The 68,274-nt window shown below is 45.9% G+C and overlaps 2 protein-coding genes across 3 annotated transcripts; one reads left to right on the top strand and one right to left on the bottom strand.

Annotated features, from left to right (window-relative positions):
- Nucleotides 1–29,408: 29,408 nt before the first annotated feature.
- On the top strand, nt 29,409–40,935 carry LOC136374953 (neuropeptides B/W receptor type 2-like). 2 transcript variants are annotated; one of them, XR_010746017.1, is made up of 3 exons: nt 29,409–29,468; nt 29,981–32,082; nt 40,922–40,935. XR_010746017.1 is itself a non-coding variant. In XM_066340320.1 (2 exons), the coding sequence occupies exon 2, from the start codon at nt 30,621–30,623 to the stop codon at nt 31,617–31,619; it is 999 nt and encodes a 332-aa protein (XP_066196417.1). In that variant the 5' UTR covers nt 29,409–29,468; nt 29,981–30,620; the 3' UTR covers nt 31,620–32,387. The 2 variants fall into 2 exon arrangements, 1 of the variants encoding a protein (XP_066196417.1); XM_066340320.1 differs by lacking the exon at nt 40,922–40,935 and having other exon boundaries at nt 29,981–32,387.
- A 3,721-nt stretch (nt 40,936–44,656) lies between these two features.
- On the bottom strand, nt 44,657–45,901 carry LOC136374952 (nociceptin receptor-like). The gene is made up of 2 exons (XM_066340319.1): nt 45,529–45,901; nt 44,657–45,180 (listed from the first exon to the last, which is right to left on the bottom strand). Exons 1-2 carry the CDS (start codon nt 45,872–45,874, stop codon nt 44,657–44,659), a joined length of 870 nt encoding a protein of 289 aa, XP_066196416.1. The 5' UTR covers nt 45,875–45,901.
- Between the last annotated feature and the right edge of the window lie 22,373 nt (nt 45,902–68,274).

Below are 68,274 nucleotides of genomic sequence, written 5' to 3'. Positions count from 1 at the left end.
CACGGATGTATTTTTTGACTCAGAGAAATCTGTTTATTTTCTGCTCTTAAATAAAGAGTGAGCAGCTCTGTGAGCAGCACCGTGGCAGAAGGAACACAAACAGACTGTTACTCAAACACCATCTCTGAAGGCCTTGTGCTCTGCTTTTCAGATGAGATTAAGAGCTCAGTTACACTAGAGAAAGAGCCTTTCATTAAATCACACACAGAACATAATAAGGACAAATTACAAAGCTCTTCAGAAGCAAATCTGTGTCAGACCACTGCGTAAGGAGGCTCTTTAGGGGGAACTTCAGTGGTTTCTCCTGCCCTTCTGAAGAAACATGTCCTACACACCTCATCTAACCACATTTTTGAGGAAAGCTCACAACCAGAATCCTATGGGGCATCCAATTCTTTGAATGCCTCTCTTCCAGTGACACAGATGAGCAGTATAAGCAACCATCCCCTCATGTTTGTAACGAGTGAGGTGAAGATTTGGGTTAGTGCTGCTGTGCACAGTTCAGAAGTGCAATGGCTTGCTCTGCTACCACAGGAAAAGCCCAAAAGCTCAGTGTTGGCTCAGTCCCACACTGGTAACAGGAGATAACCTGTGGAGTTTGAAGAATTTTAAGGCCCAGCAGCTAAGAGATGAACCAACTACCTAAAGCCAGATGCTGGACATAACTGTTTCATTCCAGCATTCCTACCATGCTCTCCTGTCTGCAAAAGCCTTCACCAGGAAAGCTGCAGATAAGGAGGTGAGGAAAGAACAGATTCAAGCCCCTCACACCGAGGAGAGAGCCCAGAGACCCTTGAGTCAGAGATCCTTCCCTGAGCAGCCAGGCTGCCCAAACTTTCCAAGTCAAAGATCCAGTGTGCAAATCCCAGGCACATGAACCACAGGCAGAAATACCCACTGGCCTCTGGATTTGCAGGGGACTGTACAAGTCTGAACCTGGAGCTGAGGGATTGGATGCTTTTCCCTCCCCAGAAATCCAAGGCACTGCATGGCAGAGCTCAGAGTGGACAGCAAAGGGTTACAGGGCCGCCCAGAATCCTGCACCGGGAAAGGTGAAGTCCAGGTTCAGTCACAGAGTTGTCACCACTTGATTTTGTTCCTTCTGCTTTTCTGGAATATATTATGGTTAATTAAAAGCAGTTAGCTAATTGGATTGTAAGCAGGTGCTGGTGAAAAAAACCAAACCACTGTTCCCCTTTGAAATGCCAGACAGGAGGTTCATTGAAATTCCCTTTGAAAAGACATCCCAAAACCTCGTCATCTGTTCATGAAAACAGTCAAGGAAAAGTCAAGGGAAAAAGAGCAAACAATGTTTTTTCGGGAGGTTTCACAACCCAGTCAACTGCAATCCCCATCAAGCACTAGGATTGAGGATTGTCATTTCCTCACCAGGAAACCTTTCAAAGACTCAAAAACTTCCATTGAAAAGCAGTGCCAGAATGCACAAAGTTGAACAATGATCCGTGAAGGCCTCACATATCCATCAAGGCTGGGATGAGATGAGTAGGAGAGGATGACTGGGGCTCTTCAAAAGCCAGACCTCCGAGCTGAGACAGGATTTAATCCTGATATCCCTCCAGTTATCCCGAAAAGGAACAAGACATGTGAGGGAGCTCAGAAAGCCAGAGTGCTCAAAACAGCAGCATGTACGCAGAGGGAAGAGGAGGAAATACAGCTGGATACTTCCTAATGCTTTTCTTTGGTCTGACCTGATGGTCTGGTGCAGTGAGTCACAGAAAACTTGCTCAAAACATGGGTGGCAGAGCTGAAAGTGTTCACTGACAAGCAAGAGAAAAAATTAAGAGCACATAGGAGCGAGTGTAGTCACAAGGACCTGGAGAAGAAAGAACCACAAAAGGCCAGGCATCATGCAATATTGTGCATAACGAGAGTAAAATACATGTTGCTATTCATCATGTATCCAAAGAATTATAGAATAGTTTGGGTTGGAAGGGACCTTTAAAGGTCATCTGGAATGACACACTATTGAAAGCAACAGAAAAACAATATCTTAACTGCCGGAGAAAACTGTACCAGAGCCAAAACAGCAACATCTTGTCCTTGAACTAAAGATTTATCAATAACTAATGCTATCTGCCACTGAGGGACACGCTAAGCCAGAATCCCTCCACTCCCATTTTGCCATGCTGTGCTATCAAACCTCTCCATGCTCCCCAGCTCCTGCAGAAAATGGACTTTATGATGTGACCCCAGCAAGGCAGCAGCCCACGTGAAGCACCACCTCAGAGAAGTGCATCACCACTTCTACAGAATAAGGCGTTTTCTACCTGAACATCAAGCAACACTAAATTTCTCTGGGAAGCACTGGGTGCAGAATAATCAGGGACAGAAAAAGGATGTGTCTGTGGAGCACAGGGCTGGTTCAAATTCTCATTACGTTGTTAACAGCTGGTTTCATTAGTCTGCCTACAGACAATCGTAATTACTTAGTGGCTACTGCAGGGGGAAAAGCCCTTTCAAGCTTATTAACATTCTCAGAGCTGCAAACCTGTCGGTGAAATTATTTTTAAAGTGGATTGTAAAGTTTGTCTCTTCTCAAAGAAGATTCCAGACTGATAGACTGGAGTGTGAAATTTACACCCCAATAAAAGGGAGTTTGAATGCACTTTAATAGTACTTGAAGTGTTCTGCTCTGAGCAACTGTCCCCAAAGTCCAGGTGGACCTTTCTTCACTGGAACTCTGGAAAATTTGTGGAAGCTATAACTTTGGCATTAATTTTACAGGAGCATTTACAGCCTAAGTGTCAAGACCAAAGCCGTAAAATGCTGCTCAAGCCCTGAGCTTTCTCAAACCAGAGGTAAACTTGTATCTAAAGTTCTGTCTGGAGCCCAGGACTACTAAATTTCCTCTAGTAGAATTCCATTCTAAAGCTGAGCCTGCAATGAAGGTAGACTTTTATCGTATCTTAGTTAAATATTCCCCCTAAACCAGCATAAATTATAATTTCCTCACTATAATTTATGGTTTATCCACTCCTAATTACACTTTCTTTTTTCTTCTTGTCCTAAGCACCATCCTTACTCCTGCAACAGGCTGATGGCTTCCATTAAATTTATTATTCTACAGACATATGTAGGATTAAAGTTTTCCTAAACACGAGCTTTATCCAGCTCCTGCCAGAGCTAATGGAGAAGATACTTCAGTTTATTCAAAGCAGCTGTTATCTCAGAAAGAGGATCATGCTTAAAATTAGAATAAAAGTTCTGCCAGAATCCATATTCCTTTGTTTCCCCCAACCATTCACTAAAAGCCCTCAGTCACTTAAGAGCTTTTAAAATAATTTCTAGTATTCACTACATGGCCAATTATTAAAAGAGCCCTCAACCTGCAGTGCAGTTAATGACCATCTCTGACATATTTCTTATGTGTATTTTCTTCCCACATTTTCTTCAACAACAGCTAACCAGGTGCCTTCCCCTTTTTATCTCCTGTTTATTGCATTTGCTCTCATCCTCCATGGCACAGCATATGATGGTTCCAAAAAAACAGTCTGCACCAGCCACTATTTCACAACTCACCCATAAAATCCCAGTCTTTTACACCTCCACCTCTTCATCTTGCCATCCACGGAGGGGAGTCAAGGTCAGCCAAGATGCAAATGAGGTGTCTGAAGCTGAGGGGTGATGAGGTGCTGATTGCTTGATGAGTACAGGAGGAGGAAAGGTCTTGGCTGTGCCTGGGTTTTTAAATCATCCTCAGTTGTGCAGGAAAATGAAGGACAGAGCAGGGATGCTCCTCTGACCAGCTTCCCCACGGCATCGCTCCTGTCACAAAGTCAAAGACAGGCAGGTCACACATATTCTCTCACTCTGACTTATGCTGGGACGACAATGTCAAAACACAGAAAAAAACACCTCACCTTATCAGGGATTTTCATTGTGTGAGCTCAGGATTCCCTATGCTCTTGCAAAGGGGGGATGTTCAACAGGCAAAGCATATGAGAAGGCGCCTTAATTTGTCCAAAATCCCATTAAAAATATTTTTCCTATGGAAACCTTCACCAAGGCTGGTCACACTTCCAGCCCTTTTTACACCCATTTCCTGATGTGCATCTCACAATCAGGTGTTCCCACTGCTCCAGAGACCCAACACAAACCTTAGAGCCCCACACAAACACAGCCCAAGGAGCTGCACCCTTCCCTCCAGACCTGGGTACCTGCAACAGCCACCTCTCTGCTGATTTGAGCCTGCTTCTCCCCGAAACAAGGTGCTCAATTTACCCTTGGAAAGATGGACAACAGCATTCTTGTCTTCTCCAAAAGAGCCATCATTTCACAACTGTAATCTCCACACTGGGACTTTATTCCCTTAAACTGTCCAAGTACTGGGCAGCACCAAGGGAGGCACTGGAGTGAGTTAAGTTTAACCCAAAAGAGCTCTCAGCTCCCTGTGAAAGCCCAGACAAGAACTAGAGAAAGAATTAATGCTCCCATTACTGGCATCTAACAGCCACAGGGCAACTGGAAATTTGGTTTTAGAGAATGAAGGAGATCCAGAAAAAGCACTAAGTAATAAAAGGTGAGAAAAACCCATCACTCCAACAGGTAAATGGAGGCAAACCACTTAAAAAACAGAGATAGATGGAGGACAAAAAAACCTCCACAATTAATATTGTCCATGACACCCAGAGCCAAAACAAGCCCAGGGGTTCATGCTCCAAACAACAGCAGAAATGAAGTGAGATCTCTGAAGGGAAAAAAAGAGGCAGCCTGAAGAAAGGAAAAAATGCCTCCCCATCTTTCATTCCCTGCCCACAAGGTGTTTTGGTTTTTTTAATCAAGAATCCCTTGTATCATGTGGTAGAAATCCAGAAAAATAAAGATCACAAAAGGCATGGTTTATTTGGAACATTCCTGCATAGCAGACAAGATATATCCTTGTGCAAATTATTCCATGCAGCACTCGCATCTTTAATTGCTTCTTTTCCTCTTCCTGGCGAAGCAGAGTTGCTTTTTTTACTCCAAGCGATATTTTCTCCCTCCTCCCTGGCAAAGAACAAGCTCCCATCATCTTGGCAAGTGCTCACTGGTTTACTTAATGCTCATCACACCCCTGCTAAGCAGAGTGGAACAGGTTAATGTACCGCTTGTTACAACAATTAACTTGCCCAGCTGCCGGGTTCAAGAGCCCCAGAGTGCCTCAGGTTATACAGGATCACAGAAGAAAAAGCTCCATTGAATTAAGCTGCTGCCACACTGGCCCTCTTTGCCTGTCAAACACATTCAGTTGCTCTTGCATTGCCCTGTGAAAATTCCCCATAAAATACAAGTGAAAATCCCTCAGCACCTGTGAGAAAGCACAGCTACCTTCTGCTCTGGGCATTTCAAATAATGTGGGGTATTTGTGACCTCCCCTTTCAAAGGCAGCATCTCAGGAAGGCCAAAACTTTCTTGTCATGGACTCACAGGATGTGTTGGGTAGGAAGGGACCTTAAAGCTCCTCTTGTTCCAATTCTTGCCACACTAAGGACACCTTCCCCTGGACCAGGTTGCTCCGAGCAACATCCAGTAGGGTCTTGAACACTTCCAAGGGTGAGACAATCACAGCTGCTCTGGAACTGTTTTGTTCTTCCCAGAACTAATATCATACCAAACTCAGCAACCTCAGAGATAGATTTCTGTTAAACATCTACATATTTCTAGGAAAGAAAAATGGCAAACGTTGTTTACATCTGACTTTGCAAAATCAACATGAGCTCTTCAGAAAGGTCTGCCACCCACATTTCTCATTATTCCCTATTTAGCGCAACACTCATACTGTTGTTATTTGGAGCACTATTTTAATATATCTGCCTGAGGCTGCTTAAAATAGTACAGCAAGATACCAGAAAACTGAGCTCTTTGGAAAACCAAAATCCAGCGTTTGTGTTGTTGGAAGTCTTAAATCCCTCCTCAATGGTGGGATGAAATAGGTGCTACTAACCCAATTACTAAAGTATCATGCATCAAGATGACACTATTTTAAGACTTTTTTTGAAAAAGGCCGATTTAAGCAAACCTCTGCTCCTTTCCATTTTCTCTATTCCACGCTTTATGACAGAAGACATAAGAAAAACATTGCTTTGGGAACAATGCTTTCAGGACTCTAAAAATTATAGAAGAACTGCTCTGCCACACTCTCAGCTGTTACAGCTCCAAACAACACTGCCTGTCTTTGCTCACCGAGTCACAGCTGTGGTGAGATTTCAACCATGCCACAGGACAGGCATTTTCTGGTTTTCTCCTGGAAATAACTACAGCACTTCTGGGTAGCAAGGCAAACTCGAGTCCCTTTAAATGGCCCTTAGAACTGGACGTGTGAAATGAGGTACACAAAGCCAAAGGCCAGCTGAACCTGTGAGCTCTGAATGGGTCTTCACATTCTTCCCAGGAAGGTGAATGGGAATCACTGGTTTGCCAGGGAAACTGCATCAGCTGGGATTTTGGGGTAGAAAATGTGCCTTCTGCTCCTCTCAGAGCCAAAATTCCTACACACTTCTTCTAAGTCCTTCCGAGATAAGGACCATGTTCAACTGAGTGACAGGGAAGCAAAATGGCAATCCAGGAATGAATTTTCCTGTACTCAATCTCCTCCATCCATGTGGATGGTTACTCACTGGCACACAGGAGTAAGGAAGGAACCCAAATGCATCATTGAGTATAAAGTCAGAAGTGTTGAGGATGAAAAACTCTCACAGAGATATCGAAACCACCCCTAAAAACCCAGTTCAGGGAGAGCCTGAGCTATTTTGTGGTTCTAGGCATGGAGATGCTCAGGAGCTTCCACGGATGCTCAGCTGGCAGTAGGATTGTGCCTGAATGTCACTCTGGAAATGCCAGGGGCTCAACTGAGAGCTGTGGGAATGATTTACTTTGCACTGAGAGGGGCCACAGTCCCACAAGGGTCTCTCATCAGGAGCAAACAGCAGCCTGGAGGGTGGGGAATGCTGGATCTGTACCACTGTGTGCTCATCCTTCACCTTAATGCAGAGCTGCCCCCAAAGTTGCCATCTATCACTTTTTAGATTGCTCCTGTTGGGTATATTTTGGAGCAGCTGTTAGATGTGGCTCTTTATGGTGATCCTGTGGGAAGCAGCCATTCCCCTGCTGTGATATCCCCACAACTAATCCTAACTCCTCATTCCCTTTGCTTTGATGGGGAGGTTTTTATCTATTTGTTTCATTGGGTTGGTTGGTTGGTTTGTTCGGGTTTTTATGGTTTTGGTTTGAGTTTCTTGTTTACTTTGTTATAAAATGACTGGTGAAGTTGCCACAGCCAAAATCCAGAAAATGTAAACCAGGCTCAGCTTTCCAGGAATTACTTTTGACTGTGTTTAGCTGCAGCCCCCAGGCTCAGGATCACCACTATATTTGCAGGTTTTGCTCTGCATCATCAACCTGCCCAGAGTCTGCTCGCTGTTTCACAAATGGACAAGACAATGGATATTGTGCCAAGCTTCCTTTCAAACAGCAAAACCTGGGTCAGCATGACAGAAAAGCAGGGAAAAAACCTGAAAATATTCACCAGCTAGAACAGAGCCAGTGTCCCACCATCTTCCCCTCCACCATTATTAATTTTGGACATTTGGAGACAAACCTGGCTCTAAAGCTCCCATCTCTCAGTCCCTGATGCTGTTTGCTACCCTGCAGCCTTGACTGCCCCTGATGTGACTGACTGCTGGCCATGTGGGGCTGGGGATGCTCAGCCTGGAAAGAGAAGGCCATGGGGAGGCCTCGCTGCAGGGCTTGAAGGGTCCTATAGGAAAGATGGGGACAGAGGGTTCAACAGGGCCTGTGGTGAGAGGGGAAGGGGGATGGCTTTAACTGCAGGACGGCAATGTAAGCTGAATCTAAGGAAGCTGTTTATTTAATCTGAGGCTGCTGAGGCGCAGGCCCAGGCTGTGCATGGAGGCTGTGGATGTCCCATCCTTGGGAATATCCAAGGAACTGCAACCAACACGGTCTGGGGGAAGATTGCTCAGGTTGGAACACAAGGATCTTTAGGCTCCCTTCCAAGCCCAACTGTTCAGGGCTTCCATCATTCCATGGTCTCCAGTGTTCAGCTTGACCTCACACTCCTGGCAGTTGTGATGTCACAGTCCAGGTTCCAAGTGGATCTTCCAGCATCCAGCAACGAGCACAACACAAGCACTGGCCGTTGTGTCAGCCCACCCTTCGCCCTCGCTCCAAGAGCGCTCCTGTCTCCCTGCCTTTCACCTGCTCCCTGAGACCCCTGTCGGCCCTGACAGCTCCCGATTGCCTGGATTTTGCCTGGATCAAACCCTGCACGATGCTCGAATTTTTCCTGAGGATGGTACGGTGCCATTCCATGGAGATGGATACCCCTGGACTTCCTGGGTGGGCTGGAGCTCGGTGGGGATGGTGTGGGACGGGGACCGCACTCTGAGATTTTGCTACCTCTGCAGGCTGCCTCAGTCCTGAGACCTCCCGCCTGGCTGGATTTTGCCTGGACCCATCTCTCCATGAAGTTCCTGTTTGTCCTGAGGATGGTATGGTGCCATTCCAGGGAGGTGGACACCCCTGGACTTCCTGGGTGGGCTGGAGCTCGCTGGGGATGGTGTGGGACAGGGACCCCACTCTGAGGTTTTGCTACCTCTGCAGCCTGCCACAGCAGACAGAAAGGAAGACGTGGAGGTGGAGATACACATTGATACACAGGAGGACAAAGAGAAGAAGGAAAAGGAGCCTGGAGAGGAAGAGATGGAGGTGGATGTGGAGGAGGACAAGGAGGAAGCCATGGAGGTAGATATACCAATTAACACAGAGGAGGCCATGGAAGTGGACGGAGAAGAGAACGGAGACGAAGAAATGGAGGTGGATGTGGAGGACACAGATGAAGCCATGGAGGTAGATACACCAACTGATACAGAGGAGGCCATGGAAGTGGATGGAGAAGACAATGGAGAGGAAGAGATGGAGGTAGATGTGGAGGATACAGAGGAAGAGATGGAGGTGGATATACAGATTGATACCGAGGAGGAGATGGAAGTGGATGGAGAAGAGAAAGGAGAGGAAGAGATGGAAGTGGATGTGAATGATATGAAGGAAGCCGTGGAGGCTGAGATACAGATTGACACACCAGAGATAAAGAAAGTGGACGGAGAAGAGACTGGAGAGGAAGAATCAGAGGTGGATGTGGTGGAGGACATGGAGGAAGCCTCAGATGCGGAAATAAAGAGGACATTGACAACTCAGATACTGATGAAAGTGATGAGGAGGACATCATTGTGTTGGTATGAAGACCCGTGCCAGCAGCAGGACTGGTATGTGCTCCCCACAGGCAGAGTGGGCCCCCTGACCCCAGGCTGGGGCTGCTCAAGGACACGGTACCCCCTGGGCCCTGGGTCCTGGTGACCATCCCCAGCCTGCCCTGTCCTTGCTTGTGGCCACACAAGCTCCGTCCCAGCAGGGACACAACCCCCAACCCCAGGCAGGCTCAGTTCTGGCAGCAGAGCCCCGCTGTGCCAGCGTGTGCCAGCCTGGGAGCACATGGAACACCCTTGTGCCTGACTGCAGTGACCATGGCATTTGCTTTTCTTCCAGGTCTGAAGAAAAATCCCAGACAGAGATGCCACCGTTTTCTACATAGGTTTTAGAGTTGTTTGTTGTTATCTTTGGCATATAGGTTTTAGGACTTCTTTTGTCTTCTGTAAATACGTTTCATAAATTTCTAGTAGATACGTTCTTAGGTAAATAAGTTCAAACAGTTGTTCCTGTTACAAATATTCTTACAATTTGAAATGTTCTGCAGTTCATTTTTGTTGCTGTTCTTCTGAAAATAAAAATCTTTTTTCCACATCCCTGTTGTCTTTGCATTTGCTTTGGGCACAGGCAGCATTTACAAAGTTGTGGTTTTCACTTGCTCCAGGTTCCCAGGGCTGGAGGTCCCTGGGGGAGCTGGCAAAGCCACCCCAGCAGTGGGGACACCTGTGCACAGAGGGGTCCCACTGACAAAGGTCACTCTCTCCTTGCCATTTCTCCGGACACACTTGGTGTCTGTAGGGGCAAATCCCCACGGGCCCTGTCCCATGGGATCCCACGAGGGAGCAGCGCTGAGCCTGCCTGGGCCTGCAGAGCCTCATCCATGGCTCTTCCCTGGCTAGCCCCAGGGATAGCGAGGGTGCACTGGGCTGTGGGCAACCCCTGCTCCTGGGCACCCTGAGGGGCTGGAGACAGCCTGGAGGGAGCTGCAGCACTGGGGCCTCCGGCCTACACGGACCAAGGTCTCCTTTGGAAACCCCTCTGGCACCAGACTCTGCTACAAGCACAACAAGAATTGATCCTCCCCGATAAAGGCGTGACGTTAATTGGCACAAATTCGTCCCTTGGACTTTCTAGCACAGCAAATGTCAGCGCTGTAATGCCTGTTCTGCACGCCCTGCCTGGGCACCAAAACATCTGAACCCTCCAGAACAACTTTAATTAGCACCAACCTGCAGAGAGCTATGGGGGGAGAACCCACAGCCACACACAGAGAAATACCTAATGAAGTGAATAAAATTAGGAGACTCCTGGTTGCATGTTGCTGTTCACAGTGTTAGAAGCTTGGGTACTGTATGTCAAGTGCACCTGTACCCATAGTAACTTGTATGCCATTTGTACCCCAGTTTCTGACCCTTATGCTGTATGCCCCTTACCTTCCCTCAAATATTGTACCCCAGACCCCAGTTTCTTCCTCCTTATATGCCCCTTACCTCGAATTGAGCCTCTGCTAGTTCTTTAGCTTGCCTCCTGTCTGCTCCACCTCCTGCTGCCTGCCGGTGTCTGCCCTGCCCTCAAACTGCGGCCGCCATTATGGAGATCCCCGAGACTCCCAGAAAGCTTTGCAGGGAGCCAGCACAAAATGGGCGCCGCAAGCCCTTGGCCTGGACAAGCCGACATAGAATTGAGACCCACGGGAGACAGCAGTAATTCGGCAGCACCCTGGGACATCTACGGACAGTTTCCTGCATTGTGCCATACCTTAGAGTACTTGGAAGGAGGGACAGCCCTAGACCAAAGAAGCTCAGTTTAGTCCCTGAGAACCCCCGTGAGGGAGAACTCGCGGCTCTGCAGCAACGAGGGCAGCGGCAGGACTGATCTGGATCTCCCCCAGTTTCCCTCATGCTCAGGTTCCCAAGATAATTAAAAGCAGCATTAGGAGCAGGGATAGATGAGGGGAATTGTGCCAAGGCTCAAAAATATTTCTCTTCTCAGGCCTGACCAGTCCAGCCAAGGAGAGAGGAAAAGCCTGCATCAGAGAGGGGTGCAATCAAAGCAGTTATCAAATTTAGGTATAATGAGAGAAGCTGAAGAGGTGTTCAGTGTTTGGAACAAGATTAGCCACTCCAGGCACAGGAGAGTTGCAACATTTTCCCCACTGTAACATCTCTGTGCTGCAAATTACATCTACATATCCTCATCTCTGGGACCTGTTCAGCCATCAACATGCTGCTGACTTTTTAAAGGAAAGTGTAAGCTGGTCAGTGAGGTGTTTTGCACATAAGAATCACAGAGGACAACTTGGAAGCACCAGCTCTAGCAAAGAGAGGCAGAGCTTGGCCCTGAGGTGCAGCACAGCCACAAAACACATGCCTGAAATGGTAAGAAATTAAAGAATTTCCCACTTGTATTTCTCCCACAGGAGATACAGAAGGTGCTCTATGGAATCGCTGCCTCCTTCATGCTGCATCAGCATGTAGGAGAGCACAAGGATGAAGATTATAGCACCTTCTGCTGCTACTTCCATCTCCTGACTCAAATCTCACCACGATCTGTCACTATTGGGCCTTCCCAGAGCCAGATTCACTTCCCAGATTCACTCAGTCCTTTCAGGATTTCAGTGCTGGGGAGCATGAAGGGAGATAAAGGCAGTTGCAGAGACCAGAGATGCAATTGCTGCCTGAGGTGCATTTCGCTGCCCAGGTTAGTGCCTCTAAAACCATAAAAATCAGCCCCTTTGACAGCACCAAGCCAACAGCAGAACATCAAGGCCTGCAAATGGTTGAAAATGCCATTTTTTAATATTTCTCTCCTGGTCTGCCACTTCATGGTGCCACTGCAGGGGTTTACCCCATCACTCAGCAGCTGCAGCAACTCTTGGCAGCTAGCTTCAGATGGATTTTTAGTGCCAAGCAAACAAGAAGCAATTTTACTTTGTCTCCAATTAATGAAATTTCACCTAAATCAGATGAACGTTGTGTTCTGAGATTGGCCAGGCACTAATGACTGCCAGGTTCCCACGCCTGGATGTTAAACTGCCCTAATATTGGAAAGTTGAATTTATTTGGTTTAATGTACAAGATTATTTTGTCTCAAAAGAATTGGGATCCATATAATTGCATTTCCAAGCACTAAACTCAGACCAGCCATAAAGAGCACAAGAGACAGGAAAAGAAATAAAAACAGAGATTTCTAAGGAGATGGAAATTGAATGCTGAGGTTTTCCCATTATACAAAGTTTCATAAATTATCACCTGCCAGCTCCTTGCCTTCATTTGTGTGGCCAACATTGAATTCACGAACAGATAAGAATATGTTTGTCCTATTGAAAACTGGGTCTAGAAGTAGAAAAAGGCTCAGATACCTGAATAAAAGGACAACATAATGGAAATAGCTACCTTGTAATAGCAAGATATGATGGACAGCAGGAATGGCTGAAGACAGCAGAGATAAGTCCATGAACTGTTCATGCTACTAAGATTGTTGACAAAATCCTCAACAACCCAAAAGCAATGGTTTGTCTGGCAGAGCTGATAGGAACCCTGTGCATTTAATTCAGTCATTGGCAGCAAATGGAGATCATCTTGAAGCTCCTTTGGTCCACTACAAAAACTTTTTTTCGCCCCGAAAACGTAATTACCTCTACTCTTTGGGAAGAAATTACTGCTTCAAGTGGGCAAGGCAAAGCGTTTCTTCCCATACCCACTCGTAATCAGTCACTGTTAAAAACGGGCCAGGAGACCTGCTCCTTTGAAAAGCCTTTATTAGTCAGCTCTTTAAAGGGGGAACTCGAGGGGTCGCCTGCGCCGCCGCTGCTCCTGTCGCCGCCCTCGCTCCTGTCGCCGCTGAGGATTAGGTGTCAGTCGGACCTTCTGCTCTCGCCGCAGCAGAGTCGGGAGGCTCCGATCTCGCGGGAATTCCCGGCAACCCAACTGGGCTCGTGTGGTCTAGGGGTGTCACTTCTTCCCAGTCCCTTTGTGGTCGTGGCGAGGCGGCAGAAGCAGAATTCAGTCTTTAGGTAGCTGAGGGTCTTCTCGGTGTTGTAGTGCCTCCCTTTTTACCTGGATTTGGTGCTGGGTCGCGGCTTTTGGGTCTGCTTGCCGGCAGCTGTACTTCGGTTTTGGAGCGGTGCACCATGGAAGTCCTTGGATTTTCCTATTAGGCGGGGCCGGCAGCTCGAGGAGCCGGCAGGGAACGGCGACAGCCTAGCCCGACGGAAGGGGGGGCCCCGGGGTTTTAGAGGGGGTATACAACTTGGAATGAGATTTTTGAGGGTACAAACTTTGGTACAAACAGCTTAACAGACCGGTTTACAACTGGCATAATATTTGAAACAGTACAACTTTTTAACAAATGGCAGACTGTGTAAGAAAATGGGAATCTCTTACATTTTATTCATTTCAGTTCCCCCTCTATTTCTTTGATCGGGCCTTTGCCCGCATCAATTGGCAGTTTTTTTTGATTCATGGGAGTATATCTTTTTTAATTTCTGGTATTGGTTATATATTCTTTTGGCTTTATTCAGTTCTTCAGTTTGGGGTTCTAGTCTTATTTCAGTAGGTTTGGGGCTTGCTTGAATGGTTGCAGTTCGAATTAAACAGGGGAATATGCAGGGAAGGAGTAGGAAGCTGGCAAGGATGCTTATTACAATAAATAAGTCAATAGGTAAGTTTTTATTAAGGGGCTCATCAATTTCATTCAGTGGCTTTTCTTTTATTAAATTTGCAACTCCCTTTGGATTGTCTAATTTTTTTTGGTAAAACAATTCTCTTATAGGGCACTTTCTAGTTAGGTGCTGCATAAACGTTGCAGCAATTTTTACCATCCAATATTGTTTTTCATTTTTTTGGCAAGTAGATACTTGGGTTATATTAAAACACGTGGGACTCACATGAGTGTGAACTCTTATAAGGGACTGCAGATTCTCTTCATCATAGATGAGATGGTAGCCCCTAGAGCATGTTCCTTTGGCATGTTTGCTTATTAATGGGACTATAATTAGTCCTCCCAAGAGTCTAGTATGAATCATTATCTCGATCTCACCTGGTCTTGCCTCTTGGGTTAGGGAAGTGGGATAGTCATTCTTAGGGCATGCTCCTTCGGTGGGTTTGCTCATCAATAGGACTATAATTAGTCCTTCCAAGAGTCCAGTATGAACCATTATCTCGATCTCACCTGGTCTTGCCTCTTGGGTTGGGGAAGTTATTTAGCTGGCCTTATGGAGTTTCTTTCAGTGTGCTCCCACTTGTTCAGTTTTTGATTAGGCTTTCTGTGGTGTGCCCTATAAGAGATCTGTAATGATATTATTATCACAACCTTTTTAACACTTTATAATAACTTAGAACAACAACTTACAGAGAACATTTTATGATCTAATTGGGCTTTGGTCGTTTCTTGAAGGTTATTTTAAGTGTGTTTGGATTTCTAATGGTAGTCCATTCAGAGGGAGTCTCTGCTGGGGTAACAGAGTCACTGGGAAGTGGCGATGGTCCTTTTACTCGGGATATGTGTGTCCAACTCTTTTCTTGGGTTCTCACTGCAGTGTGGGTTGTGAGCAGGACCTGGAATGGACCTTCGAATTTGGGAGTTAGTGGAATGGTATTCCAAGATTTAATTAGGACCTAGTCCCCTGGCTTTATTTGGTGTACATCCGCATCTAAGGGGGAGGTTTGAGGAAGATACCCTCTTCTCTTAAGATCGGCCAATGTCTTTCCAATTGTTTTAATATATTCTTGAGTGGCTGCCTCCCCTTCTAAATAATTTGCAGTGCTGTAAGGAGTTAGTAAGAAAGGGAGTCTAAACATCATCTTATATGGTGAAGCCCCTATGTCTGACCTTGGCCGAACTCGGATTCTCAAGAGTGCTAGGGGCAGACATTTTAGTCAATTCATTTCAGTTTCTGTTATCAATTTAGTCAATACATTTTTGAGGGTTTTATTCATCCTCTCAACTCTCCCCGAGCTTTGGGGATGCCAGGGTGTATGCAACTGCCATTTAATTCCCAAGGTTTTAACAACATCATGCAGGACTTGTGCTACAAAGTGGGGGCCTCTGTCTGAATCGATGTTATTTACCAGTCCATATCGGGGGATGATGTGTTCTAATAGTATTTTTATTACTATTTGTGCTGTTTCCCTTTTTGTAGGGAAGGCTTCTATTCAATGTGTTAAGTGATCAACTATAACCAAAAGGTGCTTATATCCCTGTACTGGAGGCATTTCTGTGAAGTCTATTTGTATACTTTGAAAGGGTCTTAATGCTATTTGTCTTCCTCCTGGTGTGGGCTTTTTCATTACTTTTTGATTTACTTTTTGACAAATTAGACATCCTTCAGTCATTGCTTTGGCTAGGTTATAGATTCCAACACATAGGTGTTCCCTCAGGAAATGATCACACAACCCTTGGGTGCCCCAGTGGGTTAAGCTATGGATTTCTGCCAGTATTTTTCGAGCTATTGCTTTATTTAGGAATGTTCTTTCATCTGGGGTCAGCCATTCCCCCTGCTTCCCTTGGTGTAAACCTAACTTTTTTATTTTTTTTAATTCATTTTCATCATATATTGGTTCACTAACTTTGTTAGCTGGTACATCATTTAAAGTAAGAATTTTTATTGGTTCTCCCAGCCTTTGAGCTGCTAGTTTGGCTGCTTGATCAGCTACTTGGTTGCCCTTTCCTTCAAATGTGTCCTTTTTTTGATGTCCCTTGACATGTACAATTGCTATTTCTTGGGGCTTCATAAGAGATTCTAATACCAATTTAATTAATTCTTTATGTATCAGATTTTTCCCCTTTGAATTTAGGTAGCCTCTTTCTTCCCAGATTTTTCCAAATGTGTGTACTATTCCAAATGCATATCTCGAGTCTGTGTAGATTGTACCTTGGTCTTGTTTTAATAAATCTAATCCCCTCTTGAGGGCATAGACTTCACAACACTGGGCAGACCAATGGGGGGGCAGTTTTTCTTTTTCTATAACTTTTAAATTGTCCCTTTCTGTACCTTCGACTATTGCATAGCCTGATATTCTCTTTCCCTCTATCACCCTAGATGATCCATCAATAAATAGCACCCTCCCACATGGTAGAGGTGTATCTTCAAGATCTTCCCTTACTTTTGTTTGTAAATCTATGATTTCCAGGCAATTGTGCTCTAAGTTTGGTGTGGGTTCCCCTGAGAGGAACTGGGCAGGATTTAGACTTTTTGATGTGATTAGCTCCAAATCACTGGTGCCGGTTAAAATCACTTCATATTTTAAAATTCTAGAGTCAGTCAGCCATTGTTGAGCCCTTTGGCTCAACACTGTCCTGAGATCATGGGGTGTGTGTGCAATGATTTTTCCCTGCAGTGTCAGTTTTTGTGCTTCCTCTACAAGAACAGCTGTGGCTGCTACAGCCTGGAGGCAAGCCGGCCACCCTCTTGCAACTGGATCCAAATTAGAATATTGCTGGAAATTCCGTCTGAGCCTGCTCAGCCAGGCTGCTGGGGTTTCATCTTTCTCTTGGGCCTTGTCAAAAGCTAATTTGGTGTTGCTACTCCGAGGAACTGATTCTTTAATACCTTTTATCATTAGGTTTCTATAATCCTCCATATTTCTCCTCCCTTCTTCTCTGTTTGGGTCCCACCCTGGGTCAGCTATTGGCAACTTCTGGTCACCGGGGGGGCCCATTCGGTTTTCTCTTTCCCAGATGCGCATTCCTGCTGCCCTAACCAACCGAAACTCGTCCGGATTGAAGAGTATATTTAAGATGGAGTTTAGTTCTCCCCATGTATAAATATTTGGGCCTAAAAACTGGTCAATCTGGTTGGCAATTCCCACTGGGTTTTCAACCAGATTCCCCAGTTCTTTCTTAAAATTTCTGACTTCTGACGCTGTTAAAGGTGCATTGACAAACCCTATTCCTCCAATAGCCCCACCCAATGGGACCTCCTTTAGGGGAAAGAGTTTGGTTTTTGACCTGGTGTTACTGTAAGGTCCTTCTGGGGTTTTTATTGCCTGGCAGGACGCATTGTTAGTTGCCAGACCTAGCTCCCAGCTGTGAGGGGGTGCAGGGATTGTGGATGGTGAAGGAGAGGAGGTTAGACCAGTGTTAGGAAACGGCAGAGGGTAAGAGGGGTTATAAGCTGGAGGGGGGCAAGTTGGGGAAAGAACAGGGATTACAGTTTGAGAAGGTGGGATATGATTTTCAAATGAGGTTGGAGGATTAGTAGGGATAGTTTGTAGCCCTTCGGGATAAACTGGAGGAGGAGGCAAATGTTCTAAGGGGTCCCAATTATGGCTAGCTTCTTCTTGGTTCTCCTGCTTTTCATTCTTTTGTTTCCCTTGCTGTAACTTACATATTTTTGCTGTTTCATTTTTGACTACTTGTTTCTGCCAACAGATAGCATAGAGTATTTGTTCAGTACTTGAATCTCCTCGAGATTTCAAGTATTGAGTTAATTGTGAACACATCCAGGGGTCTCTAGTTCCACACCATGGCCATCTTTCAGGTAAATCTAGCTTAGGCCAAGCCTCTATGCAATAATGGATCATCTTGATCCTGTCCAAGCTTTTAGTGGCTTCATCAGACTCCCATAGCTCTAACATTTGTCCTAGTGGACTGTCTGGTGGAATTTGTTTTATTTTTTTCTCTCTCTCTTCAACTGGCTCCACTCTACTTATGTATGCCCCCATTTTCAGTGGGTCTCAAATAAAAACTACGCTGTTCTTATTCTGACAGAAACTTTACTTCAGGGCAACCCAAAGCAAAATTACTTGTCTTTGTTTTAATTAAACTTCTTTAAGGTGCCCCTATACCTACACAAGTTTAAAGGTGTGCAGCCCAAATTTTAACTCTCATTCACTCTTTGAGCACTCGTAAGTAGCCCCAGGGACCCCCTCAGGGTTTGGGCACTACCCCTGCCAGTGCTCGGAATGCCCCACAGGTAGCCTGGTGACCCGCCCTTAGGGCCTCAGCCACTACCCCTTGGCCAGCACTCCTTTACTCCCCTGCACCCGGACAGCGTACCTCTTCTCTGGGCACCTCCGACCAGTTCTACCTCTCGAACCCGGAAAGCGTACCCAAGATACCCCCGACCAATGCAGACTTTTATCTCAGCACCCCGACAGCTACCCCAGCCAGTCTCCAAAGCACCCCGAAAGCAGCCTATCTTTGCTACCCCAGCCGGTGCTCAGACGCTCTGGGCCGTAGCCTCAGCCAGTACTCTTTATCCCAGCACCCCGACAGCTACCCCAGCCAGTCTCCAAAGCACCCCGAAAGCAGCCTATCTTTGCTACCCCAGCCAGTACTTAGACGCTCTGGGCCGTAGCCTCAGCCAGTACTCTTTATCCCAGCACCCCGACAGCTACCTCAGCCAGTCTCCAAAGCACCCCAAAAGCAGCCTATCTTTGCTACCCCAGCCGGTGCTCAGACGCTCTGGGCCGTAGCCTCAGCCAGTACTCTTTATCCCAGCACCCCGACAGCTACCCCAGCCAGTGCCAACTCACAAGCCCCGAAAGTAGCCTGGGCAACCCGCCCTTAGGGTTCCAGCCGCTACCCCAGCCAGCGCTAGTCTCCTGTGACACCCCGGGCTATAGCCTCAGCCAGTGTGGTGCGTGCCTCACTTACTTCTTTGACGTGCCACTTACTCTCTAAATTCCTCCGCACGTCCAGAGGGGGGGCGCCTATGCCCCTGGAGACGCTTCAGTCACTCTCAGTTCACTCGCTTCCTGCTTTTCCCGGCCGGCCCCCTCGCGGGGGTACTCAGCAGTCCAAACTCGCTTGGGGGGTCCGAGCTGCCGGCCCCCACTCATTCACTCCACATCCGCTCGTCTCCACTCCCGCCACCGGTTATTCTTACCGATGCTCCCTCAGTGGCGTCCCGCGAGGCTGGCGAGCGACGTCCTCTGGTCCGGGATGTCCAGCTGTCCAGGAGGTCCGAGGTCGGGCTGCGCCTTCCCGTCCTGGTCCTCTTCTGGGCGTGGCTTAGATCCCGGCGAGCCCCCAAATTGTTAAAAACGGGCCAGGAGACCTGCTCCTTTGAAAAGCCTTTATTAGTCAGCTCTTTAAAGGGGGAACTCGAGGGGTCGCCTGCGCCGCCGCTGCTCCTGTCGCCGCCCTCGCTCCTGTCGCCGCTGAGGATTAGGTGTCAGTCGGACCTTCTGCTCTCGCCGCAGCAGAGTCGGGAGGCTCCGATCTCGCGGGAATTCCCGGCAACCCAACTGGGCTCGTGTGGTCTAGGGGTGTCACTTCTTCCCAGTCCCTTTGTGGTCGTGGCGAGGCGGCAGAAGCAGAATTCAGTCTTTAGGTAGCTGAGGGTCTTCTCGGTGTTGTAGTGCCTCCCTTTTTACCTGGATTTGGTGCTGGGTCGCGGCTTTTGGGTCTGCTTGCCGGCAGCTGTACTTCGGTTTTGGAGCGGTGCACCATGGAAGTCCTTGGATTTTCCTATTAGGCGGGGCCGGCAGCTCGAGGAGCCGGCAGGGAACGGCGACAGCCTAGCCCGACGGAAGGGGGGGCCCCGGGGTTTTAGAGGGGGTATACAACTTGGAATGAGATTTTTGAGGGTACAAACTTTGGTACAAACAGCTTAACAGACCGGTTTACAACTGGCATAATATTTGAAACAGTACAACTTTTTAACAAATGGCAGACTGTGTAAGAAAATGGGAATCTCTTACATTTTATTCATTTCAGTCACCAAGAGAAATATTTTCTCAAAAGAACTCTTCAAAATTTTGGAGTTACTTTCAACATAAATAACTTGGCTATCTTGCTCAAAATGATAAGGGAATTGAATTTGGCTCCCTCAGCTTAAAAAGAAGTGTTTCTTCCCAGCTCTTCACAAAGAGGAACAAAACACTTTTTTGCCGCAAACTGAAGAAGTTTCTTTCCCCCCCGAGCTGCACAACAGGAGAAAATTTTGATGCAAAGAGGCAACAAAACCCAGCCAATTTCCAGTTCTTTTACTTAAAGGGAAAAGCTCTGAGGATCATAGCTGAGGCAGACACAGAGTGGGAGGAGCAGGGATCTCCTGGGGGTTTTTGGGATGGGGGACAGATTAAAGAAATGTTCAAGCTAAACCCGTGAGAGCTCAAGACTCCATCCCTCAGAGGAGAAACTCGATTTTATCCAAATGCCATTCAAATCCAGAAGACATTGAGGCATTTCCCCAATCTCTGCTGAGCTGTCAGCCAGAACCCAAATCATGCTGCAGGATCAGGGCAGCAGGTCCCTGATATGGAAGAGGGATGCTCCCTTGGGAAGCTGCCTACATCACCCATGGGAGTCACAGGATCTATTTCTGAAGTCCCCAACACCCAAAAAACTCCACATTAAAAGCCTTTAATTGGGGTTTCACTGTTCCATCTGTCTGTTGTCACTAGGCAGCTGCTCCACTTCAACACCCTTCTAATGGGTACAAATTTTCTCCTAATTTCCAGTCTAAACAGAAAGTTATTTCCATTCATTCTTCTGCAAGTACTGGGAGCTTGTACCTGATTTTCTCTTCCTCTCCTGGTGTTCATTTGTCCACATAAAGTGCCAAAGCCAAGAGCATTTCCTTGTTTAAATTATGTCATTTGTCCTCATTATTTCCCTCCCATATAGTTTTATGCATTTGGTGCTGGCTCAACACTCAGAAATCTGACAGCACAAAGTCCAGTTTTCACACCAACTTCCCCAAGCTTTGGACCAAGCCTGCAAAGAAGGAAATACAGCAAAGAAATTTCAAACAGAGGCCCTAATAAAGGTAATAAAAAGCCACATGCCTATGTTTGCTGCAGGGAAGAATAGAGCTGCTTATTAAATCATTACAAACAATTAAAGCAGCAGAGGGGAGGAAGACAGCGCTATCATTTCCAGCTCCCCAGTCCTCCTCTGCCCTCGGCATGAATTTCATAAAGCACAAATCTCCCAGCAGAAATCCCTCAGAAATTGATTTCCTACTTGTGGAATACAGCAGGCAGACACACTGGCTTTCCTGGACAGAAAAAGGAGAACTTGCCGTGGTGTTTTTCCCAGCCATGCAGCTGTGATGGCAAATCCTCCCTCCCTGCCCTGCCAGGAGATTCCTGAAGTGACATGTTCCTGTGGGGTGACAACTCTCTGGAGACGCACAGAGAGCTTTGTGTCAGTGCAAGGGACCCCCACAAGAGCAGATCCCTAATTCAGGCTCCATCTTTGTTCACAAGCAGTTTCTAGCAGAAAATTTGCAGTGATTGCATTTCCCCAGAACAGGTAATTTCAAGTGCATTTTTCTCTTGAGCTTTTCTGCCTTCCACAAAAGCAGCGTGCCCAGGATTGCTTTGGAGACGATCAAATAGCTCCATCACAAAGAGGAGCACCAGGAAACATAGCAACACCTAACAGCCAAGACCATCCAACCCACTCATCAGCCCACTGCCGCATCTCCTGGAGTCACTTGAATGCTCAGGAGAGTCTGAAAAGCCAACAGTTTTCTAAGAAACAGCTGTGCAATCGAAAGGTAAATGATGGGGGCAATCAGCCCCACACAAGCACCTCTGGCAGGGGAAGGAGCAGCAGGGATCCAGCCCTTACTGACAGTGGTGCAGCTCAGGTGACGCTCGCTCACTATTTGGGTTGCTTTTGTTGCTTTTACATTAACAACGCATCTCCCACACCACACAATTCTTCTCTCTCCCTGCAGCCACATGAAAAAAATTTCACTGGTCTCTTGTAGCAATGTATCTGCGTAACAGGCCATTCTGATGCACCAGCCAAACCGTTTGAAAGTAATCTTATCAAACCACCTGCAGTTTGGTTATTAGAACCCTCAGGAATTCATCAAGATTACTGAGAAAAACAGGGCTAAAAATAAGAAGAGCCTGAGAAACAAGAATATCAAGACAAGAATAAGATAAAGGAGGCTATGAAGGCTCTGAACTGTAGCCAATCAAATTCCCTAAGGGATGCATGCCTGCCTCCTGGACAAGGTGAGCCAACCAATGAGATGATGTGTGAACACGTGAACAAACAGCTTAGAGTCTAAAACTGTAGCTTAATGTAAAGAATAAATTTGGCTTCTGCTCAGTCATGTTGTTTGGCCGTAGAGATGCCCCTTCCCCTGCAGTCTCTCACTTCTTTCTTGCCTCTCTCAGCCTGAAATAATTTTTCCCTTATACAACTGCCAAAACAGGGTTTGTTTTCATGCTGGAAATAAGTCCATAAACTCTTTGACTGATTTCAGCATGGACAACATCACTACAAACCATTACTCAGGTGCCCCAGGGCAGCAAGGAAGGGAAATCCAACAACAGAGGTGGGAACACCAGCCATGGGTAACAGCATCATATTCTGCCTCTCTCATGGATGCTTTTCTTCCCAGTCCAGAAAATTCCCTGCCCTTTTTAGGGCTGTAGAAGGCTGCTGGTCTGCCCCACAAAATGAGCAGCAACCCAAGCAGGAATGCTGCAGAACACCTCTGTTCCTATTATATTATCCTGCTGAACCCACAAACCACAGAAGAATGGGCACCAACTCCTGATTGCAGAGGAGGGAATTCGTCACATCCTCCCTGCAAATTAGGATCTATCAGAGATGGAGAATTGATTGCCAAGTAACCTGCAGAGACACAAAACTACTCTGCAGTTTTCTAGGACTCACTGAGCAGTACAAAAAGATTATTGATGCAGTTGGGGAGTGCTTCTGTACAGGATGTGCTCCTGCAGCTCCTGACATCCCAGGCAGGGAAGAAATTTACTTAACATTTGCACGAAGAAAGCAATTCTTCTTATTACAAAACAAAACAAAACAAAAACAAACAAACAAACAAACAAACAAAAAGCCAAAACAAAACAAAAAAAGGGGGGGGAAATAGAAAATCAACTTCATGGCAAGAACCAGTAAGAGCCTGCAGAATTGGGTGAAAACAGGTCATTTACACAGAATAATAATTTTCCTCAGCCTTCAAGTGGAGTTGTGAAGCAGGTGGAGATGGAGATGTCTCAGAGCCTGAGTGTGCTCCTTACTGATAAAATGACAAAAATATTACCAAGTATTAAAAGGTAAAAACTTCAGTGATAACTCAGCCCTCCAACACAAAACACCTTCTCCCATGCAGTCAGCACTTGTCTGAAATCATTCCCCTTGGCAGGAGGCCTTGCAGGGCCTGGTGAGTTCTGCACTTCAGAAATTATTCCCTGTGGAAAACACAGAGGTATATCTTTTATTTCTTTGCTTTTTCTGCTGCTCCTCCACAAGCATCCAAAACTTCTTTTGGTGTGGTTACCTATAAATTTGCATCAATATGATTTCTGATGGGGACCTTATTTACTCAGCATGCTGTGAAAGCCCCAGTCAAAGACCTCACGACTTCAATCCCCAGGGAATAAAATTTGGGAACTTTGTTTTGGGGCTCAAATTAGATTTTAAAGAGAGAAGAGCCAGGTGTCCCTGACTGTCACTGCTCTTTTGGCTGTTTCTGGGGCCCACACTGAATCCAGTCCCTCCCTCACTTGCGCAAACATCCCCACTATGGCCATGACCATGGGGTGCAGATGAGCAGAAAGAACCAACCATAAACCTCCTCTTGCAGTAATCCTTCCCTTTTATCTTTTGCATTTTAAATTATTTTTATGAGTTTTATAGCACACTGTTTCCTACTCAATTCACTTTAGTTATCCAGCTTACATATTTCTCCATCACACTGATGCAACCAACAAGGCTCATACTCTTATAACTGAAATTTCGTGGGCACATTCATGGCCACAATAATTACAATGTCCCATTTAAGTAGGTCAGGCAGGTATTAATTGTAAAACAGAGCTGTAATAAATGATTGCGGTCCAAAGCCAGAATCAAGTTTCACTAGGCTCAAACCAGGCCTTCTGCTTTTCCCTTTTTTCCTTACAATAGTTGATGGTATTGTAAACCTTGTACTCCATAATGTTTGTTGGCCGAAAGAGCATTCAGAAAGTTGCCAGCTCTGTATAATTACACTGGAAAACATTGAACCAGAAGGCAGATTTCATCTGTTTTGTTGGTTTGGGGTTTTTTACAATGACGTTGTACAAAATATTAGACCGTTTCTCTAAAACATGATATTAAGGTGAAGATGAGTCATTTCACTGTCATAACACAAGAGGGAGGGGAAACAAGAGTGAACAAAGCAGCAAATTCATTCAGCAGCAATTTGCACTCCATAACCCTCTGCTGACGAGGCTTTTAGGCCAGAGGATCTCTGCTACTTAAGCAGACAAGGCAACACATTAAGCTGTTGCTTAGAGATATTGGAATATATTGCACAGAGCCTGCTGCTCCCTGGTGAGCATCCCTGAAGGGCGCCCAGCTGTTTTTCCCGAGGACACATTTTAGCCCTGTTGCAGTCCTATTGCTTGTAAAGACTCAAAAGCTTTTCCAAGTAGGTCAAGCAATGACAGAAGGGGTGACTTTTCACAAGTGACAGTTCGGATGGCATTTAAAAAGTCAAAGTGACAACTCGTCTCATTGGACGTGGCAGATACCAAGGGCTCTTAGCAGCCATGTAACAACCAGCTTAATAGCTACTAAATAATGTATATTCCAGCCAGGAATGCTGATGGATCACAGCACTGCAGGACATCCTCATCTGCCAGCAGCACAGGAAGGACAAGGATCCAGGGAAGAGCTGATTCCTACCTGCTGACTCACTCTAACTTCGGGCAAAAAAGATCCTTTTATTTTGGTTTTGCTCTCATCCACTCAAAACTAGCATTCCTCTTTATGTCTTAATCTTCAGCTGTACTGAAGAAACTCCTTGCGCACACTCTGTGCACATCTGATAAAGGCCACCAGCAGGAAACAGAACCCTGTTAACATCTTCGTGGCAAAGAGAACTCCAAAAGGAAGCAATTAGCTGTACCCCGGAGTTCTGCAGCACCAGGTCCCATCACATCCAATGCTTTTTCCTCACAGGTCCCACAGGCAAATGACACAAAAGCTGTCACTTATGTGGGCTGATGGAAGAACTCTGAGATAGGGAAGCACAAAAGCTCCAAGTCCAGAGGACTAATCAATCCATAGATTGATGCAGCAGATTAGCTTCTCCTGCTTCCAGAGTTAAGGAGGATGAGGCAGCAGCATCTCTGGCACTGTCAGAGACATGGGACAGTTTTTGCCCACTCCTCGTGGCAGCACTGACAAAAGTGAAGCCTCAGGCCACTGCCCCGAGCCCCTCACACCCCACAGAGACCATGAGAAGCACTGAAAAAGCAGACAGTCCACTTCCAGAAAACTCTCTCTTCCAGAGGGTCCTGCTTTGAACAGACTGAGCTGGCTCAGGGCAGCAAACCAACCAAAGTACACACTCACTTCCAGCCCTGGAGAAGATCAGGAAAAAATGATGGAAAATAAAAGCATCCTGGAATGGAAGCAGATTTTAATTTCTCTCTGGAGCAAGGCTGCCAGACCAGCTGGGAGTGGGAGAGGAAATGAGGGTGTTTAAATCAGGGTTCTGTCTGCACTCTAAATTCTCACAGATAAGTATTAATTGCAGCAGGACTGGCAGCGTGTCCTTGCTCCCACTGTCACGAGTACTCTACCAGAGCTCTCTTAATTAACACATCTGACTGCACAGCTCCTGCTGGGAGCCAGGCAGCCTCTTACAATGCCACTTTCGCTCCATGGCTGGTGGCACCTCTGGGTGCCCCAGACGTCACCACGGGGCTGGGGAAGGTGTGGAAGAAGAGCCAGGGTCTCCAAGAAGTGCTGGGAATGAGGGCTGACCTATTGCAGGAGCCTCCCAACCTCTTTCCTGCCTTGCAGGGAACAAACAGCTTCAGTCAACCACCCAGCAGCTCCCGGTGCTACAGCTTTTATTCCCCGTCACAGCTGGTCTGAGGAAATTGCTAACATGGCCTTTGTGTCTATGGCTCCCCTGCAGAGACAGACGGGGCAGTTATTGATATGTACTTTCCCTGACAAAAACAGGCCATTTATAGACTCATTACTCCAATTTTCCTTAAATCGCTTCCTGTACCCCTTTGCCTTCACTGCAGCTTTTGGGTGAGCAGGATGTGTCACCAGCCCCTGGATCCATGACAATTATCACCATTCAAAAGCACTTTCTTTGCCCACAGTTCACCAGTTTACCGATGGAGACATTTCCCCTAGATTCATTCCTCAGAAAAAATCCCCACCTGCAGCTCTTGCCTGGTACCCTGAGGTGTCCCACAAGGTGAGCACCATCACCTGTCTAAGCCAGCCTGGCTCAATAAGGCTGGGAAGGTTTTGGGGGAAGCAGGAGGATGTTCCAGCTTGTGGGTGAATGTTATCCTACAAGTAGCCTGACCAGCACATTTACCTTGCCAGAAGCCATTACAGCCCATTTGACAATAATCAGCTTTGGATGTTTCTCAGGACAGCAGGTCCTGTTGTGATAGGACAAGGGAGGGATGGCTTTAAACAGAAGGAGGGTGGATTTGAATTAGATATAAGAAGGGAGTTTTTTACAATAAGGATGCTGAAGTACTACCACAGTTACCCAGAGAGCTGGTAGATGCCTCATCCCTGGGAGCATTTGAGGTCAGGTTGGATGGTTGAGCTCTGAGCAATCTGATCTGGTGGACAGTGTCCCTGCTCATTGCAGGGGGGTTGGACTAGATGACCTTTAAAGGTCCATTACAACCCAAACTACTCCTTGATTCTGTTATTAACCTGCAATGCTTTTGAAAGCCTGAACACTTCATACAAATAAATCACCTTAATAACCAGCAAGACAGCCAGCCGAGAACATTTTGTTTTGGTAAACAGGCTATTGATTGTATATCTGTGTCCTTGAGATGAACTTGACTCCTTGACAGCAGCAGGAGCCCAACGAAACAGGTTCTCCATAACTCTAAAATGGTGGATGGCCTTTCTGTGTAACCAGCAGCACGTCAGCTTTATGAAGGCAATAAAGCACCACTGATTTAGCATTGCCAGGGATTTCCCCCTCTCTAAAATGCTGCCTTTTCTTTGTTTGCACAGCTGATCCAAGCTGCACAGTGTGAGCATGGGCTTCAAGAGGCAAAGTCCATCTCCATGGCATGGATTTGCCAGGAATAAAACCTTTGTCCTTGTTGCACTGTGCTGATGATGGAGCTGTTGGAACAAAATTAGGTCCAAGCAGCTCTGAGGGAAAACACAGCTCGTGTCCTTTGTAGCAGCATCTTCAAACCAGTGCTTGATTTTCAGGGCTTCATGCCACTCTAACATTTAAAGTCAAGGGATACCCAGCCAGAGAAGACAAGAAGAATAAAACATTCTCAGCCTGCTCTTCGAGCACCCCCCCGTCACACCAATATACATGGATCTGCCTCCTCTGTGCACAGCCTCTGGCCCTGGTTGGGCCCAGAGACACAGAGGAAATATTTTCTCTGTTGGTAGAACAGTTCATGCTGCAAAGCAATTTCCTACATGAATTTAGATCTGTTGGCAATTGTTCTCCCCAAAGCAAACAAATTTTATTGGAGAACCAGGCAAGGAGCTCTGAAAGCAGGTGCCAGTAATTTGTTTGGGGCATATAAGCAAAAGCCCCTCTACCCACATCAGGCAATGAGATTTAATTAGTCTCCATCTCATCTCTGATGGGTTATTTTAATCAAGCACATCCTACCCAAGGCACGGAGAGCATGCTCACTATGGATAATGAGGAGTAAGGCACATGGCAGAGGGTAAAGCACAAGGGGTCAGCAGCAGCAGCACAGCCCCTCAGCTCCCCTCACCAGCCCCTCACCACAGCCCCTAAAACACACAGCACCCAGGCACAGACCCCTGGCCATGGCAGCATGGTGCCAATTCCAAGATAATAGAGTTTGGGAAGAGAAAGAACAGCTTTTAAGCTATCCCAGAGACCAGAGATCTACTTTATGCTGAAAAACAGAAAGCCTCAAAGGATTATGGATGAAAACCACTTTCAAACCCTTTTGTCCCAGGGAATAGTTACAGATCAGCAAATATAACATCACATTCTCCTGAATTTTTCTGCCTTCCTGTATTTTCTTCTCCGAAAAAAACAGCAGCAATTCCTGGAAATTGCTTTCCCCCTGCAGACCTATCGATGCCTTGCTTCATTTACAGTTCCTTATAAACCACACAAGCTTTCCCAAAACAGGCAAGAGGAAAGCTCCAGGGGTGTTTCATCTGAAGTATCATCCCTATCATTCCTAAGCAATATAACTGGACAATATAATTCCTGTTTAATTTTCCATAAGCCCAATGTCTGGTTAGATTATGGCCAAGACACAGAAAATATCTTGAAGAGTTATACATTGGGCATAAAAAAAAAATCCCATCTGCTGAAAAGTCAGTTATAGCCACGGCCTTAAGAAGTGCATTGAAATGTTTTACTCCCACCCAGCTACTGGTGCACAATAATCTTGCCAGAAGAATATAAAAGCATCCAAAGAAGAGGAGCAAAGTCGAACACAGTTCTTGGCTACAAGGTTCAGATCTATGAGCTGCCCCTCCTGGTTAAATGCACACAGGCAGGCGTGGAAGTGATGGATGCCTGTGTTTTACCTTGCCTTGCCTTGAAACAAAGGTCAGGCAACATTTGAAAGACTAAAGGAGAATCAAAAGACTCTTGATTTCCTTTTTCCTTCCTTTTTTTTTTTTTTTTTTTTTTTTTTTTTTTTTTTTTTTTTTTTAGGGACATGCTGGTAAAGTGATCTTACATTCTTGCTCTATAACCTGGGGTGCATTTCTGACAAGCTTCACAGGACTCCTGCACCTCCTGATGCAGAGCTGAAGGATTTCATTGAATTTCCAAAGCTGGATCAGAGACCCAGCTGGAGGAACCCGGCCAAACTCCCCCAGAGCAGCCGAAAACAGCACAGATCTGGCAAGGTATGTCTGTTTATTTGTTTATTTTGAATAATAATAAACGGTAATGTTGCTCACCCTCCTCCTACTCCCTTTGTTAAAACCAGCCACTGTTCCCTATTGAAGCAGTTTAACCCTCTGCTTCCCACCGTTTCATGCATCCCTCATTCAGCCAGTCCTGGGTCCTGCTTGTGTCCCTCGACATCTCTCTCATTCCTGAAGGGAACACCCACAGTATTTATTATTTTAATAATCCTGCGGAGAGAAAACCTTTGTTTCCCCCGCCTTCCCTGGTCTGAGCAAGTGCTAATTGCTCAGACATGCAACGCGCACACACAGAAGCATCATGTTGATCTGATTGCAAACCCTGGTACGTCAGCAACCCAGAGACCCTCCTCCAATTCGGATTAGAGGGAAGAAGCTCACCAGTACGAGCAGCAGGTGCTGGAGGAGGCAGCGGAGACGCTTCCCAGGTAAGGGACCATTCATCCCTCCATCCCCAAGGTCGGCAGTCCCACTCACTTTATTGCTGTGCAACCGCAAAAGGCAAGAGAAGTGAGGCGCTTCTCTTCGCAGAGCCTGGGACCGGTTGCCAAACCTTTGATCTTCACGGTGGGGGTAGGGGTCGGTTGTTCATCCCTTGTGGAGGAATTTTTGGAAGTATGGGTCAGGCAATAGTGATGGATGTGGTAGCTGCTACAGATGGGATGACTCTTGCTCTGTCTCTAAAGTAGATTCGCTTTCAGGGTACTTCTCTCCCTCTTCCCTGATTTATCGTGAACTTCTGAGATTTACAGGTTTGTCTGCCCAATCTGTGCTAAATTTGGGGTGCTGCCAGTTGTTTGTACTGGGGATAGTTTTCATAGTGAGTAAGTTCATAGCCCACCCTTGCTTAAAAGTCTACTTTGATTGCAGGATAATCCTCTTTAACCGTTAATTTCAGAAATACTCCCTGAACTATTTTCCCCCCTCCTTCTTTTACTAGGAGACCCTGGGAACGGGGAGTAGCAGTGTCAGAAACCTCTTCATTGTTTGTGAAATGCCTGTCCGCGAAGAGCCTGAACTCCGACACAAAGGCAGGCGCTAATTAACCACTGGAACGCTTCTGCTCCGGCACAGAAAGCGAGCGCTGTGCCAGTGAAACAGCAGCCATCCCTCAGGTCCTCCAAGGGCTGAGAACAGCCAGCCAGGCACAAAATTCCCCCTTCTGCCTCCTCGTTCCTGCCAGCCCCAGAAGAACTATCACTGCAGACAGCTGAACGGGAGCCACTCAACTCCCCCAGCAAAGAAAAGCCAAAGCTCACTGGAATGCTCTCGAAAGAAAAGTTCTTTGACTTATTTAGAAAGTCATAATTCTCTTGTGTGCTTGGTTCATGGAGCCTTATGTCTTCAAAACATTTTTTTCTCCCATCAACACTTCAAAATCTATCTTCTCCAGCAGGGGGGAGAGGTAAGTTAGGTGGTCCATGAAACCTCACAACTCATCTTTGAAAATAAGCTGCATCTAAATGAGGTAACAGCTGCTTCTCACAGGAGGGGGAAAAAAACAACCAAACAAAAAACCTCTCACTTCTGGACTAGTGAGGCTTTTAGTGGCATCTGAGGGGGGTCTGTGATCAATAGGCATGGGAAACATCTCCTTTTGGGGTGATCTGAACAGCTCCTGCAGCAACACAGGCAACAGCTGCCACCTGGAAAACAGCATGAGGTTCAACTTCACCCTCCAAGAGCAGGCAGCTGATTTCTACGTTGTCCTGCCCGTGATCTACTCTGTGATCTGTGCTGTGGGGCTCACAGGCAACACGGCTGTCATCTATGTCATCCTCAAGGCCCCCAAGATGAAAACTGTGACCAACATGTTCATCCTGAACCTCGCTATCGCCGATGACTTATTCACGCTTGTCTTGCCCATCAATATTGTGGAGCACCTCCTCCGCTACTGGCCCTTTGGAGAAATCCTCTGCAAGGTCATCTTGTCCATAGATCACTACAATATCTTCTCCAGCATTTATTTCCTGACAGTGATGAGCATAGACAGGTACCTGGTGGTACTGGCTACAGTCAGGTCCAAGAGGATGCCCCACCGCACGTACCGAGCAGCCAGGATCGTCAGCCTGTGCATCTGGATCCTGGTCACCATCATAGTTCTCCCTTTCATCATTTTGGCCAATGTCTACACTGACGACCTGGAGATCAAGAGTTGTGGTCTCAATTTCCCCAAGCCTGAGAGGTTTTGGTTCAAAGCCAGCAGGATTTACACCCTCATCCTTGGCTTTGCCATTCCGGTATCCACCATCTGCATCCTCTACACCATGATGCTCTACAAGCTGAGGAACATGCACTTGAACTCCAATGCCAGAGCCCTGGACAAAGCCAAGAGGAAAGTCACCATTATGGTCTTCATAGTTCTGGCTGTGTTCCTCTTCTGTTGGACTCCCTTCCACTTGGCCACCATCGTGGCTTTGACCACTGACTTACCCCAGACTTCCATGGTCATTGGGATATCCTACTTCATCACCAGCCTAAGCTATGCCAACTCATGCTTGAATCCTTTCTTGTACGCTTTCCCGGATGACAGTTTTCGGAAAAGCTTCCGGAAGTTGCTGGAATGCAGAACTTCTTGAACAGGGGTTTGGGGCTGGCAGGTCCCTGCCCTTCCAGGGCTTTTCAGGGGCAATTTTGCAGACTGAAGGGGCAGCCAATGAATGCACAATGTCCTTCCTTTCATTTACATGTAATGTGTGGTCTGTTTGTAATCCTCATCAGCAACAGGGTTTGTCCTGCTCACTTGCAACTCTTGTATTTCACCTCTTTGCTCCTACCAACTTCTCAGAGTTGCATTTTTATGTCTTGATTTTTAATTTCACCCTCTGAATTATTAAGGACAGAACGTTTCCTTTTCAGGAGTATGCCTCTGCCACAGAGTGGTCCTTTATTGCCATCTGCTGTACAGCACAGACAGGCTGGAGACCAATTTACAGATTAGTGCAAAGTTCAGTTCTTTATCACTGTGTTATTAGGGATGATTGTTTAATGAAGCAGAGCTAATGAGCACTTTCAGTGAAACATCAATAAAACAGAGGATGAGTATTTGGAACAGAAAAGAAACTATTTTCATGTTCATTTGTGTTCCTGTGTGTTTATGGTTGCTTTTCATATTGAAGGATGTCCCTCTTTCACCCCACCACAAATTTCCTCTTTTCTGACTTGTTAAATTTAGACCAAAAGGAAGATTTGAGTCTAAAAAATACTGCTAAACAGCACACCATACAAATACTATGACAACTGTGAGAATTTGTGTTAGAAATTATTTTGAATTAGTTGTTCCTGTTAAGTGTCAAATACATATATATTTAAGAGTAAGTAATGAAATAAACCTCATGGGGGAGAAAAAGAGACTGAACCTTCCTTCACAAGAGAAAATTTATGCTACTTGTGCCGTGTCTTTGCTATATATATTGCATCTTGCCTATTATAAAATAAAATGCAGTAGGTTTCTAACAAAATTAAGGTGTTTTCTAAGCCATAAGAAAAACTCTATTGAGCACTGCAGATACAAACTTCCCTCTTTCACAGGTAACAGTCAAAATACTTGAACAGAACCAGGACTTGACTAGGAGAGTCTGAAGATCAGAAATTCCCTACTGAAAGCTTGGAAACCTCATTCTCACACTCTTTAGCCATGCAAAGTTTGTATGTTACTGGTTTTAGGAAGGCTGTTTTATCTATAATATTTCTTGCAAGATTTTGCCCAATCACAGGTACCAAGCTCCATTCTTACCTGTCCAAATTCCCCCAGGAAAGTGCAGGACAGGTAACACAAGAGGAGATTGCAGGTCTCAGCTTAAAAGTGATCTCAGAGCAATGGGTGAGTGTCGGTGGAGGCCTCAGGTGAGACAGCTCAGGGCACTGAATTGCCCTGAGCACCCCAACACCAAAATTGACATCCCTCAATGCCATTTCATTTATAGAAAACTAAAAACAGATGTGTGGATACAAGATCACTCTGTTGCCTTTTCCATATTAAAGGTGCTAACTGTGGGAGGGCAATGAAGGAGAACACAATCTTCCAGGTAAAACTTCTCGAGGAATTTTGCTTTAGCGTGGTTGCCACCTGCTGGCAATGGGCTTTCCAGGTGGAAAAACCTATCTGGGTGAGAAAACTGACTCAGATTATGTCACCTCTCACACAAGCTGCCTAATCAGCTGAAACATCCCTGTTCACTGGCATGAGGCTCTAGGAAAGGCAATATATTTTATTACATGGAAAAACTACTGTATTTTTTTGGATGGAAAGGATCTTTTCAGCATGAGTTACCCACTTTCTGATACAACAAGGATATTGCTGGAGCTTTTTCTGTTAAATCACAAGACATGACAGTGGCAAAATTACATCAGAATCAGAATTGCATGGCTCAGGCAGGGTCAAATTTCCCAGCACAGTGTCCACTTGGGTTTGAAGGTCTCCAAGGATGGATATGCCGCAGCTACTGTGGATAAACTGTTCCTGTACTTCAGCGCTCAACAGTGAATTTCCTTCCTGTGATTTAATGGAATTTTCCACATTTCGGTTTGTGCCTCCTGTCCTGGACATCACTGAGGAGAATCTGGTTCCTTCTTCTCGGAACCCTCCACGGGCACTTACAGACATCGCTTGTATCCCCTGGGAATTCCCTCTCCGAGCATGAGCAGCCCCATCTCACCGTCTCCTTATGGCAGCATCCTGCTGCATCCACGATGTTCTCCACGTGTCAAACACGTCACACGAGCCTTGGCCCCTCGTGTGGGTGCCCGGTTCCGAGGGGAGAGGAGGGTTTGCAGTGGCCGAGGTCTCCTGCGGGGCTCAGGAGAGGCTGCAGCCCCCGCGGAGCCCCGAGAGGCCGCTGCGGTTCAGCCCGGCGGCGCTGAGCGGCACTCTTCGCTTTCAGCTCGGCATCATCGCTGCACCTCCCGCAGCCCTGCTCAGCCTCACACACAGCCTGGCGCCCTGCTCCTGCCGGGAGCCGGCAAATTCGGCATCCCTGTGCCCGGGCAGACCCTCGGAGCACAGCATCCGAAGCCCAGCTGTTTCTGCTCCTTGTAGGAGAGCAGAAAACACCTCCAAGGAGACGCTTGGCCGCTCTCAGCCCAAGATCCTCGCAGGGAAACCCAGCACGCCAGCTCGTTCCTTCGAATTTCCTCCCACTGCTGGGGCTGGCTTGTCACACCAGCCCACATCAACTGCATCTTGAAGATTGGAAGCGGGGAAATAAACCTCATTAACGACTCAGGGAATAAATCCTCTCCTAAGGCGAGCATCTCCTCTGGGGTCTGCAGGGTCGCGGGAGGCTGAATTAGGAGCCCTCAGGGTTCCCTCCTCCTCCTAACCCCTTCCCAGGCAGCCATGCACTGAGCAGGGAAGTCAGCTCAGCCTCAAAGCCGGGGAAATTGCCTTCTGGGACAGTGTGGGGTGTGTTAATGGGTGCAAAGGCGCGGCACACGGCTCCCAGCAGGAGCTGAAGCCTTTCCCCTTGCTCCTGCCCACTGCAGCGGCAGGTTCCTGCTCCGGGGAGGAGCCGCCTTCCTCCTTCTGTCACACCCGTGAGGACACAGCCCTGGAGGACTCTGCTCCATCATCCCTGAGAGCCATTTCCTCCCCCAGAACAGGAATCAGGGCTCATATTCCCACTGCAGGCTTTCAACGCAGGCATCTGAGCTAAGGCGGGGGCTCGGAAGCAGTTGCTGCTTTTTAAGTCTTCGTGCTGCAGCAGTATTGGCTATTTGGATCAATTGTCCTCATCCGAGCTGTGCTGCAGCTTGTTCTCCCGGGAAGCTCTAATCCCCTGGCTCTCAGACAGTGTCACACTGCCTCCCTAAGGCTGGTCACGATTTTTGGGTGAGAAAAGAGATAATAGCCCGCTGAGAGCTGAAGGCCTGGCTCTCAGAAGCATCTTTATGTGAGAAAAAGATGAAAATAAAAATTAAACGTGGATAAGCAAAAACTTGGGCTATAGAAGATGAGAAGCAGAAGAATCTCCAGAAGATGCTGTTCAAATCAATCCAAAAAAGAGAATTTGTCCTTTCTCTTTACAGCCTGACACCTGTAGCACTCACCTTGTTTCCTCGGGATTGCTAGGAGGCCCTGTTAGGATAGGGTTAATAATTTCGGTTACCAGAGAGGCTGGGAATAGAGTCTCTGCTTCACTGCAACCAGGTGTTGCTTTCATTGTTTTAACCAAATCAAGTATAACTCTGCTTGGGTAATCGGGATGGGGGGAGAAGGAGAAGATTGGGACGGCTTGTATTTGGAAACTAGGTCGGGTGAAACTGTACCTAATCATCATAAGATAGATGATCGAATTGTAATGATTTTTGGTAGCTGAACATGATTATTATTTCAAAGCAGAATCGTAAAGAAGGTATTTACAAAATTCATGCTTGGATGTATACAATAGAACAATGTAGGCTTAATGATTAACATAGAGTTATGTAATGAAATGGTATAATACGGGGCCCTCCTTGGACCCTCGTTGGAGTTGGATTTGGGTTTGTACCCCGGCTCCCAGAGCTCTTCAATAAAGCACCTCATAATCATTCCGGTGGTTATGTGTTTTCCTCGCTAACAGCCCTGGGTGCTGATGAGCCACTGATGCTCCCACCAGAAATCCAAGGAAATGGTCACCCTCTGGCTTTACTTCCAATTCTGGGAGAAACAAGCCCAGTTTGGTGCCTTCAGAGGGTCTCAGCACATCAAGGTTTGACATTCCCACCTGAATGAAGGAATTCCCACCTGAAGGGAAATGGATTTCCCAGGCCGGATTCCCTCTCACAGTGAGTCTGGAGGTCACCTGAGGATCCTCTGTGGGCTTTGGACATGGCCCTGGAGCTCTCTGTCCATGTCCAGAGCACAGTGTGTGGGTCTTGCCCCATCCACGCCACCACTGCAGCTGAGGTTGTGCCTAGAGGTAGTTTTGGGGTGATAAACTCTTGTTCTATGGCAGCTCTGAGGCCTCCAAAGGAACTCCAGGCTTGTCATCATCAAGTGACAGGGTGAGAGGAAACAGCCTCAAGTTGTGCCAGGGGAGGTTTAATTAGATATTAGGAAATATTTTTTTCACCAAAGAGGTGGTCAGGCCTTGGAAAAGGCTTCCTGGGGAAGTGGTGGAGCCACCATCCCTGGAAGTGTTCAAAAAACCTGTTGCATGTGGCATTTCATGGTTTAGTGGTGAACGTGGTGGTGTGGAGAACGTGATGGTGTGGCCAAGTTGATAGATGGACTCCCTAAGCTTCTCTAAACTTAATGATTCCATGATTCTATGATATCAGGCATCCTCTCAAAAAAAAAAAAAAATCTTTCCAAAAAAACACCTATTGAAAAGCCATAAGCCACATTTCCTTCCCTCCTCCTCTTTTTGGCTAGAAGCGAGGAAAAGGAGTTAATTTAAAGGCAAAGGCCAAGAATAGTGACAGTAAATATTGCCATGAGTCCTTGTTGGCATTTGTGTTTGGTAAGTGAAGATGCAGAGGGAAGGATCAAAGCTGCCTGAATGGCTTTTAATTACAAGCCTCGATTGTTCTATTTTCTCTCAGAAAAATACTGCAATTATCTAACAAAGCTCTTCAAGTGGAATTAGACACTAGCCCCAAGCTTCAAGGGCTGTTCAGAGGCTATTTTCTCTTTTAAAAAAAGAAGTAAATTTGATGTGTAGATAAAAACCAGGCGCTCTACTCACTGCCTACAGCCAAGCCTGGTGCTTCCTGGGTAAACAGAGGATGGGAAGCTTTCCCCAAGAGGAATGAACAGCCTGGGGTGCACCAAAGGCTGTTTTTGCTCTGCTAAAGCCCCCTACCACAATGTTCCCTGGCTGGATGGGGTAGGGGCTCTGGGTGCTGCCACCAGCATCCCATGTGGGAAGGGGGAGTTCCCTGTGGGGGTAAAATAAGCTATAGTTTGGCAGTCAAGATCTTTGTCCCCATTTTCAGTTTTCCTGAGATGTGTTTTCTTTCTCTGTCTTTCACCAGGACTTCTGCACATCTCCATCACCTCTCCTTGCTCCAATGCCTCTGTACAGCTCATGCCAGAAGTTAAGATGCCTTGGGAGTTTCTAAGGTTCAAACCATCCCTTGTACAAGACTCAATAAACCAGCTGAATGAGAAAATCAGAGAAATAAGGATTCCGTTTCATAAACTTAACCCTCAAATGAGATCAGAGACTGGTAATTAACAAAGTCAGATTTCAATGCAATGAAAAATCTCCCTCTGAGACCCAGCCTGCTGCTGCTCAGCATTGATGGAAATCTTACGGATGGAATTAAATTTCCCTTATCTGTGTGATGGATTCAGCAGGATCTTTCATGCTGTGGCCACACTCAGCTGAGCTCCTCTATCCACACTGACCAGGAGCTGGGATGTGAAGCTGATGGCCACCATTTCATGATGGATGGGGCTGGTCAGAGCCAACAGCTCACAGAATCACAGAATCACAGAATCACAGAATGGTTTGGGTTGGAAGGGACCTTAAAGATCATCCAGTTTCTACCCCCTGCCACGGGGGTACCCCATGCCTACCTCCCACTAACCAAGATACTCAGAGCCCCATCCAGCCTGGTCTTGAACTCTCCTCCACAGTCCTGGTGGACAGCCTCAGGCAGAAGGGCTCTCTGGCATCTCTGACACTCAGCAGAAAATGAAGCAGTTTTCCAGCCAAGCACACCCAGGTTTAACCCCTGTGCAGATGCCAAAGCAAACCACAGGGAGAGCCCTGCTTGGCTTTCCACTGCCACCTCCCAGTCACCTCTGGAATGCAGGGACAAGGGTAAACACCAGCACCAGGGGCTGGGCTCATTTTCTGCCCTTTTACACAGGGTCCCTGGAGGCAGGTGATTATCTCCAGAAATTTTAATGTCATTAAGGTTGAATAGATGACATTTAAGGTCCCTTCCAGCACAATCCATCCTGTGATTCTATGATTTCCTCTGTGGTTAAGAAAAGCAAGAGCAGTGCAAGGCTGAGATGAAGGAAAGTCCAAAATATGTGAGCAAGTGACCTGAGCATGTGGAGAAGTTGCTATTAATGCCTAACACTGAGCAAACACTAAATAACCAAATCGCAATACGGGGTTTGTTTCACACAGAGGAAATCAACCTGAAAAGCCATTAATCTTAATTTCATGTTGACTACAGAGCTTCTGTTTTTATTCCTCATCACTGAATGAAATCAGCATGGCATGAGCTTTTCTTGGAGCATTCACTGCACATGCCAGGCTGGAAACACACAGAGAAACTGATGTTTATTGAATGGACAGAGCCAGCTCAGGCTCTGCCTGGGCTCCTCTCTGTGGCCAGGAAAATGGTGATCTAATGCAGCCAAAACCAGTCCACAGGAAGATGCTGAGTCTTTCAATGGTTTCCCTGGAAAAATCAAGTTTCCTTCTTGGTTTCTTGAAGGATCATTCTTCATTGCACTACACTGAAAACATGCTGTTTGGCAGTGCTGGTGCTGTTGCTGCTCCAGGCTCCAGCCCTTCCTGCCTGGCTTCAGGCCCAGAGGGGAGGGGAGCAGGGATGATCTCCCTGACCACTGCTGGCAGCAGGAGACTCCATCAGCACTGGAGCTACATCCTCTCTCAGAAATAACACAGGACTGGAGGAAAAACCCCTTTTGCTGCAAGAGTGGGCTGGCTGAGGAAGATATTATTTCCTCTTATAGGCCCTTCCAGCAGTTCAGCCACAGGAAGACCAAATGCCCGAGAATCCTGCTTGTGGCAAGGGATTGGAACTAGATGATCTCTGGGGTCCCTTCCAACCCAAACCATTCTAGGACTGTGAAATTCTGTGAATCCAAACATGGGAGATGTTGTACTGTGGGGTGAAGGTGATCCCAGCTGTGGTTGGATATTCTCGTGCACTTTCTAACCCAGGGACAGTTTGGGGAGTATTGGGGTTGCTGCAGCACAGACCTGGAGATGGGAGAAGGGGCTGTGCCCCAGCACTGTGGAGAGCTGGCATCACTCCTTCCCTGCAGCCAGGCAGGATCTCTGCACTGAGGGAGAGAGAGCAAAGTCAGTTTACATGGTTCAGCAGCATCATCGTTCCCAAGATACGAAACCATGTTGCTCTATTTATTGATTATTTCATTCTGTCATGCAATCTATCCAGGCTTCAGAGTGCTGAAAGCAGGAACAAAGGGAGTTCGTGAGCCATGGGGCTCTTTGATTTAACAGCACCCTGTCTAAAAGCAATCCCTTTGCTTGGAAAAATCCTAAAACTCCCTCTTTCAAAAGGAGCTATGACCTTGATACTTCTGCTATCACATTTTGAGCAAAGGGTTCATGAATCCCCAGTTGAAATGGGCAATAGGGCAGGAGCATGCAGCCACTGTGGGCCACTCAAAATAGACATGCAGCAGCTCAGACATGACAAGAAGGGGTCAAAAAAAACCCTGTGCCAACCATCCATCAGCATCACACAGCACAGGATATACTTTCTTACAGTCCATCTCTGCTCCTCACGCAGCACCAGGACTTCTGGCTTATGGGCTACTCTTCCCACCTTCCATCTCACAGAACCACAGAATCATAGCTTGGTTTGGGTGGGAAAGAATCTTAAAGGATGTTTCATTCCGTCTCCCTGCCATGGGCAGACACCTTCCACTAGACCAGGTTTTTTCAACCTGGCCTTGAACATTTCCAGGGCTGGGGCAGCCACATCTTCTCTGGGCAACCTGTGCCAGGGCCTCACCACCCTCACAGGGAAGAATTTCTTCCCACTGTCAAATGTAACCTTGCCTCTGGCAGGTTGAAGCCATTCCCCCTTATCCTGTCACTCCAGACCCTTTTCCAAAGCCCCTCTCCAGCCCTCTGGAGCCTCTTTAGGCACTGGAAGGGGCTCTGAGGTGTCCCCAGAGCCTTCTCCAGGCTGAACACCCTCACCTCTCTCAGCCTGTTTCTGTAGCTGAGATGCTCCAGCCCTCAGAGGATATTTGAGGCCTCCTCTGGACTTGCTCCAACAGGTTCTCTTTGTCCCCTTCTCTCCCTTCTTCAGCCTCCCCAAGGAGGACTCACAAGCAGTCCTCACTGCAGAGATGGGACAACTTTCCCTCTTATATCTGTTGCTGTTGGATTCTACCCTCCATCCCTCCCATCTCAGCTCCATGGTTCTCCTCAGCAAAGGAGAAGGCTGGTGAGTAAGATCCAGTCCTTCAGACAGCCCTGGGGAGGGGTTGGGAGGTGAAGATCAGGGGTGAAGATCAATAACCAACTAATTCTGCAGAGTCACCGTGATGCAGCTCTGATGCCACAGGGATTCACGCAGCAAATCCAGCATGAAGCCACGAATGCACAATCAGGGCTGTGTCCGAAGGAGATTCTCCTGTTGAAGGAAGGAGAAATTTACTTTTGCATAAATAGCCACAAAAATAGCTGAGGGGAAGCACAGCAAAATGAGTGGGAAAGCAAGCTGGAGCTTTTCTGGCAGAGCCTGCTTTGCTGCCAGTCTGAGTCTCTCTTCTGAGAGGATATCAAAGGCTGCAACCACACCAGCTGCTGCTGGAGATCCTTTTCATTTAAAAAAAAACCCCTCCAACTACAGAGAGTAACCACCTTCCCTATAAAGCATTGCAGGGCGAGGGGCATCCTTCTCTGGACATACATGGTTGTACCCAGCAGTGATATTCCAAAGTATCCAGAGAGAGATTGCAGCCCAGTGACAGCTCTTTAAATAGTTAACAAACCTCCCTGGAGGGGAAAAGATAAAAACAACAACACAACTATTTACAGTCTAGCTGTTCATGAAAATCTTGGGTAAACAGACATGGCAACTGTTCAGCATCAGGCTGTCCCTTCATCAGGGCAAGCCTGGAGCTTTGGAGCAGGGGCTCCACAAGGCCCAACACAATTCTGAGGGTTTCTCTCACCTGCTGGAGTTGTCTCCAGCCCTGGGGCCAGAGGTGTTTGGAGCAGGAGAAAGGCTTTGTGGCTCCTATGGGCAGTGGGCTTAGGGAGAGGGATTTCAGCTGAATACTCACCCAGAATAAACACTCCCCCATCTCACCTGCAGCTCAGTAAAGGGTAACCCAGCATGTCTCCAGCTCAGCTCTTCCCACAGCATAAAACCATAAATCACAGAATATCTAGAGCTGGAAGGGACCCACAAGGATCAGAGAGGAACTCCTGGCCTTGCAGAGAACAACACCAAGAACCCCACTATGTGCCTGAGGGTGTTGTCCATCCAAACCTCAGTGAAAGTGTAAATTCTGCTCCTTATTTTTGCTGTTAGAAGGTGCAGTTGATGGAAGGGGGAGTGTTGTTGGCTGAGGGAGAGGAAGGAAGATCTGGTTCTTGCAAAGCCAGAGATCTGCCCAGATTTACCAAGAGCCAAGGAGCTGCTTGGGGGAGGGCTCAATCTCCAGCTCATCCATTCCTCAGCCTTTTCCAGTACTTAATTTCAGCCAACAGCAGCAGAGAGAATACTTGATACATTAATAAATCCCATAATACTGAATAAAGCACTTTGGTTTATCGTTTTGCTGTAAGAACTCACCCCCGGATACTTATAATTAACTGAACTAGAAGAAAAATAAAGATTTTTTTTTTTTCTCACCAATTTACTTTTTCTTTTTTAAGAAGAAAATCACCACCGCTAATAAAAAAACCCTCTCCTGATATTTACCTGCTTGGGTAGGAATATTGATCTCTGTGAAGAGAGAAAGCGCTTTCCTTATTGCACATCTCACTGGCTGAGCCATCTTTCCTACAGAATATAGTCTTGGCTTTATTTTCAGAGCAGTTCTGCAATTTGTTGTTCTCCCAGGTCATGCCTAACCCCATAACCCTTGGGAAATGTGGGGAGAGCCGGTGAGAAGAGGTTTTTTTTCATCCTTCAGCAGACTTCACCTAACAGCAGGCAGCTGCCTGCACTGCTGCCCTGCCCACACATCACAGCTGCCCTTTGCAAGACCCAGGGACTCAATTTTCCAGCATTTTCGCATCTTCTGTTCCTGTGTTAACCATAGACCAAGCTGTCTGTGTAACAAAAATTCGCACTGATCTCACTGAAAGCGGATGGGCAGAGACATTCCAAATCCGCCCAGTGAACTCTTCCAGATCATCATCCAAAGCACAGGGGGTTTTATTTTCCTTTATTAAAGCACACAAGTAGCCACCTAAATGTCATTTATACGGTGACAGTTGTAAAAATCACACCAACACAACCACTTCCAAAGAGAATTACAGAGCCAGCACTAAAGCCATCCAGCTGACCATGAGCCTGTAACTCCAAAGGCACAGTACAATAAAGTTTTGCTTTCAGGTGTTTGCTGCTCTTCTTACAACAAACTTCACTGAGCATTAAACAGAATGCCTAAACACATTCACTGCAAGGGCCATGGAAATGCCCAAAAGCTTGGTAAACACACATTTATTGAGTACTTGATTATGTAAGATCGTTGCAGCATAGTCATTATAACAAAATCCGTATTTTAAAAATGCCAAACACGGGTATATTTTTTTTTCCAGAGGACATAAATCTACTTAAAGACCCAGCCAAGAACAACAAAGGGAGTGTGGCTGTTCCTTAGCCAGCCTCTAATGAATGTTCTCCTGCTCTGTAAGGGTAAGCCTGGCAGTCAGTTCCCGGCTTCAGCCCCAAACATTCCCAGACCCCATCCCACAGCTGAGGACTGAGCAGATCAAAGGTCACTCACTGCCCAGTGCTGGTGCTGCACCCACAAATATCCCACCTAACCCAGCTTTCCAAAGGCATGGATGCAGCTTGCCAGCAGCACAGTTCTCAAGGAGCTGTTCTTCACATGCCTGGGGTTTACTTGGGATTTTCTGGTGAGGGCTTGGGGATTAATATCCAGTAAAAAGTGCTTAAAGTGTTCAGATTTCCTCCTCCCTCCAGACTGGCATGGGGAAGTGCTTTGCTAACTGCAAAGTTTGCTCTGGTATACATCCAGATTCCCAGTCAAATGTGAATCCAGCACCAAAATCCCCCCAGCTTGAGAAGTTTACAAGGGATCTGGGTCCTACACGTGGGGCACTGGAATTGCGTCTATATTTTAAGCCCAACCATGAGGGAAACACTACATAGAAATATAACATTCAATTCCTTTGTACAGCATATATAAAGAACATGACAGCATTAAAATATTGGCAAATCAATACATTAAAAATACAGAATCTCATAGATCAGAGCACAAGAAATATATTCACATTGGAATCTGTACAGTCCGGATGACACTGCTGGTTCTCATGTTGGAATTGACCTCCCATCTCCAGGTGGAGGTTGGTGCTTTGCTCCCCCATCAGCACCACCGGCCACCACTGCCCAGATTTCCCTGGGCTGTTGTGCTACAGGAACAACCCCAGCCTGCTGCTCTCCCCAGCACAGAGGGCACTCAAGTGGCGAAACACTTTGGGGAAGCTTTTGTTATCAAGTGAAATGATAGGACATTTTATTTTCCATAAAGCTCTAGCCTATTCTGGGAGAGGAAAATCAATCCATGGTTGGCAGGAGGAGTGGTACCTGGGCAGCATTTCCCACATGCTTTCAGCATCATGGGTGTCCTTTGAGTTAAAAACATAAAACAAACCACAGAACCCCAGGTTTTGTATGGTTTGTGCCTTATGCCATGTGGAGCAGGAGGGATTGTTGTAGGCTGCCTCCTCCCAGGAATGTCCATGTCTTCTGGAAGAGCTGCCATTCTGACTTGTCCAAAATGGCTTTCCCTATACATAAATACATGTGTCTATAGGCCACTTCATTCCTTCCTCCTCTCATTGAGGAAGATGCCCAAGGCATGCTTGGTAAGGTGAAATCCTACCATGTATCTGCACCTATTCCACTACAGACATGTATATACAGACACATTCTGTCCATTATTACACTGGAAATACAGAGATAAAAAGAAAAGTAGTAGCAGCATGTAAATGAGAAATTGTGTTCATTTCCTCAAGTTTTTTTTCTTCCTCCTCTTCAGAGCTACATCATCAGTTCTGACAGTCCCTTCTCCCCCCCTGCTCCCTCTGGGAGGGGGGTTTTACTGCAGATCCCATCTGCAGGAGCTGGCGCTGTCCTCCCAAAGCAGTTCGAATTTCTCTTCCCGTCAGCTCCCTCCTCTCCCTCCCTGCATCCTTCCCTGCACGATGACTCATCCTGGAGATGATCTTGGGTTTTGTCTGATGGCTCCTGCCCACTTTGGCTGCAGCAAAGTCTGATTTCAGAGCGATGGCACAGGAGGAAAACCCGTACACGAGCGCCTGGTGAGCCAGGCGAGCTGTTAACATCTCCACCCAGGGAGGAAAAAAACAATGCAAGAGTTCACATTCTGTCTGTCTCCCAGCAGCAGAAGTGTAAGCCCCAGGAGCGATGCCTATTTTAAACCCTTAATTCCCAAACTCTCAGTAATGTTGCAAACTCCCAGGGTTTTGCAGGAATCAATGGGCTGATTTCAAACACGTTCCTTAGTGCAGGATGCACAGGATTTGAAAATACATCAAATGGGCTGACTTTCTCTGCATGCTCTCCCAGTATCCAGTTTTCCCAACCCCCAAAATTATTTTCTTGGTTTCTCACCTCTCAGTTTTGAGGTCCTGCTAAAGGGCCGTTATCTGAGTTAGTTCTGACGTGGGGGTGGTCGGACTCTGCTGGGTGACAGCCACCATGGGGTTTCCATGCCTTGTCAGGCCGGATTGTTAGTCCCCTCCGAGTTCTTGCAGGCATAGGCCACATCCTTGGCGATGCTGCACATCCTGTTGGACATCTGGAGCTCGGTCCTGAAGGCGGTGGGGAAGCAGAACTTCTTGAAGCACGCCTTGAAGTTCTCATCCAGGAAGGCGTAGAGCACGGGGTTCAGGCTGCTGTTGGCGTAGCCCAGGGCGGTGCAGAAGCAGGAGATGGCCAGCTCCAGCTTGCTTTCTGCCTTGGCACCCAGGCACTGCACCAGCACGAAAATCTGGATGGGAGTCCAGCAAACGATGAAGACTGCCACCACCACCAGGACCATGCGGGTGATGCGCCGCAGGTTCCTGTCCTTCTCCTTGGAGCCTGAGAGGACATGGACATTCTTGAGCCTCCTGATCATGAGGCTGTAGCAAATGGTGATGATCAACACGGTGATCATGAAGGAGAAGAGAAAGACGCAGATGCCAAACACTGGATCCCAGTAGTCCACGGGAGAAGGGAGCTTAATTAGACAATCAATTTCTGCAAGAGTAAAAGAATTAAATGAGAAGGAAGATGGGCAAATGCAGATCAAGCAGAAAAGCATCTGCACATTCAGATCAGTTTAGGTTAGTTGGGCTAACCGTTGGACTTGATGATCTTAGAGGGCTTTCCCAACCCAACATAACAATTCTATGTTCAATGCTCAATTCCTCACACAACAACTACGTTTAACACTAGAAAAGCAGTAGCAGTGATAACACAGAGAGGCAGGGGCAGAGGTAAGATGATTTTACAGCAGATACCTCACCCCACTGATGAAACTGGCACCCCTGGGCTCTCCTGTCCAGCAGCCCCTCCCTCCCTCCCGCTGGGTGCAGTTTTACTGACCGTTGTTCTCGTTCTCAGCAGATCCCATCACCATGGCCGGGATGCCAAAGACAGAAGCCAGTGCCCAGATGCAAACATTGACCACCTTGGCCTTGTGGAGTGTGCGTATGTCCAGGGCTTTGATGGGGTGGCAGATGGCGATGTAGCGGTCCACGCTCATCATCGTCAGTGTGAAGGTGCTGGTGAACATGTTGTAGTAGTCAATGGAGATGGCAATCTTGCACAGGACATTGCCAAAGGGCCAGAAGCCCAAGAATGTGTCTGTTCCCTGGAAGGGCAAGGTCATCAGGCACAGGGTGTCAGCCAGAGCAAGGTTAAAGATGTAAATGTTGGTGGCTGTCTTCATCTTGGTGAATCTGAAATGCAGGAATGAACAATGGTTACAGCTCCCACATGACCATGACGAGCCAGACACTGAAATTTACTGAAACAGATTCTGCTGCTTTCAAAAGGAGATGCTGTATTTTCTTATGTAATGAGATTGGCCATCCTCACCTTTCAACCTCCCACAAGTTTGCCAACACACAGTTCAGCCCATCTCCTGCAACACCACAAATGGTCCCTCCATATTTAGTTCCGTGAGCAGGAGAATCATTCCCTGACACTGCCAGTGAGCACCACAAAAGCTTGAGGTTGTCAGCTGAGATGGTGTTTCTTGAAAAATTACTTCAATAAAGCCAACTTAGGATTTCACTACCTATGGCTTCATTGTTATAAGTATTGGTGAGAGCTTTAGCCAGTAAGCTAATTTGAAAAGTGCAGGGGTAAGTTGATCAGCCATTTGATATGGGCTCATAGCCAGAGAGCATGGCTAATGTGAGCTGTCAAATCAGAGCAGGCAAAATGGCCAGCCCTGGCCAGCCAAAATCTCATGGGGAACTAGCTTTGAATCAGAAATCAAAATATCACAATGGATCTTTCTAGAGAAAAGAGTAAAGTCACAAGTCAAATTCTACTTTAAAGATTTTTTGGCCATTTCAGTATTACTTTTACCACATGAACTGACTGCCCTGGAGGAGGAGTCACCTTGCTCTAATGGCAATCCTCTCCTTTTCACACTTGGGAAATGATGCAGAGCCACCTGTGATCACCTATCCAGGGGGACGTGCAATGTCTGCAGGAGTGGAAGCTCAACAGTGGCTCTGTCACTGAATCTAACATTTCAGCTCCAGGATATTCCTCTCATAGGCAGAATAAGAGCTCAAATAGGTATAATTTTAAAACTACAGCTCATCCATCATTGACTCTACTAATGGCCTGAGCAGGAACATGGCCAAAAATGGCAGACAATGATGTTATTAACAGAGTGCAAGTTCAGTTGAGGGTAACACTTCTACCCGTAAACTGCTGCACTATTTTCAGCCTGATACGTGTTAAAATATTATAGAGTCTAATTCGACCTAAAAAGCTCTTTTTGCCAATTTGATTCAGAACAGCAAACCCACAACTGCCCTTCTCAGTGCTGTGCCCTCCCCTGAGAGTCTGAGCTTCTTCAGCTCTTGATAAATTATTTGAATGCTTGGCAGAACATTATCACTGGCATATTCTGAACTCTGCTGGGACACATGGTGACCTGGCCAGGTTTGCAAGAGAAGCAGACAGGGGAACCACGATCCAGACTATAAAAGTCTATTTTTTAACCTGCCTTGGAGCTCTAAGCTGGGCTTGTATCAGAAGTCTGAAGGCAGCTTCAAAAAGCAAAACTGAATAATCCTCTTTTTGACCCTGAAAGCCAAGGGAAGCTTTTTGAGGTGAGCACTGATGGAAATATTGGAAATACTCTGAGGTTCCCACACAAGCCTGAGTGAGGCTTTTCCTGGCCCAGAAATCAATCACAGATTCTTAGAAAGCCAGCCCAGACAAACTTACATAACCAAAAGCAGTAGAAGGAAAATACTGGTGCCTTTCCTTTCATGATGGGATGAATGAGCAAAAGCACTTTGCAAATCCAACATAACCAGGCAGCTGCCAGGGCTTTAAGCTTTGGGATGTCCTAAGGAGAATTACAGCAGCCTCCACTGTCCTGAACTCCAGAGGAGCATCTCAAGGTGACCAAGTTTTCCTTTCTTCAATTCTTGCACTTGGCATAAACGTGGTAAAGCACAGGGGGATGAGGTGGGTCTGTGAGTGGATTCACTTTCCCCTCCAGGTCAGCTGAGGGGGATTAAAATGAAGAAGTGAAATCACTGTTTTATCAGCTCTCACATAAATAAGCATTGTCAGGTCAGGCCTTGGGAAATCATTCAGTCACCGAGCATTGTGCTGGCAAAGGTCTCCTGGGAGCTGCAGTTCCCCCTGAACACCACAAACCTGGCTGGGCTGCCTCAGGCTTCCCAAAGGTCAAGTTTGTTGCAGTCCATCCTTCCAGGAGGGCTGGAGCTGGAGGCAGTTCATCAACATGCCTCTAACCCTGACTGCTTTTACTGACATTATAGCTCAAGGGAATAAGGATTTTGAGCAAGGGTGAGCAACTTCAATGCAAAACAGTAAAAATTAAAGGTTGTTCCTGTTTTGTTTTTTGGCATTGACCAGTGGGAGGAACAAGTAACAATTCACCCACCTTCAATCCCCATCCTACATCCATGAGGAACAAAGCTGCCCCCCTGTACACTCCTGTGCCCCCAGCACTGAGAAGTTTGGGGCATCTCAGCCAGCCCTGAACTCTGAGTGTGCAGAGCAAATCTTCAGCTCCTTGCCACTCCCTCCAGCCCCACGGGCCCCACCCCTGCCAGACACCTCTCAGCACGAATTCAGGGTCCCAGTACGATTGCTCTGCCTGGCTCTGCAAAATCTCCCAGTGCACAGATCCCTCTCCTCTGCCTCCTTCCTCACCACCTCCTTGAGGTGATGGCAGAGCCACCTTCCCCTGCTCCAGCACAGCACACACTGAGGTGGCTGTCCCACCACCTCCTTCAACCCATCTTCCAGTAGAATTTGAAGCTGATTTTGTGCCCTTGATAGGGGATGAATTTAATGTAAACCTAATTAATTACTTATTCACCACTTTCTCCATACACTGAGAGCCAATAGCCATTGTCCCAACCAACCAGTGTTCCCAAACATTTCCTGAATGTTCAGTACACACAAAAGTCAATCAATCACTTCTCTGTGGATTAACCTCTATTTCTTTTCCTCCAGAACTGAGCGTGTACTTTCTCTTAATCTGAAAAAAAAAAAAAAAAAAAAAAAAAAAAAAGAGAGAGAGAGAAATTAAACGAAATTAAACTCTCAGGCTTTAGGAGGCACCTCAGTCTCCTCCCCCACAACACAAATCTGCTGCAGATGAGCCTGTGGATTCCGTGGAGGACATTAGCTCCCTGCTGGGCCACTTTCTTGCACTCTGCCACGGAGGTAATTTCCTAATGGAGCATGTCCCACAGGGTGGTGCTCAGCTCTCCATCCAGCTCCCCCTTTGTCACAACAGTAATTGCTTTGCTCTGCTCTCCTGTTCTCTCAGATGCTGAGAGGAAAAACACCTGGATATCAGCTCAGCATTTGTCTTCCCCCTCCTTTTCGGTACGTGGCCCCTCTGGTAAGGGGAGAACATTAAGGGTAGTCATTAAGGGTAGGTCGGTAGACACACCCTCGGGGCTTTGAGGACCTGTTCCTCACAAGAACAGATTCTGCTCCTGGCTGAGCCTCAGGGTGAGCGGCAGACCTGTTGGTTTTGCATCTTTCCCTTTTCCACCCAGTCACAGCAAGGCTGCAGGGCAAGGGCTGGGGCTAAGGACCAACTGGCTGCAGCAAACCCACAACCCAAATTGGAGCTGCAGACACCAGGGGCAGAGAGACCAGAGCAAAGCCTGCAGCCCTGCAAAACCCTGAGCATTGTTTCCAGGAGCTCGCTGCCTCTTGGAGCATCTTGATTTTGATGTGTGTAGCTCCAGCTAATTAGGATGCAGACAGTGTTGTTAACCTTGAGCAGCTCCCTCCATCCTCACCTCACACCCCAGCAGCAGTGACAGCCTTTGCCCCCATCCCTGGACAAGCTTCAGGAAGCAAAACAGCAGAAAAGGCTCAAAGAGGATTTTTACTGAGCTGTTCCCACCCTGTGATGGTAGAAATCAGCCCCAGTTCTCTCCCATCTCTGCTCCCAGCCCTCAGGTTCTGTGAAGCTGATACTGGAACGTTCTGTCATGATTTGTGTCCCCTCTGCCAGCCACCCACACTGTGCTCTCTGCATCCCTACTGCTCTGATCACCAGCCCAGAGCCCCCTCAGCCTGCAACTTCTGACCAGTGCAAGATGATTTATCCTTAATGGTTCAACAGGCCCTGAAAAACCTGCACAGGATTTGAGAAGGACAAATTTAAATTAGTCTGGACTCTGAGGCCAGACACTACAGCAAGAGCAGCCACCAGCACAGCATCTAAAAGCCTATAAATTACCCAGCAAGACAGGGACTGACTAGCAGGGGCTAGTAATGGAATCTGCAGCCAGCCAGGACGAGCTCACACTTTGGGACAGATGATCTTCTTGTCCTTGAGTCTCACCTCTGTGTCTGGGGGACAGCTATGAAAAGCCAGCCCTGCCCTGCCCTCCAGGTGCTCTCTGGGGACTGCTGTGGATGGTGCTGGCCTGCCAAGGGAGGAGGCTCTGTGGCTGCTGCTGCTGCAGAGGCTTCAGCAGCTCCCCCATGGACTCTCAAGGATGCTCCCACACCCCTGAGCACGTGCTTGGCCACCAGGAATGGTGCTCTGGTCTAAGGAGGGCATTCATCAGCATCCACCATCACATTTTTCCTCCTAAAGTTTCACCTGGAGGCAGCAAATGAAAATGTAGGCGCCTGGCAGCCCTAAACTGCCTAAAACATTGCTTTAAATGCTCTGAAAGGTGTTCTGCCATTGAGAGAGCTGAGCGTCCCCAGCAAGCTCATCGGGGTTAAGGACACTATCGCCTCAGCTCTCACTCGTGACTAAGTCGCGTAGCCAGCGCTGGCAGTGCCAGGTGTCCGTTGTGCGGCTGTATTCCCGGAGCCGGCTCCTGCCAAGGCACAGGAGTGCGCGCCTCAGCACAGACGGCACCGCTGCCCTCAGCGCCCACTTCCCCGCCCGCCTAAGGCCAGCGCCCGGAACCCGCGGCCACCCAGCTCCCACAGCTCACCTGCTGCAGAATGCGGTTCATGGAGACCACGAAGCGGTCGTTGCTGGGCTTCAGCCCCCTCTGCAACGCCTCGTTCCGCTCCATGGTGAGCGCCACTCGTGCCGCCGATCGCCCGCTGCTCGCCCCAGCGCGAGCGGCTCCTCCCGCCCCCATTCAAACCACGGGCCGCTTCTCCGATTGCGATTGGCTCTTGCTCATATCAGTTCTGGCACTGTAGCCAACCCAAGCGTGCGATGGGCGGGTCTTGTGTTGATTGGCTGCTGGCTCTGCTGAGTGCCCGACTACCCCGCCTCCAGGTCCTGCCGTTGGGCGCCAAGCCAGGCGCGGCGCGGGGTCGCTGTTCCACCTGGCAACGGCGGCTGGCCGCGGACCCTCATTGGCTGCGGGGCCGGCGGAAGTGGCCGGCCGCGGGCTCCCATTGGCCGCGGCGCTGCCGGGGCACAGGGCGCAGGATGCGCCGCCCGGGGGCAGGAGGCGGCCTGGGGCTCTCTCGGGCCTGGGCAGCGCTGGGCAGAGATTTACAGAGCGTTGTGTCCCTGTGGGATTGCCGCAGACCACCGGAGGAGTCTGGCTGCAGAGTTTGGTGTTCAGTAGCCGGCAGTCACGCCCTCCCCATGAGATGTTAATTTTAAAGAATTAAGGACTTTAGTTAAACTAGATATTGCTGACGTAGACTTCCCTTTACATTTTGAAGAATAAAGGACTTTAGTTAAACTAGACATTGCTGATGTAGACTTCCCTTTTACTAACTAGACTTTGTTGAGGTAAACTTCCTTTTTTTTTAACATAAGCCGGATTTAAGGAATCGATAAATCAGGAGACCTGTCAACTTAATCAAAAGACTCCAAGAACACAATGTGATCATAAATCAGATAGTCTTGAGAAAACAGGATTCAGGTGTCACCAACACTAAAAGGTTAAAAAGGCAAAGCGAGGAAGACGCATCTTACTTCATCATTTTGAGACCCCACCCCCTAAAAAGGACCACCGACCCATTTCAAAGAACAAACTACGCATGCTTAATTGCTTTTTGGCTAATTACCATACGAAGCGGGGAATGGGATGGACCAGAGTCATGAATATGCATTTGTGTTTTGGGTATTCAACACTTTTGTTCATAAAAAGACCCTGTGATCATCTGTAAATTGCGCGTGTGTATTTGGGATCTATCCCGCACGCTGCCCGGCGTCATAATAAACATACACTTTCTAACTTCAAACTGTTAGAGGTCTTTGTCCGTCATAGTTGGATATTGGTATTAGATCAATATCCATTTTTTTTTTTAACAAATCAGGATGACAAAGTCCATTAGTGAGGTGGAAGGCAAAGTGAAGTGCTATCAGCTACCATCTGCTATCAGCTAGTGAGGTAAGTGCCCAACCCTTATGAGCCATTTTAGGGTTGTCAGAACCATAAAATGAGGATAACCACTGTCTATTGCCACGAGGACAGTCTTGCACAAGGCTGGCTTTACAAGCAAAACATCACACAATGCCAGGGGATGCAATTTGACAGATCTGTTGTACTTAGACATGACTAATTCCTTTAAAGAAGTTGTTCTGAAAGCCAGAGACTCAATACTCAATCTGCAAATCCATAGCTTCAAGCTAATGTCAGTAATTCCGATAATTAGTCTTGCTGAATTAAATGGGAAGCATTGTGCATGCATGAGTAGTGGTGGAGGATGAGGTGCTTATTTTGCATTATCAAATACACACACTCATGACAACGAGCAAATGGCTTTTACAGCATTAGAATATTAAACACCTTCATCCACATTTGTTAATAACTGGGAAAAATATTTACCCTGTGAAATTGCTCCCCTATTTATCTTCACATGTTGTTTCAGCACTTTAACACAAGTAAATCTGGACCCTTCTTTGCTGACTTTTCCAAGACATCTTTATGTTGCCACCTACAAGTCTTATCTCCTTGCTTTTTCTACACAGCACAGATACACAGGCAGTACCTTAGCAATGGCAAAACCAACAAATAGTGTTAAACCAAAGAGAACTTCACGTACATCTGTGCTGGGCATGGAACTGGAATTACACAGGACCTTTGCTACTGGTGCAATGGTGAGCAGTCTTTATTACTAGTTTCTGAACACTGCAAGTTTTTTGAGGAAAAAGACCCTAAGCCACACAAATAGCAGAGCTCCCTGAGCCTGGAGAGAACAGAATTCCTCTGGTCCTGGTTTAGGTCCCATTTGGGAGGAAACCTCTGAGTGGGGTTCCTCTGGGGAGCAAACCCAAACAGCCCCAGCCTCAGCCAGTCCGGGAAAATAATTTATTTAACAAACAAAATGCCCACGAGCATGAGGAATGGAAAAATTAAACAACAAAACCTCTCACTGCTCCGAAGAGGGATGGGGAACTGAGGAGGTTCTCACAGAAGTTAGTTTCAGTCTCTCTGGAGCTGGAAAATGCCGAGGGCCAGGCCCCGGCGGGCCACAAATGCCGGATCCCAGAGACTTCTCTGAGTTTTCAGCCCAGAGCAGACTTAAACAGTCCCGAGAAAAGCGAGAAAAACAGCTAGCTACACTAACTAAAAAGGAAAAACCCCTCTCCCCAGTACCCGACGAACACACCGTCCTGAGGGAGACAAAAGGCGTGTGGAGGAGCGAACACTTTTCAAAGCGAACTGCGGCTCTCGTTCCCGCTCACCCTCAGAGCCGCTGTTAAAGGTACGGCACATACAGAACAGACAATTGGGGTACAGAGGGGTCACAGTCACCCCGGGACACTCTGAAGGAAGGGGAACAGGCAGAGGGGAAGAGGAGTCACAGGGAGCTGGAGCCAGGTTTGTCTCTGTGTAGATGTTAACTGCATGGATGCAGAACATCCACCAGGCAGCCTGATTGTCCAGCTCTGTCCTGGCTCATGTGAACACGGTGACTAAAATCAACAGAACAACTGAAATCAGGATGTGCAGCTATCTCATGGTTGATATCCAGCTTCAGTAGCATGTTTTTGCCAGGCAAGGCTCTTACAGGGTACCCCTCCCATGGGAGTGGCGAGTCAGTCATGCTGCAGATCCTTCCTCACAGCACTCCCCTATCTCCCCAGCTTCTTGTATCTCTACTTATCCCTTAGAAGAATCAAATTGCCTTTGCCATCTCTCCTACTCTGTCAAGTCGAGTTGAAAACAGCCCACAAGTTACAAATGTATGTGGTTAATAAGGGATAAGCATGTACTTACTGAGACAGCATGGTTATAGGAACCTTGCTTTGTTGGGGAAACAGAGAAGGGATTCACTGTAGTCAGACATGGCAGAAGAAGTAAGAAAACCTGTCATTTCAATAATAATTGAAGAAAAATATTATTACTCCATGGCTTTAATGAGAAAAGCAAGTCATTCTGAACACAGTGAATAGAGAAAACTATAGAATGCAAGTAATCTATATATAACCTACTTGACAAATGTTACTGAGTATGGGATAAGTACTAAGATACAGTTTTCTATTAACTCAGCAGATGGGTATATAGAGATAATAAGAACCATTTATTTTATAATCTGAAATGGTTTCTTCAAACTGAACAGTGACAACTGGTATTCAATGAAAGTTCTACACACTACTTCATCACTGCTGTTGTTCATGTGATTGAACCTGCTCCCAGATGATTTTGATGCATAAACCTTTTGAGCTTGCATCAGATTACTGTTGTACCCTGCTTTATATTTGATCTTCTGTTTTCTTCATAAGAGCTGAGACAAAATTATCATCTAATCTACACCTGCTGCTGGCTGCCAGCAAGACTGAGCTGTGTTCAAAGCAATTTATGTTGGCTGATTAAGTACATAAACCACCCACCTGAGGCAGGTGCATTGCCATAACCACTTCATGTAGTGTGAAATAAATTGTTAGTGTTTTGCATCATCCATAGGAAAAAATGAGCTCAGTAGTGTAAACACAGAAAGTTATCCAAAACCCAAAAAGTTCGGCCAGGAAATAAGCAGTCTTTGTATGTGTCTATTATGTTAAGTAAATAAACATGAGTAATTATTGTTCTACCTCAAAGACTGTTGATGAGAGATGTATTTCAAACACTATTACATCAAACCTACAAGAGCCTACTTTCCACCAGCTGCAAAGAAAGAGGAATAATTCCTTCTATGAGAGAGAAGTGGTATCAAGCTGGATATCTGTAAAGGTGATCAATACAAGGCAACACAGCCAACATCTGTTCCCTTTGAGCCTGAGCCACATCCCACTGCAACACTAGGCAGCCTGAGTGCTGCAGCTGACTGCCTCATTGAGACTCCTAATGCAATTTTAACCACCACCTTCCAAGGGGAGCAGCTTTTCCTATGCCAATGTCAATCCAGACAGGGATAGGGAAGGGACAGACTGATGATTTTCAGTCTTCTAGGGTCAACCCCTAAAAGCTTCTTTCTCTGTGAGGCATTACAAGATAGTCAGCTTGGAGTGACACTTCCTATTCAGCTCCTTATTCCTGGTCATAGCAGCCACTGCTAAGGTGATTTTATGCCAGTCACTGCCTCTGTTGCAGAGCTGAATAAGCATGTGAAATCCTATCTGAATAATTCAGCTATGTCCTGCTAGTGATTGAAAGCTGCTGTGCAGCAGGGAGCTCACTCAAGGAAGGCTTAAAAACACTCTTACAACTGCTGTCAGTACTATTATAATAAGTCCAAGGCCCTACTGTGTGAGGTGCAATGAGAAAGCAGTTATTGTGACATCTTCAAAATGAAAGTAAGGGCAAGAAAACAACCACGGAAAGAAAAGTGGCTAAAGAGACAACCATGGATGGTGGTGGTGGCTGCTTAGTACTGAAAGGTACCCGATTTGGTAGTTATTTAGAAGAATGACTTAAAAACATCTTATTTGTAACTTCGTACTGGCTTCGGTTGAACACAGCACTGAGAACTATAAAGTGCTGCTTCCTCTTGGTGTCTCTGTTGAAATATTTATGGGCTACCCTTGTTGTGGAGTTCAGGCAGAGAGGATCAGTGCGGAAAGATGCACCACAAGCTTCCTGATGGCCTGGGACCTGTACATCCTCACATTACAGTGTGGGCAGGATGCAGTCTGAATTATCCTATGGTACCTCATAAAGCAACTACATTATAGCAAAGCTACACATGCTGACTTTTAAAAGATTTGCAGTAATGAGGAAAAGCCTATTTAAAACACTTAAATAGTGAACTTAAGGGGGAAAAAATTAAAAACTCCCATGCTTTTTAGTCCTAAATAATTTGAAACAATTACCTTTTGCTAAGTGTACAAACAATTCAGTATTATACTTTGTGGATAACAGGAATAATTTTTCTATAAATAAGAACATAACCTCTCTTTTCATTATTCAGGATTACACAGTTCCCTACTCCTTTCTCATCTCCTCTGCCCCAAGCTAAGGTCTATTTTCATTCTTTTAATTAATGGCAGAGGATTAGATCTAGCCCAAGTACAACTACAGGTACTGTTTATAGCAATCAAAGATTACTCTGTGCCTCACTAAAATATACAGGCTACCTTGATCTGTCAAGTCAACTGTATGAGAAACAGCATATGCAGCAGCAATTACAAAATAAGAGATATACAAAAAAGTCCCTGCTCTTGAAATTACAGATGTTGTAATTAATGCATGCTACCCTGAAACCAGAAATGGAAGCTGAAGGATTTTGAGAAAATTGCTCATCAGCTGGATCTCTCTTTCTCCAGTGAAAACTTGGAAGTTATTAGGGGGAGCAGTGACAGCTGAGGACAGGATCTTATTTGACAGAACCTTCCTTTTCAGGTCTTAACTAACATGTAAAATCGCATGCTGGAAATAGAGAGGCAGTTATCAACACATGCTGAAAATTTACTCACTCATCTTCTGAAAGAACTACTAATGAGTTAGTAGAGATTAACACAGAAGAAGACTGCATCACCTGCATTGTACCAGCTGATTAGAAGACATTAGTCCCAGGAAAACCAGGAATAGATAATTGTATTTGTCTCAGAAACTCACTAAACAGCCTGGGAAAGCCAAGTTTTCTCTGAATCCTTTTCTAATTGAACCAACCTGCCATGAAATCTTCTAGCTTGAGACTGCTGTTAATATTAGTCCAGAAAGGGAACTCTCAGAGAAATGCTTTGAAATTGTCAGTTCTGGTTCTGAGAAAAGATTGAAAGTAGCTCATCTGTGTCAATAAACTGGCTGGCAAAGACTGGATCTGTCCTTTGCATTTGACCCTGGTACAACCAATATGTCTTCTTGTACAACTCCTGCAGCATCAGTACTCAATCAGGTTAAAAAGTTGATCTTACCACCCCCTAAAACTGGACATCCTGAAACGTGTGTGTTTCAGGCTCACAGAAAATGGCTCATGGCACTGGAGAGCACAGATGTGAATTCATTGCTTTTCTAGTACAAGATCACTCAATGTGCAACAGCCCTACCAATCATTTTGTCCAATGCAAATAATGGATTGTATGTGTTTCTGTCTCATTATCTCGTGACAGGATTGTTATTAACTCGTGACTAAACAACAGTTTTGTAGAAAGTCTCCTCAAGGACAGCCTATATACACATATTTATATATTTGTTATATATACACATATATATATATATAGATGCCTGATTGATTTTCCTCTTTTCCCCACTGCCTAGATTGCATAGCTAGCAAGCAAGTGTCCTAGATGGAATGGACAAATAAGATGTTGCTAAACTGTGGGCTTTTGAGTTCTCCAAGCTTGCATTAATACAAGTAAATATATACCACAGGTTTTTTCAAACCCAGCAAAGCTAGCTGTTAAGATGGCACAATGGTTCAGTGAGAACATGGATTTCCAAAAAAGCTTGGAAAGTGCTATTGAATTACAAGGTGATCATGAGGTCTGAGGTTTTTCCAGCATGTATGGATGTCCTGCTAATTTGGCATGGCAGTGCCAGACTCTGCCTCCAGAAATAATTAACAATAGCAGTTGTGCAGGTACTTCATCAGCAGAAACGTTGGAGGGTGATGAATCCACGTAAAGACTGCACAGGTATAACAGAAGGATCACTACAATAGATAGATACAGTAATAGGCTAGCGGTGTCTCCTTTGACAGTGAAGCTCAGTTTTTCAGTTTTATTACTTACCTGGGCTCAATGTCACTGAAGAAGGTTTGAGTAAGTTCAAGAAAATCAGGGTTATGATTTTTTCATTTTAATTTTATAGCTTTTGTAAATTTTTTAATATTATATTTTTTAGAAATTACAAAATCATATTTTATCTTGAATGCCAAGCTGCAATTTTTACAGCAGATCCTTTTGTGTTGGCTTTGCTTTTAGGAGGAATGAGCACAGGTCCTGCTGGGCATTCACTCCAGCAGAACAATTAAAAGTTTCAGCCCACAAATATTCATGCACAAATATTCATGGATATACATGTCACTTGAACTCCAGTTGAAAGTTGAATGAAGAGAGGCTACTTGCATTTTTACTTACTTATGCATAGGTAATCATCTGAACTACCTGAATTGCTTTCCATGTTCTAGTAGTGATTTGTTAAAAAAATATGGATATTGATCTAATACCAATATCCAACTATGACGGACAAAGACTCTCTAACAGTTTGAAGTTAGAAAGTGTATGTTTATTACGACGCCGGGCAGCGTGAGGGATAGCTCCCAAATACACACGGGCAATTTACAGATGATCACAGGGTCTTTTTATGTACAAAAGTGTTGAATACCCAAAACACAAATGCATATTCATGACTCTGGTCCATCCCATTCCCCGCTTCGTATGGTAATTAGCCAAAAAGCAATTAAACATGCGTAGTTTGTTCTTTGAAATGGGTCGGTGGTCCTTTTTAGGGGGTGGGGTCTCAAAATGATGAAGTAAGATGCGTCTTCCTCGCTTTGCCTTTTTAACCTTTTAGTGTTGGGGACACCTGAATCCTGTTTTCTCAAGACTATCTGATTTATGATCACATTGTGTTCTTGGAGTCTATTGATTAAGTTGACAGGTCTCCTGATTTATCGGTTCCTTAAATCCGGCTTATGTTAAAAAAAGGAAGTTTCAATGTAAAAGGGGAGTCTACGTCAGCAATGTCTAGTTTAACTAAAGTCCTTTATTCTTCAAAATGTAAAGGGAAGTCTACGTCAGCAAGTCCACGTCTAATTCTTTAACTAAAGTCCTTAATTCTTTAAAATTAATATCTCAGTAGAGATGCTTTTTAGCGCTAACACTCAATTTTGTGGCTGCACTTGGCACATTTACAGAGGAAATACTTTCTTTAAGCACATTCAAAGGAGATGAGGTCAGTCAAAAGGATATAAAACTAATTTAAATCTGCAGAATGGCTTATTGAAACAGCCTTATTGAAACTACAGTTACCACCGGTGACTCTATAGGCTACAGCTTCTGGACAGAGTTTCATTTTGTCCCAAAAAGATCCAGAGGTTTTGAATTAAATTCACTCTCTTTTCTTCCTCTGTGCAGTACTATCATAACTGTGAGAGAAAGAGAGTCTTCCAAAAAGAACCTCAAATTTTTAAAACTACATGGGATCAATCAAGAACTTAATCTTGCAAGATGACATCAGTCCTGGAAGTCATTCAACACATCATCAAATAAAACCCAAGTCTCAATATTAACACCTTCTTTAAAGCCCAAAACACTTCTCAAATCAGTCAATAGTCAGCCTAAACCATTTGATTACCATAATGCCTAGTGACAAGAGTTGGTAACGAACTGCATGCATTTTTCTGATTTAGTGTTTTGGACCAGTGTTTTAGTGAATTTTTGAGCTGGTATCCACTTGAAAATAAGCAGATAAACATGTTTCACATTCAAAGGTTAATGTTGATACGTTCTGGAAAAAGAACAGAGGAAAATGAAGGTGTAACTCCTTGGTAACTGTAGAAACAGTTAAATAACATAGTTAAACCCCAAATATGGGACATAATTTGCAATGGAAATAGTCCCTGACCTTCTTCTCCAGAAAGGAGAGCAAGTCTTTATTTAGTAGAAACACATCTTCCTGAACACATTGGGAAGAAATACGTCTTGGGAGAGTAAAAACTGTATCAAAAAATAAGCCTGCCTCCTTTCAAGAGAGCAGATCATCCATGGGAATGAGTGAGTTTGGCTGGGAGGGGCTCATGTCTGGCAGATGCACCCTGGACCTGGGGCACAAAGAAGCACAGAAGAGGTGAGATGGGGAAGTGTCTGCATGAGGCAGCTGGAAATAGTGAAGTGGAAGCACAGGGTAATCTTTTAGATTTAGTTTCAAGAGAACTGTAGCAATTTCCTTGCATTTCCTTGGAACTGACCTGTGAATATTTGTGCCAGTGTTTCCATTTTTGGAATTCTGCGGATGAACCCTTTCATTCAGTGGTTTGCGGGGCAAGTGATTGTGAGATAACAGCCAAGTCCAGGCAGCTCATGCAAAAGGGCACAGTGAGCAGGACAGCAAGGAGAAAAGGTGAAATGTGCCATGGGCAGGTGGAGGGAATAGGGGTCACAGAAAAGATTGATTCTAATCCTGTTGTCTGGGAACTGGAAACTCATGTGGCCTCAAGACACCGAAGAAACTAAGTAGGAAAAAATAATGAACTAAAAGGATTGAAAAATATTTCTCTTTCAAAAAATGAAATGTCTGGGTTTTGGACTACTACCTTCTTCATCCCTGTGCCTTTAAAACCTTTGCACTTTAAAGATCTTGCACACAGAGCATTCTTTCCCAGGAAATAAGTTTTGTATTCTGTTCCTCTAAAAGACATCTTCTCTTCCCTTTTGAGACTTGCCCTTTTTTTTAAGGCTATCATAGGGAAGACCAAGTGATTTAGTCACCCAGCAGAGTATTAACAATTACGCAAGCCACAATCAGCACAGTGTGTCACTGTGCTGCTTCCTTCCTTCGGTAAGGTTAATGTAGGGAGGCAAGCCTGCTGCAAAGAGCACACAGGAGACTCCAGCCTTTACCCAAAAAGGGCTCAGCTCATGCTCTGGGATTACACACATGGCCATGGCGGTTACTATAAATATCTCCCTTCCTGGTAGGAAGAAGCAAAAAGAAATCATAGAATCACAGGATGTCCTGAGCTGGAAGGCATCCATGTTAGGATAGGGTTAATAATTTCGGTTACCAGAGAAGCTGGGAATAGAGTCTCTGCTTCACTGCAACCAGGTGTTGCTTTCATTGTTTTAACCAAATCAAGTATAACTCTGCCTGGGTAATCAGGATGGGGGGAGAAGGAGAAGATTGGGACGACTTGTATTTGGAAACTAGGTCGAGTGAAACTGTACCTAATCATCATAAGATAGATGATCGAATTGTAATGATTTTTGGTAGCTAAACATGATTATTATTTCAAACCAGAATCGTAAAGAAGGTATTTACAAAATTCATGCTTGGATGTATACAATAGAACAATGTAAGTTTAATGATTAACATAGAGTTATGTAACGAAATGGTATAATACGGGGCCCTTCTTGGACCCTCGTTGGAGTTGGATTTGGGTTTGTACCCCGGCTCCCAGAGCTCTTCAATAAAGCACCTCATAATCATTCCGGTGGTTATGTGTTTTCCTCGCTAACATTTTGGCGACCCAGGTGGGACCCTGTGAGTGCTGCTGAGGACCTCCCGTCCCGATCATGCTCCAGCCGGCACCGAGGGATTCTCGGGGAGCCCATCGAGGCGGGACCCCCCGCCGCTCACAACGTCCCCTGGAGAAGAGGTAAGGTGCTTTATTCTGGTCTGGTGCCTGCCTGTCAGACGTGGCGAAAGCTGCGCGTGGTTGGGCTAAGGAATTCCTGGTATTGCCTAGGCGCCGTCCGTCAGACAGGGCGAAAGCCCTGCAGGTTCGGCAGTGGTGGTGTTACGTACTATAACATATGGAGAAGCTGAAAGGGTTAAAAGTAGGGGTTATGGGCGGCAATGCCCCCATACCCGCTTCTCCTTTGGGGTGCTTGGCAGCACACGGGAAGGATGAAAATTTTGGTCAGGAATTACAGAAGGATAAATTGATTAATTATTGCAATACATGGTGGCCTGATTATGTTTTGCCTGATAATCAGAGGTGGCTGGAGAATGGATCTTTGGAACCGAATCTAATATCACAGCTGATGGAGTATTGTGAATAACGGGGGAGATTGGATAAAGTTACGTATTTGTTTCATTTACAGGAAAAGCCAGAGTGGCTGGCTGAGTATGGGTTAAAAACAATGATCTTTGAAAACAATCAGTGCCTGGCTTGTGTCCAGGATAAGCGTTGTGTAGAACACTTGGTTTTGAGTGCAAGTTTGGGGAAAAGGGGGGAGAAAATGATTTAGAAGCTGATTTGTTAGTGGGACCCACAGTTCCCACCAGTGCCCCCCCCCTCGACATTGAGTTCCCCTTCGCTTGGTCTCACCCCACCTAATTCTCTTACCTCTCCCCAGCTTAAGCCTATCTCTTTCCCCTGCTGACACCTGCTCCTGTCCCCCTGACCTTCGTCTGTCATTTTCACCTGCTCCTTCCTTCCCCGAGAAATAACCAAGATGTAGCTGTGATAAAGAGACATGGGGAGGGTGCAGAAGGAGTAGATAGTAGTGGGAGAGATGAAGATAAACCAGTAACCCCGGTATCCCATTGGACCTGGTTAAAATTGGCCCCTGCCTGGCCTAAGGCAGGAGGGGCAAGAGTTAAGAAATTTGGACAAATTACTTGAGGTGGCTTAAAGTTAATAACAATAGAGAAAAGTGGCTGCTAAGAAACAGGGACAGAGTCTTTTGGCAGTTTTACAAGGACAAGGGTGAGGATGTAGTAGAACTGGTCGGAGTGGTAATAGAAGTGGTTTTGGCAGAAGCCATGAAAAACTAATAATAAATCAATGCTTACTTATTTATGCTTACTTACTTATTAGAAAGTCATTAGAAAAAGAGTGCCCAAACCGGTTTACCCAGAATGGTCAGCCCCAAGCAGGCAGCGTAGCTGGAGTCATGGTCTTATGTGAAAGAAAGCTAGGATTAAAGGAACCCATGGTGACTTTGTGTTTAGAAGGAAAGAAGGTTACCCTTTTTACATACACATTCTGTATTGAACTGTATGGAAGGGCAAATTGAGAATAAGTTGACTGTAATCATTGGAGCCACAGGGAAGGAAGAAACACGGTCATTCCTGCAACCCCTAAATTTGAGTTTTGGGAATAATATTTTAACACATGAATTCTTGTATTTGCCTGAGTGCCCAATTCCGCTCTTAGGGCATGATTTATGGGTGGCACTTGAAGTGGTAATTACTTTTGGGAATGGTGAACTTGTAATGATACCTGAGTCAAAACAGGAAAGATTTTAATGATAAAAGAAAAGCCAATCCCTAATATTTCTAAGGAGGTAGAAGATGCAGTGATTCCTTCTGTATGTGAAACGGATGTACCTGGAAAATTTAAATTGGCACAACCAGTACATGTAGAATTGAAAGAAGGAGAAAATGCTGTACGGATTAAACATTACCCTATAAAACAAAAGCAAGGCAAGGAATAGCAAAGACTATTGATAAATTTTAAAATATCAAATTCTAGAAGAATGTGAATCAGAATACAATACTCCAGTTTTTCCAGTGGAGAAGCCCAATGGTGAGTATAGACTTGTACAGGATTTGAGGGGCATAAGTGAGATAACCAGAGATATTTATCCAGTGGTGGCCAATCCTTATACATTGTTAGCATCTGTAAAGGAGATATATAAATTGTTCACTGTATTTGATCTAAAATATGCCTTTTTCTGCATACCCCTTGACCAAGATAGTAGGAACCTATTTGCCTTTGAGTGGGAACATCCTGGAAGTGGAAGAAAGTCCTAACTCACCTGGACTCAATTACCGATGGGTTTTAAAAACTCCCCAACCCTATTCAGGAGTCAGCTGGCAAAGGAGCTGGAAATCTGGACTAAAGAAGGACAGGTACCAAGAGACCAGTACCTATTGCTCCAATATGTAGATGATATTCTGATTGCTACTGAAGAAGAGACAACCTGCATAAAGGTAACAACTGAGATTTTAAATTCCTTGGGAATGGGAGGATATAAGGTGTCCAAAGCAAAAGCCCAGATTGCCCAACAGACTGTTATCTACCTGGGATGTGAAATCTCACAAGGGCAAAGAAGGCTGGGTATTAATCATGTTCAAGCTATTTGTGATATTCCAGAGCCCCAGAATCTACACGAGCTGCAAATTTTCCTTGGAATGACCAGGTGGTGTCACCTGTAGATCGTGGACTATGGACTGATTGCAAAACCCTCATATGAGGCTCAGGAGACGCAGCCGTTCGTCTGAGGCAAACCACAAAGGGAGGCTTTCCGAAAATGAAGGAAGCATTGACGACTGCTCCTGCATTAGGGTTACCTGATTTATCTAAAGACTTTCAGCTGTATGTACATGAGAGGCAGCACCTGGCACTGGGAGTCCTGACCCAACGACTGGGAAGTTGGAAAAGGCCAGTGGGTTACTTTTCCAAACAACTTGACAATGTAAGTGCTAAGTGGCCCTCATGTCTGCGGGCAGTGGCAACTACTGTGCTACTGATACAAGAAGCCAGGAAGCTCACGATGGGAAGACATATTGATGTCTTCGTGCCACACATGGTAACCACGGTCCTGGAGCAGAAAGGGGGCCACTGGCTCTCTCTGAGTCGGATGATGAAATTCCAGGTAACCCTGACCGAGCAGGATGATGTGACACTAAAAACAACTAACCTTTTGAATCCAGCCTTGTTTCTAGGTACTACAGCTGAGGAAGGTTCACTGGAACATGACTGCGTAGAGGTGATCGAATATACCTATTCAGCAAGAGCAGACCTGAAAGATACTCCTCTGGAACAACCAGAATGGGAACTCTTCACGGATGGAAGCAGCTTTGTGGAAAATGGAAGGAGATACGCTGGATATGCGGTAACCACAATTAACACAGTAGTGGAAGCAAAAGCATTACCACCTAACACATCTGCCCAAAGGGCAGAGCTGATTGCATTAACCAGAGCATTAGAACTGAGTGAGGGGAAAGCAGTCAACATATGGACTGACTCAAAATATGCCTTCAGAGTAGTGCATGTACACGGAGCATTATGGAAGGAGAGAGGACTACTGTCCTCCCAAGGAACACATATTAAACATCAAGATGCAGTCCTACAACTGATAAACGCAGTACAAAAACCCAAACAAGTAGCAATCATGCACTGCAAGGCACATCAATCGGGCAGTTCTAAAATTTGTGAAGGGAATTGAAGAGCAATTGGACAGCCCGTCAGGTGGCACGGGAAGTACAGAAAACAATGGCCTTGATTCCGTCAAAACTTAACGTCTCTCAATTCAATTTACCTTCCAAGCCAAAGTACACAAAAGAAGATGACAGACTGGCACATCTGCTGAAGGCACAGAAGAATGCAGAAGGGTGGTATGTAACCACACAAGGGCAAATAGTGGTACCCCCCTTGGTAATGAGAGAAATTTTACAAATAAGACATAATGAGTGTCATTGGGGTGCAGAGGCATTGGTAAAATCGCTGAGGCGATATATAGTCTCGGTACAGATGCAAACAATGGCAAAATCAGTAATGTCAAAATGTGAGATATGCTTAAAGAATAATCCAGTGGCCAGACGACAGGCACAGCTAGGAAGAATTCGAGTAGGTATAGAACCAGGAGATTATTGGCAGGTAGATTTTGCAGAATTACCAAGAACTCGAGGATATAAGTATTTGATAGTAGGGGTTGACACATTTTCTGGATGGCCAGAAGCCCTTCCCTGTCGCACCAATCAAGCAAAAGAAACAGTTAAGTGGTTAATACAAGAGATTATTCCCAGATTCGGGGTGCCTATAGGGATATCATCAGATAGAGGCCCACATTTTATAGCCAAGGTGGTACAAGAGGTAAGTAGATTACTGGGAATCTCTTGGGACCTCCATACTCCATGGAGACCCCAGTCAAGTGGACAAGTAGAAAGGATGAACCAGACATTGAAGAGGCAGCTTAGTAAGATATGTCAGGAAGCCAAATTGCAATGGCCACAAGCATTACCAATAGCATTGCTAAGGATTCGAATAAAACCTAGGAGTGGAATGTCAGTCAGCCCCTATGAGATATTGTATGGGAAGCCATATGAATCTCCAGACCCCAATCCAAATGTACATGTTACAGGGAAACAGGATGTGTATAATTATGTTCTGTCTCTTGGGAAAACTTTAGCACAGCTCCGGGGCGTCCTCCTGTGGAACAGACCACTGAGTCTTGAGAGTCCGGTCCACGATATCAAACCAGGAGACGAGGTGTACCTCAAGACCTGGGATGAAGAGCCATTAAAGGAGAAGTGGACTGGTCCGCATCAAGTACTGCTAACCACCTTTACAGCCGTCAAAGTGGCCGGAGTGGAACCTTGGATACACTACACCCGAGTGAAGAAAGTCCCTCGTGGAGCTGTGTCGTGGGCTGCGCAAGCTGTAGGACCAACAAAGCTGAAGATAAGACGTCTCTAACTGTTTTCAATGGTGTCAGTTACCATGCTCGTTTGGGGGTTAATGTTAACTTTATGTATTTTAATGTTACCATTAGGAATTACTTTGGGATATGGAATGCACGGAGGTCTACCAATTGCTCTTCATTCTAAAGTGAAGAGAGAGGTACAAACAGGAACACAGGTAATAGAAGCTCCCAATACGATTCAAGCTGAAAATGTGATGATTGGATTGATCAAAGACTTTGCCAAAATGCAAAACACCACTAGAATAACAGCCTGCCTGCCAATACCAAAGGCAGCAGAGGACCCAGTAAGTTGAGGAATCATAACATCAAAACTACCTAATATAAAAGAGAACAAAACAGTTAAATGTAAACAGGTAACAGAAAATGTGACAGGAAACCCATTAGTGTGTAAATGTGAAGAAAAGGAGTGGAAAGGATTAGAACCCTGGGATAGTGCATGGTCTGTGGGTATATTTCAGAAGTTCCGATATATGGCAAGCACTCCTTGGTGCATTAAATGGAAAGGCCCTGAAAATGAAACAGATCCAGCGATAGTAAACACTGGTACTGCTAGCAGAAAAGAAACAGCAAAAGTAAATTGGTGGACGTGTGATAAGATTTATGACTGCACCTCTGACAACCTGGAGGTAAAACAATAGTCACCCTTGGCTGTAGCCTTGCAAATTGGTTGTGCTTGCAAAGAAATCAAACACAAACAGAGCAAAATCGCACCCAGGATCATAGTAAGATGTAATAAGAGTACAATCCGAAGTCCTGGGCAATTTGTGTGGGCAACAAGTGATGGTGCTTGGACAACACACTTGCCAGTAGACAGAGAGGTAAAGGAAATCACTCTGGGCCTTCCCACCTTATGCCCAATCTAAAAAGGTCCCCATTTAATGGGAGCCGTGAGCTCCTGCAGATAGGAACAAAACGAGGTGTCTCGAATAATCAAAATCAAGATGACACCTGGCAAGAACCCTCTAGTGGAGTAAAATTCGGGTGGGCCCTGGAATCTCTGTTTGGTCCTGTTGCAAATTATCAGAATAGGGAAATGCTGTGTAAAATCACAGGTAGGGTAAAAAGATTAGCAAGAGTTGCACGAGAAGGATTTAGTAAATTCAATATGCAGTTACAAGCTACTACCAAAATGACTTTACAAAATCGATTGGCTTTAGATATGTTACTCCTGAAAGAACATAGAGTGTGTGGATATTTGAAAGGACGAATTGACCATTGCTGCATCCACATCCCAAATGTAACAACAAATATAGAACATGATATTAGCCAGTTAGGACAAATAGAGCATGAAGTCCAAGAGGAACAAAAGGATTTAGCTACTACTTGGTTAGACAAAGTTTTTAAAGGATTAGGATTGAATATTAATTCATGGATAAAATCTATTCTTGAAAATTTAATCATTTTACTGATTATGTTTCTAGTGATTTGGTTAGTTTATAAGATCCTAAAGGGAGAAATACAAAGAAGAACATCCTGGAACAGAACAATAATGAAGGCGCTGACACGAGACAAGACTGCACCTTCAGCACCTCCGCCCTGCACTAATGAAGCCCACATCAACCACGGATTTGAAGCTGAACATCCAGTATAGAAGATGAATGGACTGTACTGAATGAAAGCATTTACACTTAGTAGATTTAAAGTGAAATACTTTCAAAGGGGGGAATGTTAGGATAGGGTTAATAATTTCGGTTACCAGAGAAGCTGGGAATAGAGTCTCTGCTTCACTGCAACCAGGTGTTGCTTTCATTGTTTTAACCAAATCAAGTATAACTCTGCTTGGGTAATCAGAATGGGGGGAGAAGGAGAAGATTGGGACGACTTGTATTTGGAAACTAGGTCGAGTGAAACTGTACCTAATCATCATAAGATAGATGATCGAATTGTAATGATTTTTGGTAGCTAAACATGATTATTATTTCAAACCAGAATCGTAAAGAAGGTATTTACAAAATTCATGCTTGGATGTATACAATAGAACAATGTAAGTTTAATGATTAACATAGAGTTATGTAACGAAATGGTATAATACGGGGCCCTTCTTGGACCCTCGTTGGAGTTGGATTTGGGTTTGTACCCCGGCTCCCAGAGCTCTTCAATAAAGCACCTCATAATCATTCCGGTGGTTATGTGTTTTCCTCGCTAACATCCACAAGGATAATTGAGTCCAGCTTCTGGCCCTG

Source organism: Sylvia atricapilla, unplaced genomic scaffold (assembly GCF_009819655.1).
Source record: "Sylvia atricapilla isolate bSylAtr1 unplaced genomic scaffold, bSylAtr1.pri scaffold_64_arrow_ctg1, whole genome shotgun sequence".
Lineage (NCBI taxonomy): Eukaryota > Metazoa > Chordata > Aves > Passeriformes > Sylviidae > Sylvia > Sylvia atricapilla.
The sequence above is the reverse complement of the archived record's forward strand: the minus strand, read 5'-3'. Positions and strand labels throughout refer to the sequence as shown.

Excerpts from the sequence above, each read along its gene's own strand:
- LOC136374953 (XM_066340320.1), top strand. The coding sequence starts at position 30,621 with ATGGGAAACATCTCCTTTTGGGGTGATCTGAACAGCTCCTGCAGCAAC.
- LOC136374952 (XM_066340319.1), bottom strand. The coding sequence starts at position 45,874 with ATGAAGACAGCCACCAACATTTACATCTTTAACCTTGCTCTGGCTGAC. Across the intron at positions 45,181-45,528 it reads TGCTGAGAACGAGAACAACG|AAATTGATTGTCTAATTAAG; the intron begins GTCAGTAAAACT and ends TTACTCTTGCAG.